General features: G+C 43.1%; 2 protein-coding genes across 14 annotated transcripts in view; one reads left to right on the plus strand and one right to left on the minus strand.

Annotated features, from left to right (window-relative positions):
- Positions 1-20,488, plus strand: part of Shld2 (shieldin complex subunit 2) — an 89,291-nt gene extending 68,803 nt beyond the window's left edge. For all 11 annotated transcript variants that reach the window (XM_074079351.1, XM_074079342.1, XM_074079346.1 and 8 more), the window contains 6 exons: positions 2,710-2,904; positions 3,049-3,183; positions 9,247-9,456; positions 14,875-15,100; positions 16,461-16,576; positions 20,146-20,488. In XM_074079351.1, coding sequence (XP_073935452.1) covers positions 2,710-2,904; positions 3,049-3,183; positions 9,247-9,456; positions 14,875-15,100; positions 16,461-16,576; positions 20,146-20,327 — 1,064 coding nt within the window. In that variant the 3' untranslated portion in view covers positions 20,328-20,488. The remainder of the gene's footprint in view (positions 1-2,709; positions 2,905-3,048; positions 3,184-9,246; positions 9,457-14,874; positions 15,101-16,460; positions 16,577-20,145) is intronic.
- A 22,076-nt stretch (positions 20,489-42,564) lies between these two features.
- Positions 42,565-51,581, minus strand: Syt15b (synaptotagmin 15B). Of its 3 annotated transcripts, XM_020161315.2 has the most exons (8): positions 51,451-51,574; positions 50,310-50,514; positions 49,712-49,851; positions 48,671-48,966; positions 47,126-47,296; positions 46,179-46,299; positions 45,168-45,347; positions 42,565-44,278 (listed from the first exon to the last, which is right to left on the minus strand). In XM_020161315.2, the coding sequence occupies exons 1-8, from the start codon at positions 51,455-51,457 to the stop codon at positions 44,136-44,138; spliced, it is 1,263 nt and encodes a 420-aa protein (XP_020016904.1). In that variant the 5' UTR covers positions 51,458-51,574; the 3' UTR covers positions 42,565-44,135. The 3 variants fall into 3 exon arrangements, with proteins under 3 accessions (XP_020016904.1, XP_073935455.1, XP_073935454.1); XM_074079354.1 differs by lacking the exon at positions 49,712-49,851 and having other exon boundaries at positions 50,310-50,509; positions 51,451-51,581; XM_074079353.1 differs by lacking the exon at positions 49,712-49,851 and having other exon boundaries at positions 51,451-51,580.
- Between the last annotated feature and the right edge of the window lie 18,590 nt (positions 51,582-70,171).

Here is a 70,171-nt window from a genome sequence, read left to right on the forward strand (position 1 = left end):
TATTGCATAGTCTCAGAGTATTTCCCCAACATAGTTTCCAGCTTCTAAGAGGAAAAATGTTAACTATGTAATGAAGAAACTTGTCACACACCAACTTAACTGAGTGATCAAGATAAACATTACCAATAAAAAGACACTTGGGAGCTGGGAGTTCCTATAATCCTAGCTACTTGGGAGGCTGAGATCGGAAGGATGCAGTTTGAGGCCAGCCTGAGCAAATAGTTTGTGAGACCTCATGTGCAAAATAACCAGAGCAAAATGGACTGGAGGTGTGGCTCAAGTGGTAGAGTGCCTGCTTTGCAATTGAAGCCTAAACCCTAGTCACACCAAAAAACAACAACAAAAAACCAAGAAAAAGACACATGAAGGCAGGTGTATGTGGAGGAGGAGCCCCATTTTAAGGAGATGGTGAAGGAAGAAATACCAAGGAACAGATGGAATGCCAGAGTGGATCAAGCCCATCACAGGCACCTGATGGAATACAGAAGTAAAACCAAGCTTGCAGAGATGTTACTGCCCATGAAATTCAAATGAGGATCTGAGAGACAACTAATAAGTAAGGTACACACACACACACACACACACACACACACACACACACACAAAATGGAGAGCCAGTTGAAAGTTGCTTAACCTGAAGTATAAAACCTGCTTTCAACTGTGTCTTAATGCACTATGCTCCTTGGTCTAGCCACCTGCCATTCTCTCCCCTTTTATGGCATTCTAATAAATCTTTGCTTTCTTTTACTCTCTTGTCTCTGGTAAAATCTTTTACCATCCTATGGCTCCCAAATCCATGACAGTGTGGTGATGCACACCTGAAATACTAACACTTGGGAGGCCAGTGCAGAGGACTGAGAGTTTGAAGTCAGCCTGGGCTACATAATGAGAACCCGTCTCGAAACAAAACCAAAAACAAACAAAACCATGGACATCACTAATTTCTTGATATCATGCATTGAGTATTGAAAAAGGAGACAGCATTTCAAAAATTGTATAACCTCATTCCAATCATAATAAAATATGATTCTCCTCATTGGAGAAACCCAAGTGGAGGGACAGCCTGTAAAACATTGATCAGTACTCTTCAGAAGTGTCAAGGTCTTGAAAGACCTTTCTGTGGATTACTAATCCCTTCTCTTTACCTGGAAATGTACCCCAATCCAAGTTGCTGCCTGAAAAACTCTTAGATATCTTCCCAAACCCATCTTATCTGTTCCCTCAGTAAAGCATTTTGTAACTTTCTTAAACAGTTCTTTTTCTGTATTCTTAGGAATTTCAGTCTCTCTCTCTCTCTTTCTCTCTCTCTCTCTCTCATCCTTCCCCCGCCCCAACCCAGGTCCTCAAACATGCTAGCAGGCACTCTACCACTGAGATCATCCCAAACCTTACCTATATCTCTTATACTGTATGTCCAGTGTTACTGTCTGTCCCCAACTCCTTCAGGGAGAGGGATTGTGACATGGTTTATCTTTGTGTCCGTAGCACATGGTGTACTGCTGGCAGATGGATGGTCCACTGAGAGTGAGTGAGTGATGATGCTTTAGTGCAGCAGACGGAGTGCATGAGGATGAGCATGTTAATGGGAGAAAGAGGATTGAAAATTAGCTTATAAACTCTGCTTTCTAAAAAATACGTATTTTTTTGTCAACATCTTATTTCAGTCATCCCTTAACCATGTATTCAAACATACCTCCCTTTCCTTTAGGGAAATTAAAATTTGGTCAGCAAAACTCATCAAGTTGTACATTCAGAATTTGTGCATTTTAGGCTAGTGGAATGGTTCAAGTGGTAGAGTGCCTACCTAGCAAGTGTGAGGCCCTGAATTCAAATCTCAGTGCTACAAAAAATTGTGCATTTTATTGTATGTAAAGTATACCTCAAGAAAAAAATGACAAAAATTTTGAGACAGAAAGAGGAAATCATTTTAATGACATTATGACTGAAGAACTATATAGCCAACCTCATGATCTAGAGAAATATTACAATGTAATATACACTTAAATGCAAATGAGATTTTTAAGGTGGGGCTACTCAGCTGGCACTCAAGAGGTAGAGCACCTACCTAGCATCCCTGAATTCAAACCCCAGTACTGCCAAAAAAAAAAACTAAAACAACAAAAAGTCTCTCTGAGTTCAGGGAAGAATCCATGGGGGGCCAGAGCGTTTGTTGTTCTGTGTGGTATGTGGTTGGGCAAGGGGAGGATGGTAGTTTTTCAGCCTCATGAAAGTGGTGACAGCAGTAAAGAGTGGGACATGTTCAGAGAGAGAGCCCCAATTAAGTGGCTGGTAGAGTATTTCAAATATGATGTGTTAAAAAGATGGCCATAGTCAATTAGTTGGGAGAGACAGGATAAAATGAGACCCCCAGAATTGGGGAACCAACTGAATTGTGTCAGGGTAGTGGAAGAATTAAAAAAATAATGGAATTTTTGGCTCATTAATAAGTAAAAGATATTAACCAAATAGAGAAGTAAGGGAACAGAGGAAAATTTTTAGAGATGGTAAACAATTCTGTTTCCATTGCTTAAAAACATTAGCCTTTATTTTTGCTTCTAAACTGACTCAAGAATAAGCTATGTGTTTTGTAGAAATGAAGTCATGTTTTACATCTAATCACACTTTTGCAACATAAAACACGGTTTTTAAGAAAATATTTTTGTCAAGAAAATATGATGTTGCCATCCTTTGTGTTTTATTCTTCCTTAGATTTCAGTATAGTTGGCAGTTTTGTACTTCAGGACCTACTGGCATATGTGTCCTCAGAACACTCCTATCTCAAAGACCTTCCTCAAAGGCCGCCTCAGAGACTGAACACGGTAAAGTTCGTAGAATTGGAGCAGCTGCAGCCTGACACGTTAGTTCATGCAGTACTGAGAGTGGTGGATGTCACTATTCTAACAGGTAAACATTTTGAGATCCTCTTTAACTTTAGATCATAAAAATTTAAGAAAAGACAGTCTTACTTATCACTGTGTGTTTATCATGAGATGCAGTGTCACCAGTGATAGGGTGATGCCAACTGGCATATTCCTTTTCCTTTTCCAGAGGCAGTATATAGTTACAGAGGACAGAAGCAAAGGAAAATTACATTGACAGTGGAACAGGTCCAGGGTCAACAAAATGTGCTTGTATTATGGGGTCCTGGAGCAGCCTGGTATCCTCACCTTCAAAGGAGAAAAGGTAAATAAACTAAAAAAGCATTTAGCTTATTTATGTTTCAGTAAATGATTAATGCTTATGAGTCTAAATGAAGAGAGTCTGAAGAGATTAGATAGTTTTTGAAATAGAAGTGATCATAATTATTCTTCTGCAGACTATTCTTGCTATAATTTTATACCTACTAAAGCATTTTAGTTATCTAAAAGTTCTCTATAATTGAGAGTGGTGAAATAAAGTCTTAAATTTATTCCCAGTTATACTGTTTTACCTTTTTAGTGAAAATCTTATCTCCTTCAAATAGTGTTTTTTAAAATTTTAATTCTGGAGAAGCTTCTTTAATTTTTTTTTCAAATGCTCTGTAAAATATACTTCTCTCTGGTTATAAGGTACACATTAAGGAGTTACATTAGCTCTTCCAAGTCACAATTACTGTTCAATAAGTTACTATGTTGCAGGTTTTTATTCCAGTCATTTATAAAACATGGACTGTTAGCTCTTCTAGGATGCACATTTTATTTTATTTTTATTTATTTATTTTTATTATTCATATGTGCATACAATGCTTGGGTCATTAGGATGCACATTTTAAAAATGTGACCCAAAGCTGGTGCAGTGGCATATATAACATGCAATCCCACCACTTGGGAGGCCGAGGTAGGAGGATTACAAGTTCAAAGCCAGCCTGTACTACATAGCAAGACCTACCTCAAAAAACTTAAAAGATAAAAGAAACTACATTTTTCTTTAAAGCATAAATCAGTAATTTATGACATATTGAATTAAATAGGACTGATGTTTCAATAAACTAGTATGTTATCGTCCTCTTGCTATTGTGAGATCCTTATCTATAACAATCAGATAGTTTAATTAGTGATTTATGATTTTACCCTGAAAAATTAATTTAGAGATTGATCAGGCATATGACGCATTAAAAAAATTCTTTTTGGGACAAGTTTCACTATGTAATCTGGACTGACTAGACTGGTCTAGACTGGCCTTGAATTCAAACTCTTGCCTCCGTGCTGGGATTACAGAGATATACCACCATGCCCAGCTTGACCTATTATTTTTTTACCTGAGGGAGTTAATGTCTCTTTCCAAACTTCTGCCTATTGAGTAATTATCTGTAGGTTAGCTCTGTCACGTTGTCTCTTAATCATTAATAGCCTGTAACCAGGGTTTGAGATAAGTCTGACTTTTAACTTTTATGTTAGGATCAAACAGCGACAGGTATTTGTTCAGTTGAGAAATTTGACAAACATGTATTGATGAATGACTGAACGATCACTCACCACCATGTCTCAGCTGGGAACACGAGTGTTGCTCATGCTGAACAAAAATGTAGGTCAGAGGTAGAGTGGCCAAGCACATTGCTCCATGGTTATGGTGAATAGTCTTTGAAGTTAATAGTTACTTGGTAATATAAATTACCAGCATCTCCAGATAATTTAACTTTATTTTGATTAATATTGAATTAAGATATAATTGTTCTTTAGGCATTTATTAATTCACCTTACATTTATTTATGCGTTTTAACATCCATTTCAATACCTTGGGACAATTCTTTTGCATAGAAAATATTGATCTTGAAGAATCACTTAAATAGATGAGTCTACTTTCAGAAATTGCTAGCATTCCATTTGTTGATTTGTATTTCTTGAGACTTTCTCTATATTAACCTCTGTCCTGGGCATTTATTTTACTTGCTATTAAGGATAACAAATTCACAATTAGGTGATATAATCAGAAATGATCACCAAACAGTCATTACTGAATGCCAGAGTTGATTGGAATTGATGAAACTTATTCAATGGAATTGATGTTTTGAGGACGAACAATAAGAAATCCCCAGTTTGCATACCTTTAAAATATGTACTGCTATGACAATGTGTCATATGCAACAAGGTTGGTCACAGTTTAGATACTAAGGAGAGTGAACTAGGGATATAAATTATACAATTTTTTTTTTTAGTAGTTCTGGGCTTCAAACTCAGGGCTTTGTGCTTGCTAGGCTGCTGTACTGCTTGAGCAGTACAACCCTAAAATTTACACTTCTTAGGACTAGTTGGGTAAGTGTAAGCTAAACTACCCAGAACTAAAATTGCAGTGCATTCCAATACAATATTCTTCTGAAATTATTTAATAGAAGTATAATACTTCAAATATATAACAAATCAAAGTACTCTCATAACATAACTAATTATGCACAAAGTAATACAAACAATCCCAACATTTATGATTATATATTATACAAAGTCATAATTATGTCTGTGTGGTTTGCAATTTATTTGCATCCTTAATTCATGATTCAAATGTAGAAGTATATCTTCTAATTATAAGCTTTTAGTGCCCAAGTTAACTATATGTATGTGTGTGTGTGTTTATAGCTTTATAGTTTCAACCACATACAACATATGGTTAAAACTATACATATGCTGGGGATTAAACCCAGAGTCTAATGCTTCTTCCACCACTGGACTATATACCCCATCCCTAGCAAAGAAAATTTGATTTCCCAGACTAAATCTGATTCATAAACCGTGGCCAGGAAGATAGGATTTTATAATACTATATGAGGGTTTGAGTTTATTTTAGGGCCAAGGAAACAGATAAGGGAGTTATTTTGGTTCAGGTGAACATATAACTGTATTCACTACCAAAAAGTATATATTCACTAACTTAGAAAGATGTATATGATGTATTACTTAGTTAACAAAGGACATTGTAACACTTTTTGTATAATAGGATCCCATTTTAATAAAGTGTATCTCTAAGTATGTATGCATGTACGTTTAAAAATCTGGAAACATGAATGCTATAATTTCAGTACTCAGGAGGCTGAGACAGGAAGATTGTGAGTTCAAGGACAGCCTGGGTTACATGGCACAGCCCTTCCTCAAAAAATTTTTTTTTAAATCTGGAAATAAGCTGGATGCTAATCCTAGCTACTTAGGAGGCCAAAATTGGGAGGATCAGTTTGAGGCTAGCCTAGGCAAAGTTAGTGAGACCCCATTTCAACCAATAGCTGGGTTCAGTGGCATGCGCCTGTCATTCCAAGCTAGTGGGAGGTTCATATCTGGAGGATCATGGTACCGGGCTTGCCCATACAAAACAGTTTCTGAGACCCCAGTCAATGGAAAAATGCAGGGCAGTGGAATGCACCTGACATCCCTGGAACAGTAAAAAGCATAAAATAACCAGAATAATCAGAGCAGAAAGGGCTGTGACTATGACTCAAGTGGTAGAGCACCTGCCCAGCAAGTGTATGGTCCTGATTTCAAACTCAAGTTCTGCCAAAACCAAAAAAAAGATCTGAAATATATATTCCAAAGTGCTAGCAGTGGTTATCTCTGTATAGTAGTATTAAGTGTGGTTTCTTATTTTTTCTTTGTGCCATTGCTTTGAATTTTATTTGAATTTGTGTATGTATCTGCATTTCCAAAATCTTTTTCAAACATGAAAAAGTAGAGAGATTAGTAAGTATATATAATGAACTTAAGTATCCATTAGCCAGCTTATTAAATCATGGCCTGTCTTATTTCACCTGTTATCACCCCTTTCTCTTAACTGTCCAAATATTTTGTAATAAATGCATTTTATTTTGTTAGAAAAATTAAACAAAATCTTTTTCCTTTTGACAAAAATAGTAATTGTCATTTGGAGCATCTAGCTAACAATTTGAGGTTAAAAAAAAAGAATTAAATTTCTATTTCATATTTTAAAGTAAATCCTAGATGCATTTGGGATTCAATTGTAAAATAAAACAAAGCAAAAACCACAAAAAAGAAAAATGGGTAGGAGAAAAAAAATATGTCAACTTATTTGGAGTCCAAGGTGGCAAATTAAAGTGTAGCAACAAAAACTACTACACATAAAAACCCACCATGTACAGAATTAAAAGATGTGACAAACCAAAATAAAACTCCATTGTTCTATAAAATAATGCAGTAAGCAAAAATCTATAATGACAAGTGGGTAAAGGATATGAGTAGGCAAGACTCTTAACAAAAGGTAACAAAACAGACAATAAATCTATAAAAAAGTTGCTAGTAATTGGAGACACACAGGTAGAATGATGATAGATTCTTTTTTTTTTCTTGAAAGAAACTGACAGATAAATGGGGGGTGGGGGGTGGGGGGTGGGGAGGCTGGTGGAGTGGCTCAGGTGATAGAGCACCTACCCAGCAAGCATGAAGCCCTGAGTTCAAACCCCAGTGCCGCCAAAAAAACAAAAAAAAGCATCCACTCATAAACTGTTGGGAAAGTAATTGGCAGATTTTTTTCTGAGATCACCTGATAATGCATATAAAAGAGTTTGGGATACTTTTGGCTCATTAATTATACCTGTAGGATTTTGTCATGGCTGCATAAAGATGTACCTAAAATGTGTTTATCATAGTATTGTTTATAATAGTAAAAATTCGTAAAGAGTGTACCAAAATAGAGAACTTATTATGATTCTAGTATGTCTGTGCAATGGCACATTATGCAATTAAACAGTATAAATTAACCCTTAACAAAATGTAAAATATGTATTTGATATATTAAGCAAAAATTGAATAAATCCAGAACAACTAGTTGTCCACTGAAATGCTAACTGTGGCCTAGGGACATGGCTCAAGTGGTAGAGCATTTGCTTTGCAAGCCAGAAGCCTTGAGTTCAGTCCCCAGTACCGAGAAAAAGAAAGTTAGCTGTGCTTATTGTAGGGTGCTGAGATTATGAAGCCTGTGTTTATTTATTTATTTAGCTTACCTGTGATTTCAAAATGCTCATTTTCTAAGACAAGGAAGGTTTTTAAAAGCAGGATGGGGTTTTAATCTTCCCCCACTTTGGTGCTGGGGTTTGAACCCCAGAGCTTTGTGTATGCAGGGCAAGCACTCTACTACTGAGCTACTATCCCAGCTCAGCTAGCTCCAAAATAGACTGGAGGAGTGGCTCAAGTGGTAGAGAGCCTGCTTTGCAAGTGTGAAGCCCTGAGTTCAAACCCCAGGCCCACCAAAACAAAGAAGAAAGCAAGACCTAACTATATAAGAAATTGAAAGGTGTGACAAACAAGTGAGCAAGGGATATGAGCAGGCAAGACCATAAGAGGTAATACTTATTTATATGTATATTAAATATGTATAATATGTATTTATAATATATATTTATATATATAATATTAAGAAATTAAGGAGGAAAATGGGTGTAGAGAAGAAATCTTTTGTTTATAACTTTAATGTTGAATTTACTGTTATATAAGATGATTATTTGGCAAAAAACGTCTGTGCTACTGTGATTTAAAAATTAGGCTTATTATTAAGAGAATTAAAAATAGTAACTACTTTTTCTAAATGGTTTTTTGTTGTTCTGGAGAAGTTAGCTAAGTAAGTGTTGAAATATGTCCATTTAAGTTAAAGAAATTAAAGAAAGTTTTGTAGATATCAAAATAAGAATTTGCTATTCTATAAAGCAGTTGGTTATGATAAATTATGACTGTTTAGGAGACCAAGAAGTCATTAGAATTTCTTTTTTTGTGTGTGTGGTACTGGGGTTTCAACTCAGGGCCTACACCTTGAGCCACTCCACCAGCCCTTTTTGGTAAAGGGTTTTTTCAAGATCGGGTCTCGTAGAACTGTTTGCCCGGGCTAGCTTCAAACCACCATCCTCCTGATTTCTGCCTCCTAAGTTGCTAGGATTATAGGTGTGAGACACTGGCGCCCAGCTTAGAAAAAATATTATTAAAATCATCTCTAGCTGCGCAGTGCCTGTAATTCCAGTACTTGGGCATTGGAGGTAGGAAGAACCAGAGTTTGAGGGCTACCTAGCAAGAACCTGCTCTGGAAAAAGAGGAGAGAGGAAGAGGAAGAGAAGGGAAAAGAAGAGAGGGGAAAGAGAAGGAAAGGAAAGCAGAGAAAAAAGAAAAGAAATATATGCATCATTCTTATCCATTTATTGTAAGATAACATTCATATTTTGTCTCTTCATACCCAAATACTTTACTGATAAACGTTGTATTTAACTGATTTGATTAGGTTAATATGTTTAATATGATTCTAGACTTTTTTCTTTTTGTTGACTTTTTGCTTTTGTTTTTGTTTAAGATTGTATTTGGGAATTTAAATATCTTTTAGTTCGGTACAATTGTGTACTAGAAAACATAGAATTGCATACAACACCATGGTCATCCTGTGAATGCCTGTTTGATGATGATATAAGGGCAGTTACATTTAAAGCAAAATTTCAAAAGAGTGCATCATCCTCCATGGTCAAGATGTCAGACTTAGCAACCCACCTAAAGGATAAGCATTCAGGTAAGATCTGTACCTACATAAAAAGTGTTTAGTTTTAATATGAGGAAAGAAGCTATCATTTGTGAGAAATGTATAATAAATATAAAATAAAATATAGGTCTTTGCAAATAGCTCAACCAGATACTGAAAACTTCTTAGCTTTCTGTCTCCAATCCTTTGAGATTAATTTGTAATTATTAGGGATTGCTTTAAGTATTTTTCAGGCATAATTACAGCAGCTCATCATTTAATAGTCCTTTTTCTTCCAAGTTAAATATGTCAATGTGGAATAAATAGGTAAATTATATGGTAGATGAATGCTTAACCTTTCAAGAAACTGCTGAACTGTTTTCTAAAGTGGTTGTACCATTTTTTTTTTCAAATTTCAGTGGGATTAGTTTTAAGTCCAGTGGTTGTATCATTTTATATTCCTACCCATAGTATATGTAAGTTCTGATTTCTACACATCCTGGTTAACATTTGGTGTGGACATTTTAAAAAAATTTAGTCACTTGTCAGCCAAATACTCTACCAAAGGTCTGCTTATTTATCTTATATTTTGTAACCTTGCTAAACTCACTAAGCTCAATAGTGAATCTTCTGTAGATTTGAATGTTCTATGTAGAGCTTGATTACTTCCTTTCAAATGTGATGCTATTTATTTATTTTTCTTCCCTTGCTGTACTTGGTAGTTCCTCCAGTGTAATATTGAAAGAAAAAAAAAGTTGTGAGAGTGGACATTTGGACATTCTTACCCTATTCATGATGGTAGGGAGAAAGCATTCATTCTTTCATTAGTAAATATGATGCTGGCTGTAGATTTTTCACTGGTTTCTTTTATCAAGTTGATGAAGTTGTCTTAGATTCATAGTTAACTGAAATTTTTAATCAGAAGCTTGTGTTAGATTTTATCAAATGCTTTTTCTACATGTATTGAGATGATCATGTAGTTTTTCTTTTTAACCCTGTAATAAAGCTATTTATATTTGTTGATTTTTTTTTTTTTGTCAATACAAAAAAAGACCTTGATTGAACTCAAGGTCTTGTTCTTGCTAGGCAACCTCTCTACCACTTGAATCATGCCCTAGTCCTTTTGTTTTTTAGCTTGTTTTTTAGTTTGTCCTGAGTTGGCCTTAGACAAAGATCCTCCTACCTCTGCCTCCTGAGTAGCTAGAACCACAGGCATACAGCAACATGCCAGGCTCTCTGATTTTTTTTTTTTTTTTTGAGACAGGGTCTTTTTTTTTTAAACCTTTTTATTAGTATATGATAGTTGTACAGTGGTTTTCATTGTAACATTTCCACATGTACATACCATGTACCCCACCATTATTCTCCCTTAACCGCATTCACTGTTCTTAAAATGACTGAAGGTTTCAGGGCTTCATACACGTATAAAAAGTATATCAGCTATATTCACCTTCCTTTACCCTCTTCATTCACCTTCCTCTTCCCACTAGTACCCTCCCCCTAATGTTACTTATTTTATTTATTTATTTTTAATGTTATTATTATTTTTTTATTTTTATTGTATTCATATGTGCATACAATGTTTGGGTCATTTCTCCTCCCTTCCCCCACCCCCTCCCTTACCCTCAATGTTACTTATTTTATATTCTTGTCCTTCATTGTTTAAGTTTATGTTCATTCTTCAGGAGGATTTTGCCTTGGTATTTTACCTGTAAATATATTGTTCTTTAATCAGTTTAACCCCCTCTATTACTCTTCCTTACCCTTTGTCCTCTACCCTGTATTGTTCAACAGGTTTCAGTGTGTTTCATTTTGCCTTGTTCCTATACAGGTGCGATGTATTTCAATTTTATTCACTCTCTTCTCCTTTCCTTCCTCCCCTAATCTCCTCAAATAGTCAGGGTCTCTGTATCCAAGGGTGGTCTGGAACTTGCTATGTAGCCCAAGCTGACCTTAAACTCCTAATCTTCCAGCCTCAATCTCCTGAATGCTGGGATACAGGTGTGTGCCAGTATGCTTGGTACATTGATTAATTTGTTTGAATGTTAGACCAACTTTGCATTCATGGGATAAACCAAACATCGTCATGATATATATTCTTTATTTCTTTCTATTGTGGTGCTGGGAATTGAACCCCAAACCTTGTGCATGCTAGGAAAGTGCTTTACCACAGAGCTACATCTTTAGCCCTTATACATCCTTTTAATATATTGTTGGGTAAAATTTGCTAATGGTTGTTAAGAATTATTTATGTCTATGTTCATGAGGGAAATTTGTAGCTTTTTGTTCTTATAATGTCTTTTTCTGGTCTGGTGATTGAAGTAATGCTTACACGATGAGTTGGGATGCAGATCCTTCTCTTCAATTTTCTGGAAGATTTTTTTTAAGAATGAGAATGGTTTCTTCCTTAAATATTTGGTAGAATTCTTCAGTGAAGCCGTCTGGGTCTGAATTTTTTTGTGTATGGTGTTGGGATTTGAACTCAGGGTCTTGAGCTTGCTAGACAGGAGCTCCACCACTTGAGCCAGGTCACAAGCCCATGAAAAAAATTTTAATTAAAATGTTTTAATAACAAATTCTATTTCTTTAATAGATAGAAGGCTATTAAGGTCATTTACTTTCTGAGTGAGAGCTGGTAGTCTATTTATGGTCTTCAAGAAATGTGTTTATTACATATAATTTGTTGGTTTAACAAGAAAAAATTATTGGCATAAAGTTATAATATTCTCTTACTATCCTTTTTGATAGTGATAGAATTTATAATGATACTGATCTTACCTGATACTACTAATTTGCATTTTCTTCTCCCTTTTTTCACTGATTTGGTAAGAGGTTTATCAGTTTTATTGATCAAACAACCACCTTTTGGTTTCACTTTTCTGTTTTTCTGTTTTGTGATTGATTTCTGTACTGGTCTGTATCATTTATTCTCCTCTGAGTATTTGGTTTTTTTCTTATTATTATTTAAGCTGGAAATTGAAGTCATTGGTATGGGACTTTTCTTTTTTTCCAGTGTAGATCTTTAATGCCACAAATTTCCCTCTAAGTGAAGCTTCTGAGATCTCTAACGTATGCATTATGAGATTTTCTACTCTAGCGTGCGTGAAAGGCACTATTCCCAGCTCTGTGACAATTCTAGGGACTAGTCCATCTTTTTGGGTGATTTTTTTCCTTGGCCTCTGGTCACATGTTCTGGTCAGCACATACTTAGCCAAATTGTCCTAGAGACCCCAGACACCAGTCATCTCGTTAGCATATGAAAGATACTGTTACCTCTTTGGAGATTCCAAGGGTTTTAGAAACTGTGCCAGAAACCAGAGACAAAAACTGAATATTTATTTATTTATTTTTATTATATCACAAGGTGGGAATATAAATTTAATCTTTTACTTCACTTTGGCCAAATGCCAGATTAAAAGCTTACTTGTGTTAATATACGTATGGCTGTTTTCCAAGATATAATTGTAAGTAAGCATTGTTACACCATAAAACTAAGCTAAGGAGATTGCAAATAGAAAATAAAAACACTTGTTAAAACCCCAGCTTTTGGGCTGAAGGAGTGGCTCAAATGGTAGAACACCTGTCTGGCAAGTGCAAGGCTATAAGTTCAAACCCCAATACTGCCAAAAACAAACAAACAAACAAAACAAAATGAAACAAAATCCCTTTTACTTGGGCACCATGGTGCACATTTGTAGTTCTAGCTACTTGAAAGGCAGGATGATTACTTGAGCCCAGGAATTTGAGGCTAGCCTGAGCAACATAGCTAGACCTCATCTCATAAAAACAAAACAAAAGCATCTTTTAGTTGAATAAAGAGATTTTATTCGCAGAAAAAAACTTCATGGACTGGGGATGTGGCTCAAGTGGTAAAGCGCCTGCCTAACAAGAGTGAGGCCCTGAGTTCAAACTCCAGTACCTCAAAAACAAACAAAACAAACAAACAAAAAGAACTTCATAAACGTAGTTCTAGATGAGGCTTTTACCAATGCTAACAGTTAATAATATTTTTTTCTTTTGGTGGTTCTGGGGTTTGAACTCAGGATCTCATGCTTGTTAGGCAGGTGCTCTACCACTTGAGCCATTCTGCCACTCCTTTTTTTGAGTTCAGTATTTTTGAGATAGGGTCTTGTAAATTATTTGCCTAAGCTGGCCTCAAACCTCAATCCTCCTGATCTCTGCCTTCTGAGTAGCTAGGATTATAGGTGTAAGCCACCTGTGCCCTGCTTATAAGCTTTTATATATATAATTTTTATACCACTTTCAAAATGGAAATTACTTGTTGTTAGAATGTAAGAGGCATAGAAGAGGCTAGAAGACAGCTCAAATGCCAGCACAGGATTTATTTGGGAAGAAACCCTGCAGAGGGGGCCCATTGCAAGAGAGCTGCAGCCCACAGCCTCTTACAGACTTGGAGTAGATATAGGGGAGTGGTCTGGAGGGAAATTTTGCTGGATAGGGAAATTTTTCCGGAGTGAAGTTAACAATTGCTAGGGGAAACTAGAGGAGATAAGTAGTAATTAGGTGGATAAGTTGGTCAGCTCTGGACTCCCTGGTGAGGTGACAGCTTGTCATTTCCTTGAGGCTAGATGTGGTCCTTCCAGTGAGTGGTGAGGTGTCTCCAGTAAGCTGCCTGCGAGGGTGAGGGTTTGATCCCTACATGGTTTCCCTTTTGTTTACCGTAACACTTGTGACTCAGAAGACTCTAGATTTATACTAAATCTTGGGTAATGTTATAGTGTCATATAAGTTCCTTAAACCAGTTTCAAGGTTATATATACTATCTGTCTCTCATCCTTAACAGTCACACAGAGCTGGTTACAAGAAGGAATGCCAACTGGGCTCTGGTGGCTCACACCTGTAATCCTTGCTACTTGGAAGGCTGAATTGGGAGGATCAAGGCTCAAGGCCAGCACAGGCAGGAACCAGATGGTCCTCTGAAACTGAGCTGAAATATCTTTCCTCCTTGACGTTGTTCATGTCAGATGTTTCATCACAATGATGAAAAAGTAACACAAGAATGAAAAAACTTCAAGGTTTAAAGAAACCTTTAATCTAAGTATGGAGAGGAGGAAGAGCAGTGCTCATTGACCTCCCTAGTATATAGAAGAGCAAAGATAAATTAGGAAAAAAAAGTAGGTCTGGCAGATAGCAGACTATCTGGGGAACCATTAGTCAGTGAGCATGCTTGAGGTTCCAGTGAGTCATATGAGAAGCCTTTTTCTTTTCCTTTTTTTTAGGTTAGAACTCAAATAAATCTTCACTCAGTTGCTGGCAGATCCTTTGTTAGAGTCCAGACTCAGTATAGAAGCCATAAGTGAGATTCTTTATGAAGGGATGAAGACCAAGAGCAAGATTTCATTGTAGACTTCACAATAAGTGACTATGAAGCAACCAGATCACTAGCCATGTCTGTAAATTAAAGTTATCATTTGGCTCCAATAATTTACAATACTTTTTGTTTTATAGGAGTGGTTCTGATTAGAGCCAAGATTTTAGAGCTGGTATTCCCTGTTGCAGCTCAGAAGATAGTTCTAAGTGCTCACAGCTCTCTGAAGAGTATCTTCTCCTGTCTTCCCAACATGATATTTACTGGCTGTGCAAAATGTGGATTGGAACTAGAAACAGATGAGAACAGGATCTACAGACAGTGCTTTAACTGTTTGCCCTTTGAGAGGAAAAAAATATACTATAGGTAAGGAAATGAAGCAAGCCAATTTGATGAAAATATTTATTAATATAGAAGTAGAGATGACTAAAAATTTACAATATCAACTCTTACTTTATAATAAGAACTAACTGGAAGCTCTGGCAAGAGAGTAAAAATTTTCCCAAGTGACAAATAGCTGTTTTTGGAAAGGGGCAGTAGTGTGTATTGAACTCCAGGCCTCATACTTGCTAGGAAAGTGCTCTACCACTTGAGCCATGTCCTAGTCCACAAATAGTTATTTATGAAAGCAAAAGTTTGCCAATCATGGTATAAGAATTTTTTACTTGGGAGATTTTTTTTTGAGACAGGGTCTTAACTGTAGCCATGGCTGACCTCTACCTTGTGACCCTCCTACCTCAGCTTCCCAAGTGCTGAGATTACTGATGGGCGCTACCACACCCTGCTATAGTCAGCATTCTATCATGGCTTACTTCAAGAAAATTTACAGACACATAGTCCATAAACCTTACTTCTGTTTACAAATATTTATGTTTGTTATAAGTAAGTGGATAGATTTTGCTATTATTTTATACATTGCTTTTGTAACAAAGAAGATTGAATTATGATGCCTGCTATATAACAGACATAATTAATTAAAGTTGACTTCTTATCAATAGTTAAAGGCATCAAAACTATGCATATGTGACTGTTTTATACAGAATCTGTTTTGAAACAGTATCTGCCCACGTAACCCAGGTAGGCGGTGAACTTACGATCCTCCTACCTCAACCTCCTGAGTGCATGTAGGTAACTTATTTTATGTCATCTCAAATGTTCCTATTCAATATAATTATTTAATGTGTACCAGCTTTTTTGGTGTTTCAATGGGGCTTGAACTCAGGGCCTCAGGCTTGCTGGGCAGTGCTCTACCACTTGAGCCACTCCACCAGCTCCTATAATTACTCATCTTAAAGCTGTGATAGAACATCAACACCATCTTTAACAAGGTTTCTACAGGATGTGTATTCAGAATATTGGTTTTTGGGACATAGGAAATACATTGCATTTTTTTGTACAGAAGTAAAGAAACCAACAGGTTAAACCCCTGGCCAGAGAGGAAGCAGTATGGTGCTTGGTCTCTAAAGAGCTTCTAGATGAGGTGTGGACTGGGACTGCAGCTGTCTAAAGGCTTGGCTACATCCGTTTCTAAAGCTACTCGTTGACATGACTGGAAAGTTGAGCTCCTCTTTGCATGGGTCTCTCATCCCAGTGCAAGCCGGCCAAAAGAGAGTACCAAGGGGAAATCCTTTTTAAGACCTACTCTCAAAAGCCACCTGGTATCACCTCTGCTATTCCTCTGTTTATGAGCCTGATTCTAAATCTGTTCTCAATTTATTTTTGGCAGGCCGGCTTTAATGACAATAGCAGATGGAAGATGTAACGCTCGCATCCATGTAGGATCAAAGTTGATGGAGAAGATTCTTCTCAACATTTCTCCAGACTGCCTCAACAGAGTGATAGGTAGTATCCTAACACACAACCAAGAGGTTGCTCTTTGTGAAACCATTCGTTCAGGAATATAGGTGGAATAGAAATTGGAATAGAAAGAACAATACGCTGTAAATTAAGTTCTTTTCTGTGAATATAGAAGCAGAAGGATAATTTACCTTGAGTGAAATATAAGCTATGTAAGGCTTGCTCTACATTCTCTTAGTATGTGACTAGAAGGAAGCACCTCATCTCTCTTTTAACCCAAATTCCCAATGGGTCAGCAAAACACTAGGGCCCTAGTTTTGTAATAGTTCAACAAATGAATGTGTAACACCATGTGTATGAAGATATTCCACTGTCAGTGGAATGAATTTTGTAAGGTCTCCAGGATCCAGGTGCCAGGGACAGCCAGTGGCTGAGAACAAAGTGAATATATCCTACCTGTCAGTTGATCAAACTCCATACCTGTCCTCATCGGGCTCAGACTAGATTAGCAGATAAGCTAATCTAGTTCTTTTGTTTGTCTTTCTCTTAATAGTGAATTATTTTCCTGCTTTTTGGGTACTTAGTAATTTTTGTTTGAATGCTGAACATTGCATACAGCACAGTACAGACTGGTAAACAGTATTTGTATCTGGAAGTGGGCATGTCTCCTCTCCTAGACTTTTTCTGGGGGTGAGGGAGGCAGGGTAGAGTCAGCCTTGTAGATGTTGAGTTGGGTTCAGGTTTTGCTATTCCTGTGGTTCCCTTCAGGTCACCACTCACCTCAGATTCCTTGAGTTTCAGGGATGGGGAGTAGATCTCTGCAAGTCTTGCTATGCTGTCAACTTTTGCCTTTCTCTCTGCACCTGGACCTCACAGTGAGCCTCTCCCCATGTTTGTTTTAAAATTGACATTTAGTGATTATACATATTATAGGGTACGATATAATATTTTGATACTTGTTACAATGTGTAACGATCAAATCAGGGCAATGAGCATTTCCATAACTTCAAACACTTACTGTTTCTTTGTATTGGGAATATTCATAATTCTCTGTTCTAACTACAGTCATGCATCAGTTGATAATAGGGCTACATTCTGAGCAGTGCATCATGTGTGAACATTATAGAGTGTACCTACAGAAACTACAGGCTATAGGTCAGTCACTCAATGTAGCCTTGGATGAAATTGGGAAACCTGGTAAACACAAGATGGATGAGGCTGCTGCAGGTGTAACATAGCACACTGTTTTACAGTATACTTTTTTATATTTAGAGGGAGTACAGTGTAAAATAAGTTAAAGTGTAGTATGATAAGTAAATCAGTAACATAGTTGTTTATCATTATTATACCCTGTAAAAAATTGTATGTACTATACTTTTATACAAGTGGCAGCACAGTGGGTTTGTTTACACTAGCATTGTCACAAACACGTGATGAATGCATTAGATAATGACATCATGGTGGCTACATTACTGAGCAGCAGGAATTTTCAGCTCATTACGGTCTTAAGGGACCACCATCAGAAGTGCAGTACCTCATTGACCTTATGTGGCCTATGACTGTCTTTTGAACCTCTCCATGTTCTTGCATGTACCCAAGTTGTTCAGGCTTCTGTTGGTTGTTATTTGGTGTATCCTTGCCTGGTGGGGGAGAGCAGGATCGACTCTCTTGTATTCTGGTCTTAGAAGACAAAGTCTTCCTGGGTGTGGCACTTCCTCTGTGGGCCTGTCCCTTCAGCCATGGCAGCCAGTCTCTGCCTTGAGTCTTTGGTGGGTCTGGTGTGGTCTTGTCCCTCCCCAGCGATAAGAGACTACTAAGGGTCTTGTCCCTCCCTCAGGGTTAGAAGGATTTTTTTTACCTTTCCTCCATCTGCTTTATGTTCTCATCTAAGGTGACAGAATTTGCTGCCTTTTCTTCAACAGTTAGGGCTTTTGTTCCTTCGCAGAGGCACAGGTATATTCTGTACTTTCCTTCCCTCCTCTTGGAAGATTTTTCTGATGCTTTGCCTGGCTCCAGGATTGTGAACATCTGGCAGAAGCAAGAAGAGCAGCTGGGAATGCCCTGCATCTGTGTGTCCTGGCTTTTAGCCAAATAACACATTGAAAGGGTGGACCTGCCTTCTTCCTAAGCCTTGCCTGCACAGGACCTGAACTCCTGCCCCGCTCTACCTCCGTGGAGGCACCTGTCCTCCCTGTGCTACTTCTTGGATGCTATCCAGACTCGCTTCTCTTATGGGTTCAAAAATGATGATTTTGTAGTTTACATTTTCCTAATAATTTTTATGGTGAGAGATGTAATCTTTTCAGCTTTTAACTTGCTAAGTTGAAGTCTGATTGTTTTTTAAATCACTTTGTTTCATATTGTGGGTATTCTTTATGTATTTTCAATCTTATTTCTTCATTTTTTACATAGTGTAAATTAGTCATTATTTCTCAGAGAAGCATCATTCTTATATCAATATACTTCTGTGCCTTGTCCATTCCTGAGACAAATCATACTTCTTTGACATTAATGAGATTGTAACCACAAATGAAAACGTCATTGTTATCAGACATTATCACCAGTGCTGATTCTTTTTAGATTATCACAGTGAAAAAACAAAAATTTTAAATTATTGTAGAGAATTCTCATACTTCCAAAAACACATGAGTGGCTCTTCCAGGATACTAGAGAAGCAGTTCAAGAAAAACTCGTGGTTTTTAATGATGGGAGGGTGCAGTATAAAGCATGGTGCTCTGCTAGTCTGGCAATGAGCATCCTGTTAAATAACTTGGTTAGATGTCTTTAAAAAATAGGCAGAAGATAGAACAAATGCAAAACAATTTTAGTATTTTTAATTATCAAGATTAGGTATTAATTAAATAACTGATGAAAGATCCTTTTCTGTTAAAAAAAAAAAGTTAGGCGGATTGGCATTGTAATCCAAAAATCTGAAATCTGAAATACCAAAATCTAAAACTTTTTGAGTGGCAATGTGACCTTCAAGTGGAAATCCCATACCTGACCTCTTGTGATGGTTGCAGTCAAATGCAGGTACATTGAACATATTGCATGAAATTTCCTTCAGGTAACATATATATAAGATGTACACGAAACATAAATGAATTTCATACCTAGACTTGGCTCTCATCTCAAGATACCTCATTATCTTGGCAATTATTCTAATCCTCCCAAAAAATCAAAAATTTAAAACACTTGTGTCCCAAGCTTTTTGACTAAAGGATATCCAATGTGTGTATGTACATTGAACTGTGATGAAACTATAGACTGGATAAATATGAGTCCATTTCTGATGTGGACGCACTCTTGTTTCAGTGCTTACCAACACTAATCTCAGTTCTTCACTATGTTCAGAAGTTGATGGTTCTGCCAGAACAGGAGCTGCTGTCAGTCTGAACCAGGTGTTGACTGGGCCTGCTTTTCCAGTTCAGTAGTAATCACATGCCATCTTTCTAGACTACCTTTAGCAACTTGAAACTAGAAAGAAAGGACAAGAAATTTAAAATGGGCGTGAGACTTGGGGAACCGAGGGAAATAGTGAAAGGCTTCAGAGTGTATTTCTGTGATGCTGGAAGCGGTATTGAGTGCTCATTGTATGCTTTGTTCCTCTTCAGTGCCTTCCTCTGAGATCACCTATGGGATGATTGCCGCAGACCTGCTCCACTCTTTGTTGGCAGTCAACATAGAACCTTGTGTGTTGAAGATTCAGAGCCTTTTTGTGCTAGATGAAAACAGCTACCCATTGGAACAGGATTTCTTCCTACTGGATTTCTATATTGACCCTTGCAAGGCATAGATCTAAGCCCTTTTCTGAGCCCAGATGAGGCAAATGGAAGCATTCCCAGAAAGAAGTACTGAAATGATTTGTCTTAAAAATAAATGAATGGCAGGACTTTGCTCTGGATTTTTAAAATAAATAAATATATTTTATTAGCACAATAGAATTGTGGTAAATATATAAATTTAAACTTTTATTTCTTTAAAGAAAATTCTGTGGAGTTTTATGTGTTACTTCTTGTTGGTCTCTTCCTTTCTTTTGGAGAAATGATCTAGCAATAAGGGCAATGTGTAACAGCTCTCTATGAGTTAGAGGGAGTCCCTTATTTATTCACTATATTCAGTCCCTTCTACTTTCAAGGCATTACATTAAGACATTCCCTCAGACATTGCTATTCTGATTCATAATATTCATTATTCATAAATGCTGCATGTTTTCTTATTTCTACCTTAATGAGTTAATAATATTAAATAATTTTCTTTTTTGGCACTACTGGAGTTAGAACTCAGGGCTTCACACTTGCTAGGCAGGTGCTCTACCACTTGAGCCAGGCCACAAGCCCTGGTTTTTTTTTTCTTTTTCTTTCTTTCTTTCTTTTTTTTTTTTTTTTTTTTTTTTTTTTTTGTGTGTGTGTGTGTGTAAGGTAATTTTGAGATAAGATTCTTGAGAATTATGTCCCCGGGCTGGCTTCAAACCATGTTCCTCCTGATCTCTGCTGAGTAGCAAGATTACAGGCATGAGTCACCAGCACCCAGCTTGAAATAATTTTCTTTATTATGGATTAGTTTGCATAGCTCTGTATGTAGACCAGCTCAAGACAAGCACTGAAAACAGAGGTGACAGGATCTTTTATCAATTTTTAAGTGGGTAGAGTTCTGCTATTGGTTCTTATATAGGATTTGAGTGCCTTACTTAGCAACATTTTGCTGGTGGAGTACCTCAAGTGGTGGGGTGCCTGTCTCGCAAGCATGAGGCCCTGAGTTCAAACACCAGTGCTACAAAAAAAAGAAAGAAAAATCTTAACAACATTTAATAATTTGTTCTCTCATTATGATTATGGAAGAAGCAGGTATGAAATGGTAATCACCAATAAGGAATTATGGGATGATACTTAACCTGTAAGTTTGGAATTTGCTAATTATTAATAGGTTAATTATATTGCCTGAGAGTAACTAAATTCATGCAGAAAGGAACAAGTTTATTTTATTGTGTGTTGTGTTTTTTAAAAATCTTTTTGCTCATTGGAATTGTTTTTCTAATTCAAGTTATAAAATTTTGGTTTCCCTGATAATGAACCTCAGGAGTTTTGTGATTCATTAAAAAATAATATGCATCCTGGGCGCCAGAGGCTCATGACTGTAGTCCTAGCTTTTTGGGAAGCTGAGATCAGGAAGATTGAGGTTTGAGACCAGCCCACGCAAATAGTTCATGAGGCCCCATTTCCAAAATAAACAGAGCAAAATGGACTAAAGTGTGACTTCAGCAGTACAGTGCCTGCTTTGGAAGTGTGAAGCCCTGAGTGCAAACCCCAGTCCCACCAAAAAAGGCATGTGCTGAACTACACAACACACACACACACACACACAAATTTTTCTATGGCAAGGGGCCTGTAACTTTTAGTAAGTCCTCAGAGTGACCTGTGACAGAATAAAGAGGAAGAACAAAGTTTTAATTGGTATGTTTCTTTATGGAAAAAATAAGGGAATTAGAGGAGGGCATGCTCAGGCTTTGTCTAGCAATTAGTAAGAGGGGATAGAGAAAGAATTGTCCCTGTTTTGTATCTAGAGAGATTGGTGTGGGGAGCAGATTATGAGAAGCCTATGAGAACTTGACATGAGCACAGCAGTGTCAAATAATTTGCAGACTGAGTTGGCATGGCCCCAGCTGCAGAAGGGGGCAAGGGCAAAATGAAGCACAGCTGCTTTTCCTAAGATGTTTAAGTTCAGAGAGTAGCAATTGCAGGTTTCTCCTGTTACAATGTCACACCCCTGCTGGAGAACTGTGGCTCCACCTCCTTGTTTGCCACTGTATATAAAAGACTCACTGAAGGAGGATGCAGTTGGTTGGCTGGTTGTGGGGTTGGCTGCTTGAGGAGGGTGGCTGTGTCTGTGAGTCTAAGGACTGAGACTTTAGGAGTTATGTTAGAGATTAGAGGAAATATGGGACAGTGCAAGTCTAAGGACTGAGACTTTAAAGAATAGAAAAGAAGAAAGGCTTTGAAGAATAGAGAAAAGTAAAATAAAAGAAGAGAAGTAAAAAAGAAGTGTGTCTCCATCCAAGCACCCAGCTCACCTGACCCCAGCTTTGTGCATGTTTGTCTTCTATCATTTGTCCTTTCCGCATCTCCAGTTGTCTCCAGTTAAATTTCTAGGACAGCACTCATGTGGATCATGAGAGGTTGGAATTCAAACAATATTTAGCTTTGCTAGATAATCCATCTGATGATTGATAGAACTCCAGCTTGGAGTTTTTGTCGTCCAACCCATGCTCTTTAGATTCTAACAACACTAGCAACAAATTTGGAGTTCTGACATAAACTCAGCCAGACAATGTGAGCACACCAAAGAAGAATTCTCCTAAGTGTGCCCTTCCCTACTTTGTCCTTAAGAGGTGGCGGAATCCCTGTTATCAGCTAAAACACGATCCCTTAGACAAGATGGCTCCTCACATCCTACTGGGAAGAAATGTTTAAACCATTTCTGGTAAGACAAAGAACACCAGTTCATACCAACATCTCTTCACAGTCTGGCACATATTTCATGGGTTACCAGAGACCCTCTCTTATTTTATGCTAGAAACTATTCCTGTTAAGAGGGCTCTAATCTCAGAAGTTATAATCCAATTCACTGGGATTGGGGTTGTCAAGCTCCTGCTATGATCTGAATGTGCTGCTCCTCTCCCCCTGATCTTTAACGTGGTAGCATTAAGAGGTGGGGCATCTGGGAAGAGAATAGGTCATTAGAGTGGAGCCTTGGTAAATGGGATTAGTGTCCTTACAAGAGAGGCCTGAGGGAGATGGTTTGCTGCTGCCTCTGACCAAGTGAGGACCCAGCAAGAAGTTGAAGCAGAGAACAAGCTCACACTGGACTCTATTGCTCTAGAACAATGAGAATAAATGTCTAATGTTTGTAAGTCTAGAAAATGGGAACTTCAAAATTAAGGTACCAACAGATTTGGGTGTCCCCCTTCTCTACTTGGTTCTCCCCATTTGTTCAACTTTTTTTTTTCTCTTCCTGTTTCCTTCCCCTTTCTTTCCCAAACTTCCCCACCTATCCAAATGGAGAAAAAACTGTAGGATTTTCCAAATGTTCTTCTTTGCAGAAAGAGATACTCTCTTTTTGTTTGTGACTACATAGGAAACTTCATGAAAGTTTCATGAAAGAACTCTGCTTGGATCTGCTTAGGTTATTTGCCCCGCTGTGTGGGTGAGTGGTGAGTGGATTGTACAGGATGAAAAGGGGAGTCCTTCCTAGATAGAAGGAGGGTTCTAGGCAAACAAGAACAGGCACACTGTAATAGAAATTAGAGCAAAACTTCATAGAGGATATGTTTAACTTCCTTCTTTAAATATGAGAAGTGTTTGCTACAAAACAGGGTTGGTGGACATAAAATATATAGTGTATTTGGAAAAATGGTGCATTTTAGGTTTAAGAAAAAAAAGTCCTCAGAATGTGTAGGAATGACACAGCAAGGACAATCTGTCTCTGAAGATCATCTAAACTCTTGGGTTTTTTTGGTGGTACTGGGGCTTGAACTCAAGGTGTCATGCTTGCTAATCAGGCACTCCATTACTTTAACTACTCTGCCAGCCCTCTTTTATTTTGGGTATTTGCAAGATAGAGTTTTGCAAACTATTTGCTTCTAGCCCAGATCCTCCTACTCTCTGCCTCCCAAGTAGCTAGGATTACAGGTGTGAGCCATTGGAGGACTTAACTCTTAAAACAATGAAGTTTTTATGGGTACACTAAATGTGGTAGGTAAAAACAAATATTCTCTTGTGCATAGTATAATTTGCATATTTTTTGAGTACTAATGGGATTTCTGAGAGCCACACCAGTTTTCCAACCGTAAAGTGCCAGAGTGCTGAGAAACCACAGATAGCATCTATCATCTTCCCAGCATTTGAGTTACTATCAATTCAGATGCTGACACATGGTTGTTATGATTTAAAATGAGTCTAAAGATATCAATGATAACTTGCCATGGCATTTTGTTTTCTAAAATTCAAATTCATGAACTTTAAATCATATCAGAAAAGGCCTTTATGGGCCAGGGCATGGTTCAAGTGGTACAGTATATGTATATGTCTAGCAAGCTAGAGGCCCTGAGTTTAAACTCAGTACCACTAGAAAAAAAAAAAGAAAGAAAAGGTCTTTCCTTGCATTTGCTATTGTGTAAAAGATTATACAGTTTTTAGCCTCTTAGGGAGGGGCACCACTGATTGCCACCCAGCCCAGCATATCTATCCTCAGGAGGGAAAGGACCAAGAGAAAGCCCTTGTCTAAAGGGATGCAGGCCTGCATGGTAGAGGAGGGACAGCACAAGGAAGGAACACACAAGAGCTGCAGTCTAACACCCAAGGACCAGAAATGGGAAGGAAGTCTCCATTATACTCACTGAACACAGATGAAGCCCACTCCTTTCCACAAGAAGAAAGAAATTTGTGCTTAAGATTTATTTTATCTTTTTTTCTCTTTCCACTTTATTGCAGTTTCAGTTTGTCCATCTATTATTCCATTTTTTTCTCTTTTTTTTCTTACTTTCTCCTCCTCCCTCTTTCCCCTACTTTCCCTATATCTTCCTTACAAATCACTCAACAAGTGGTTTATTTTACCACCTTCATACATTACTCCCATCCTTTCTTTCCCTCTGCAATCCCTGACAATATCATTCACTTCCACAATTACTAAACTACACCTCTACACACATTAGGATCTTATCCTATAGCACCCACATCTCAGACGTCTCCCTCTCTCTCCACCCCCCCTTCTTACTCATCTCCTCTTCTGCACCCATTATTTTTACTGCCTACGTTTTAATCTCCATGTAAGCAACTTTTATTTCCCCAACACCCCTCTGTTTATAGATAATGCTGCCAATGGTTTTATATATCATGTAAACAACTAATTTGGCATTGGATTTGTGATTTGTTATTGCTATTATACCCCCCAGATCAGTGAACAAAAATGATACAACAATCTAAGCATGAGGCCCAGAGTTCAAACGAGAACAAACCAAAAAACAACCTAGCTAACAACCAATCTAGCCAGAACATTTCAGGTGACTAAAATTCCCAACCAACTGATTGACAACAGATGAACAAATCTCAAAATAGAAGCATGGGAAATAGAAGAAGGCAGGGGAATATGACTCATCAAAAGGTCAAAAATCACACACAAAAAAGGATTTGGTGGACAGTGAAGGGGATGAAACCTCAGTGTCTGAGTTCAAAAGAATGATGATAAAAATGCTTAAGGAGCTTAAGCATTTAAGCTTAAACTTAAGAGGACATACAAATACAAGTCAATGCATTCTAAGAGAATATGGACAAAAAGCTTGAGAAGACACAGAAACAACTAACTGAACTCAAAGAGGATACAAACATCAGAATAAAATCAAGGAAGATGTGAAAAAAAGGTAAATAACAAAAGATAATACAAGATTTGAAAGAGGAGCTTAACAAAAATAGAGAAAGTCTCAAACAAACAAACAAAAACCCAACTGAGCAAACAAAAAGAAACACCCAACCAAACAGAAACTCTGGAAAAAAAGCTCCTTAAGTCAAATAAATAATATGGTTGAAAGCCACTCAAGCAGACTCAAACAAGTGGAAGACAGAATTTCAAGACTTGAAGACAAAATAGATATAAAGGAATAAAACAGATGAATACATAGAGAAAAGATTAAAGAATTATGAAAGAAATATGCAAGAGCTCTGAGATCCCATCAAAAGAAAAAAACCTATGAATCATAGGCATTGAAGAAGAAGAAGAGGAGCAAACCAAAGGCATAGGAAAAAAATCACATGATCATCTCAATAGATGCAGAAAATGGCTTTGACAAAATTCAACATCCCTTTGTGACAAAAGCTCTCATAAAACCAAGAATAGAAGGAATGAATCTCAACATAATAAAGGCTATATATGACAAGTCTATAGCCAACATTATTCATACTAAATGAGGAAAAACTAAAACCATTTCTTCTAAAGTCAGGAATGAGACAAGGTTGTCCACTCTTTCTACTCTTATGCAACATAGTTTTAGAATTCCTAGCCAGAGCAACAAGACAGGAAGAAGAAATAAAAGGAATTCAAATAGAAAGGAAGAACTCAAATTATTCCTATTTGCAGATAACATGATCTTAGCCTTAAAAGTCCTGAAAAACTCCACCAAAAAACTCCTAGACACCATAAATACCTTCAGCAAAGTAGCAGGATATATAATCAAAATACAAAAATCAGTAGCATTTATATACAACAACAATGAACAGATTGAGAAAAATTCAGGAAAATGTTTCCATTTACAATAGCCTCAAAAAATACCTAGGAATAATTTAACAAAGTAAGTGAAAGACCTCTATAATGAAAATTATAAACCATTGAAGAAGACACCAGAAGATGGGAAGATCTCCCATGCTCATGGTTTGGTAGAATCAACATAGCAAAAATGACTATATTAACAAAACATTTACATGATCAATGCCATCCCCTCAAAATTGCAATGACATTCATCATGGAGATTGAGAAATCAACCTTAAAGTTCATATGGAAGCATAAAAGACCACAAATAGTCAAGGCAATACTGAGCTAAAAGAGCAATGCTAGAGTATCACAATTTCTGACTTCAAACTATATTACAAAGCCACAGAAATAAAACAGCATAGTACTGGCACAAAAACAGACACAAAGACCAGTGGAACAGAATAGAAGACCTGACATACATCCACCCAGGTACACTCACCTGATTTTCTACAAAGGTGCCAAAATAATATGTTTTGGAGGAAAGACAGCCTCTTCAATAAATGTTTCTGGGAAAAATGGATGTCTGCCTGCAGAAAACTGAAACTAGATCCATGTCTTTCACCTTGTACAAGTATCAATTTAAAGTATATAAAGGACCTTAATATAAAACAGGAAACTTAAGCTAATGCAAAAAAGAGCATGGAATACTCTGGAATTTATAGGTGTAGGCAACAACTTCCTAAATAGAACTTAAATGGCTCAGCAACTAAGAGACAGGATGACAAATGGGACTAATGAAACTAAAAAGCTTTCTGCACAACAAAAAATTGAAGAGGCTGCCCACAGAATGGGAGAAAATCTTTGCCAGCTATATATCTGACAAGAAATTAATAATCATAATAAACAGGGAGCTCAAAAAACTAAACTCCCCCCAAATCAATGACCCATGAAGAAATGGGCAAATGAATTGAACAGAGCCCTTTCAAAGGAAGAAGTCCAAATGACCAAAATACACATGAAGAAATTCTCAACATGCCAGGCATAAAGGAAATACAAATCAAATCACATTGAGGAGCTGGACGCCAGTGGCTCACCCCTGTAATCCTAACTACCTAGGAAGCAGAGATCAAGAGGATTGCGGTTTGAAGCCAGGCTTGGGAAGTAGTTCTTGAGACCCTATCTTGAAAAAACCCATCACAAAACAGGGCTGGTGGAGTGGCTTGAAGTGTAGGCCTTGAGTTCAAACCCCAGTACTGCAAAACAAATAAGCAACAACAACACACACAGAAAATAAACACATTGAGATTCCACCTCACTCCTGTTAGAATACTAATCATCAACAGCACAAAAAACAACAAATGCTGGTGTGGTTGCAGGGAGAAAGGAACCCTCATACACTGTGGGGAGGAGTCTAAATTAGTACAACCACTTTGGAAAAGAGTATGGAGGCTCCTCAAAAAACTAAAACTAGAACTAAGTTAGCCAGGTTCAGAAAGACAATGCTTTCCCTCATATGTAGAAGACAGATCCAATTCAAATACAAGCATGATCAGATGCATGTTTCCAAAAGTGGGACTGTTAGAGGAGACTGGGGCAGAGGAAAAGAAGAAGAGAATGGTAGGGAGTGGATAATATTGAAATACATCACATCTGTGTATGAAGATGATGATGAAATGCACTGAAAACTGTTGAGCAATAGGGTAGGGGAAGAGTGAGGAAGAGTAGGGGAAGGGGGTTAGCCTGATTTAAGAACAATATATTTCCAGGTAAAACACCGAGGCAAAATCCCTACTGAACAACGAACAGACACCTGAACAGTGAAGGACAGGAAGGTAATCAGGCCATGTTAAGGGGAGGACACTAGTGGGTGGAGGAGGGCAAGTGAAGAAAGTAAAAAAGTCACCTTCTTTATCTTAATGTACTTTCTATACAAGAAAGAATATGAAACATTCAAATCTGTTGAAGTTACCTTAAGAAGGGGAATGGGGTAGGAAGAAGAAAAAAATTGTAGACGGTTACACAAAGTGGTGATAGGGTAACATTTTCTCTGTGACCCGAAATTTTCATTATCCCCAGAACTTCCCTAAACCCCTGTGATACAAGGCCATGAGTTAAAACTAGTCTTATTTTAAGTTCAACACAGCTGAATAGTTGACCTGGACTGTCACAGTGTTTTTGAAGAAGAAAACTGTAATTTCTCAGAACAAGTAGAGTGAAACAGAAAACCATCCTAATGTCTTTTACTTTAAATGCCAATTTTATGTAACGGTAGGTTTCCAGAAGGTGCAGCACAAGGTCACGAATCATAGAATAATTAGAATAAAGTGCTCATCTTGCCAGGCAATTTAATGCTGGTCCCATTTTAATGTCAACAGGGGGAGAATGAGATTTGCCAATTAGTTGTCATTCTGTCTTCAGAGGTATTGAACCTGGTTTTGTTATTAATTCTACCCACTTAAGGAATATATTTGCTAAGGGTGAACTTTCTGCTTCCACAATGGGATCATGATGTTTTTCAAAACCACCAGCAGCTCAACAGTTTTTGAGGAAAGATTGAGAAGCTTGTAAAAATGGACTTACCATATCATATTAGCACAAGAAGCTCAAACAGTGGGTATTCAAAGGAGAAAGATTCAACATGGAGTTCAGTTGTCTGCAAAGATGCAGGAAAGGCCTGCTCCAGTCTGAGCTGCAGGAGGGTGCCCTGTGAATGGCAGACTCCAGGAGCCCTCTAAGAATCAGGACACAGCTGCTGGCATCCTGCAAGTGGCTCTCAGGAACATGGTGGCCAAGTACCAGCTGCTGCACGAGGTTTGGTCTTCCCAGTCATGCTCGAGGAAGCAACAGTTTCAGGAAGATGGCCTCACCTTGTAACTACCACCCATCTTTTATACGTGTGTCTCATTGATGGCACACAATCCATGCTGTTGTTTCGAAAAATTTCAGAACAAAAGTAGAGAAAATAATATACGAAGACTTTCATACTTTTTACCTACATTCATCAGATGTTATCAGTCTGGCACATTTGCTTTTTCTCTTGTGATTTGTTCTCCATCATTTCCTTTAAGTGACTCATTTGAAAGTAATTTGCAGGCCTGGGCACGCAGTGCTTGCCTACCCAGCAATTGCAATGTCCTGAGTTCAAACCCTACTACCACCCAAAAAAAGGAAGGAAGGGAGGAAAGAAAAGAAAAAAAGAAATGTGCAGACATCATAACACTCCATCCTAAATATTCAGTGTGCATTTCCTAAAAATTAGGACATTCTTCTATGTGACTACAAGTCCAAAACAGCTGACTTTCAGCTGTTGTTTCCACAGTCATACTTTTATCATGTTGTACAAAAATAACCGATTCACTGCCACCTCCCTCTGTGAGCTCATTGTGGTAGGGCCTGGAGCGACTCTGACGCAGTCCTTCTGCGCACTGCAGAGCCCGACTTGCTCTAGGTCCATGCTACTAAGGAGGTATAAACCAAGGAACTGAGGAGCACTTCCTCAACGCTTTTCTTCAATCCTAACAGAATCTTTCCTGTACCACTAGAGTATAATTAAACTCTTTCATTATGTTATCTAAGAATATTTGTGAGTAGACTTAATTAAACACAAGGCTAAGATATTATAAAATAGGATATTTTCTTTAAAAAAAAAAAAAAAGCCTGTTCCTTGATTTTAGAAATTAGACAACATGGGAAAACAAGAGGGAGAAAACAAACTCTTTTACTATTCTACCAACCAGTGTTAATGCTGTCCATATTTTGGTAATCTGTTCCTGTAGCTGTTTTATGTGTGTATGGTTTTATATGTGTATCTACATCTTTATTTACTTAGTTTATAATTTTTATTATTTTTTTGTGATGGGGGCTCACTATATTGCCAGGTTGGTCTCAAACTCCCTGACTCAAGTGACCTTCCTGCCTCAGCTTCCCCAGTGCTGGGACTACAGGTGCATTCCACAATGTCTGAATTACATTTTAAAGCAAAAATAGACTAGGCAATACTTGTTTTCCCTTTCTCCATAGTAAAGATTTTAATTGAGGTGGTAATGGTGGTGTGTACTGTAGTCACAGCTACTTGGGCGACTGAGGGAGGAGGATTGTTTGAACCCAGGAGTTTGAGGCAGGCCTGTTCAACATTAGCAAGACCCTGTCTTAAAAACTAAAAAATAACATAAAAGATTAAAATTGGACTATCAATATATCCAGCTAAGAATCATATTTCATTCCTTTCACGTTGGTGGTGACCAATCAAGTGTATTCAGAAACTGTTGTGTTAGAAATGCATATTCTAATTGAAGACATGGGCACAAAGAATCGTCTCAGCAACTCGAAACTTTGCTTCTGGCCAGAAGCGTGCTAGCATGCATGTGGGCAAAACCAGCACAAAGCGGGGCTTGCAGTCCGTTCCCCCTTAAATCCCTGACACAAGTAATCTGCCTCTTCACCTGGATTGGTCCAGATCAAAAGTTCACAATCTTCTCGACTAGCTGACATTCTATACCTACTTGGGGGAGGTGTTAAGATACGGTGTAGTGGGCAATTCTTGCAGGCAGAGGGGACTCAGCAGGAATCCAGACAAAAAAGCCAGAAATACAGGCAATTAAAATGGCGACATACACTTTGATAGAAAAGACTATTTTCTCACAGTTGGCTGGGCCTTCCAGGAGATCTCTGTAGAGGGACTGACCAGGCTATGAAGAGCCCTTTTCTCCTTCACCTCACATGTCTCTCTGCCTAGATCTCAGGTGTAATGTCTGGTACTTCTCGTGAGGACAGAAGCCACATGCCAGGACAGAAGACAGAAAGAGAAGGATCTGTGTTCCTGATGCTACCAAGGAGCCACCATGATGGCCCTAACCTGTGTGTTCCAGCCTTCTTCAGTGTGAGAAAGTAAATTCTTATTTTTTTAAAGTCCTGTAAATACATTAGCAGTCAAACACTGAATTAATCCATAAAGGTTGTTTCTAGTGCTTGGTACAGTTTTATGGATAGTCTTTCCACATGTCTTTCATTCCTCTAGAAATTTATCTTAAGATAGTAGAATTTTCTACTAGGAAGATACAGATACAGAAGATCTTGGTTCAAGGCCGGTCTGGGCAAAAAAGTTAGCAAGAAACCCATCTCAGCTAACAAGCCAGGTGTGGTGGCTCACATATGTAATCCCAACTATGTAGGAGGCCAGAGGTAGAAGGATCATGGTCTGAGGCTGGCCTGAACAAAAAGTGTGAGATCTCATTTGAGAAGTTGTTAAAGCAAGGAGGGCTAGGGGCATGGCTCAAGTTGTAGAGGCCCTGAGTTCAAACTTCAGGGCCACAAAAAAAAAAAACAAAGAGTTTTGGAGTCAAGGTATTTGTGTGTATGACTCTGTACCAAGAAGAAAGTGAAAACCCAATTAACCACAGATAGGCATTGTTACTATTTTTGGTGGACATTTTTCTGGTACCTTGATGGACAAACAGGTATATGTGGGTGCATACGCACACAGTTTTGCAATAGAGCTATACTCCCAACCCCTGTATGCGAATACTCTTTAAACCTACTTCTAAATTGTCCTTCGAAGGGTTATCCTGAAGTACAGTTCTACTGGGAGTTTGCCACACTCTCTAAAGTAAATGGTAGCACTAGGAGTGGAGCTCAGTGATAGGGCACTTGTTTACAACGCAGAGGCCCTGGATTTGGTCCTTAGCACCCTGGAAGGAAGGAAGGAAGGAAGGAAGGAAGGAGGGAAGGAACAAGGAAGGGAAGAAAGGAAAGGAAGGAAGGAAGAAAGGAAGGGAAAATAAAGGAAGGAGAAAGAAAGAAAGAAGTAGAATACAAGAAAGATAGCTTCTTAGGTTTAAACAATGATGGCTCATTTCAATTTGAATTATTGCTAGAATGACTGTACATTTTTCATATTATGTATCAGTTGTTTGCTGTTTTCTTTTTCATATTTTATCCCTATTTTATTTGGGGGCCTTTTTATTCAGTTAGCATGTTTCCCTTCAGTAGTTTTGAATTTTAACAAGTGTTGCAGAACTCTCCTTCAGCTTGCTGTTGTGTTCTTATACATGGAAATTATAAATCTTCATGTGAATCAACCCATTAATCTTTTTCTAACATTTTAAAATTTCATGACATATCTAGAAAGGTCTCTCCAACTAGAAGATTATTCAAATATTCTTCCTTAAAAATTTTAAAACATGTTTTTCACATTTGCATTTAAATCTTTAATTATCTAGAATTAAGTGTATGGTATGAACTTGTTTTCCCCAAATGGTCAGCTGGATGTCCAACCACTATTTGTTGAAATTTTCTTTTCCTTCACTGACTAAGATGCCATTTTCATTGTAATACTGAATTATTATTTCTGCTGTGGTCATTTGGAGACTTTTCATTTTTCTTTTTTTGGTGGTACTAGGGTTTGAACTCAGGACTTTACATTTGCTAGGCAGGAGCTCTACCACTTGAGCCACACCTCCTTTTTTGCTTTAATTATTTTTCAGATAGAATCTTGAGTTTTGCCCAGGCTGGACTTGGACTACTATCCCCCTACCTGACGCCTCTTGTGTAGGTGGGATGACAGACAGACAGACATGTGCCACTACACCCAGCTTGCTTGTTGAGATGGGAGTCTTATACTAACTTTTTGCCCAGGCTGGCCTCAAACTGTGATCCTCTCTATCTCTCCAATCTCTGCCTCCTACGAACAGGCATGAGCAACCTCTCCAGGCCTTGAAGCATTTTTTTAAGTCACGTATTTAAACTACTTTCTTCAGAATCCTCTTTCCATCTCATAACAGCTCAAACACCTCACATACCCTCCCAGTCATTTTGCTTTACAAACAGAAATTTAGTTTAAAATTCCAGCCTCCTTCTCCTTTTCTTTACAGTAGGTCAGGCCTGTCACTCAAGGGACTTAGACTGCGACATGTTCACCTCTTCTTTCCTCCCACTCCAGGTCTTGGAGTTGGAGCACGAATTGGCACTGAGGCAACTTCTCCCCATTGCTTCCCCAGCCCTCAGATACCTCACTCTTCAAGGGAGTTGGGGCAGGGAGGAGAGAAGGAGAAAGGAAAGGGGACAAGAGGCTTTTTACAGAGAGCCTGCGCTCTCAGTTGATGGTCTCTCACGCATGTGGCCTCTTCTGTACTCAGGCACTCAACACCTCCCTTTCTGCAGTGCCCTTGGGGGCCGGTGTGTGTGTGTGGGGGGGAGGGGCTGTCTCTCACACGGAGCATGCGCAGTTCTTGTCTTGGCAGGTCACGCTTCGGCCTGGTCTCGCCCCCCTCTTGCTGTCACTACCTCTGTCCATCCTGCGGCTCTCTCTGATTTGCTTCACTCTGCTCAGATGAGCACGGGGTAGCAGGTCAGCACATTGTCTGCTTATGCAGGTATTAGACAAGCTAAGGAGTTGTGTTGGATTGCACAATGAGGAAGCGCGATTGATGTGAGTGTGATTTTTCTGTCTGAAAGAATCTTACCAAACGGTGTACTTATTACCCTAATGAGGAATTAGGGCCTGATTTGGATTTTATTTTTAATTAGCATACATATGTTAATGTATACATTTGTACGTATTAAGGGAGGTCAGTGTGATATTTCATCTGAACAATTAAATATAGTCAGTGAAATGCAGAATGCACCAATCACATCCAGCCTCTCTTTTTTACATTATAATGATGATAATGATGGGGATTTAACACAGAGCTTTCCTTGCATGGGCTGGCGAGAGGCTCAAGCGATAGAGTGGCTCAAGGCCCTGAGTTCAAACCCCAGTACCACCAAAAAAAAAAAAACCCCAAAACCCCAAAAACCCAAAAACCAAAAAACCTAACACTGGGCCTTTCATATGCTAGGCAAGTGCTCTACCATTGACCTACACCTCAACCCCTTCTTTATTATTATTTTTATCTCATCAAATTACTAAGAAATTTCCTTTGACTCTAAAAATTAAAAATTCCATATAGGCACGGGTGTGAAGCTCAGTGGTAGAGCATTTGCCTAACACAAGTGAGGCTCTGGGATTGATCCTCAGCACTGAAAAAAAAAGTTGGAAGGGAGGGGAGAGCATGGTGTCTCATCCTTGTAGTCACACCTACTTGGGAGGTAGAGATTGGGAAGATCATGGTTCAAGGCCAGCCTGGGCAAAAAGTTAGTGAGATCCCATCTTGATAAGTCTGACATTGTGGCATGTTTCTGTAATCCTAGCTATTCAGGAGGTAGAGATAGGAGGATCATTGGCCCACAACAAAAAGTGAGATCTTATCTGAAAAATAAAGCAAAAAAAAGACTTGAGGGGTATATGGCTTAAGAGCACCTGCCTAGCAAGGCCTTGAACTCAAGACCTTGAATTCAAAGCCAAGTACCACCAATTTTTTTTTTGTATATTAAAATGATCAATTCTCAAATATAGAAAAAGAAGGTATGGTTCTGAACCGAGAGACTGATACCGCATAGATACAGGTACCTGGTGGTGGTGCCAAGAGCACCAATATCCCCCTCTCTGGGCAGGTCTCTAGTACTTTGATTACTTGGTAAAAATGTTACTCAAGGAAAGTATGACACCGGTCTCAAGATGGACCAGTTAGATTCTTTTTCCTAAAATTGAAAAGAAACTAAGTGAAAATTATTTATTTATTTTAACTTTTTTTTGGTGGCAGTATGGGGTTTGAACTCCAGGCCTAACATTTGCTAATCAGATGCTCTGTTGCTCAAGCCACACTTCTTCAAGTTAAAATGTATATACAGTAAATGCATGGGACTAAAATGTACAAATTGCTGAGTTTTGACAAATTATATATGTGTGTGTGTGCGTGTGTGCAATCAATTTATATATATATATATAAATACACCAATCGAGATTTCAAGATTTGGAACATTTCTGTCACTGTAGAAATTTCTCTCATCTCTGCTTCTATTCATTGCCTACCCATGACAGTTCACTCACTGCTCTGATTTCTATCACCATAGGCTTTTTATTTCCTTGCCAGTACTGGGGTTTGAACTCACGGCCTTAGGCTTGCTAGGCAGATGCTCTACCACCCGAGCCACTCCACCAGCCTGTCTATCACCATAGATTAATTTTATGTATTATTGAATTTCATATAAATGACATCATACCATGCATATTCCTTTGTAACTGATTTTTGTGACTGTTTTTTTTTCATAACACGTTCTTGAGATTTATGTTACTTTTATGTGAATTCATACTTCCCATTTCTATTTCTGACTAATCTACCAGTATATATATATATTTTATCATATTCATTCTCCTACTGAAGATCAACTGGGTTGTTTCCAGTTATTAGCTCTTCTGAGTAAAGCTGCTAAAAATTTTTTTATGAGTTATACTAGCTTTTAATCACTGTGACAAATACCTAGGAAAGTCAATTTAGAGAAGGAAAGATTTATTTTGGCTCACAATTTCAGAGTTTACAGTCCATGGTCCTGCATTATTTATGGTCTGCAGTGAGGCTGAACATCATACTGAAAGAATGTAGTGGAACAGAGCGGTTCACCTCATGGCAGCAGGAAGCAGAGAGGAGAGAGACAGGCAGGGACCAGGGCAACATAGAGTCCCTAACGACATGCCTTCAGTGACCTATGTTCTCCAGCTAAACTCCATTCCCTACTTCCCACCACCTTCCAATAATGCTATCTATTCTGATTCCATCAAGAGATTAGTCCACTGATTAGGTTGGAGTCCTCATGGTCCAATTATCCCTCAAGGACGGGAGCCACAGCTGGGGACCAAGTTTCAACCCATGAGCCTTTGGGAGGACACTTTCTATCCAAACCATAACACAAGGGGATGAGGATGTAAATACATGGGATTGAAATTGCTGGTTATGAAATAGGTATATGTCAAACTTTATAAGAAATTGCCATACAGGGCAATTTTCTTTGTTGTCATTCTTTGTGAAGTGTTTTCTCTGGGTTTTGGTTTGTATTTCCTTGGTGACTGTTTTGAGCAACTTATTGTGTGTTATAGGATCTTAAGTGTCCCCTCAAGGCTTATGTGTTAAAGGTTTGGTCCCTAAGGTGAGGCTATGGGAGGTGGCAAAGCATTTAGGAGGTGAGGCCTAGTAGGAGATCTTGAGGCCCTTGCAAAGGACTTGGGAGCCCAGTTTCTTCCTCTTTCTTGCTTCTGTTTCCAACCATGAGGTGAGTGGTTCTTCTCTAGCACATGTTCCCACCATGAGCTGCTGGCTCATCACAGGTGTCAAGCAATGGGGCCACTCCTTCATGGACTGGAACCTCCAAAACTGTGAGCTAAAATAAACCTTTTCTCTTAGAAACTGGTTGTCTCCAGTATGGTTATAGGAATGGAAAGTGAACAGAACACACTCACTGGTCATGTTTGTCTCTTCATTTGTGGAGTGTCTACCAAGTCATCTGCACAGTTATTTATTGCATTTACTCTGAGCACATAAGTATTCCAGATAAAAGTCAGATATTTATATTATTAATGTCCTGAAGTGTCTGTCCAGCACTAGAAATGCTGGGAACTGATTTGAGGAAAAAAATATAGTTGTAACAAAAGATATTTTAAAAGTTACAATGTTACTACTTTTAATGATTAGAATATATACCCAGAAAAATAATACCAGGAAATCAGTCAAAAATATGTTAGTAATGCACTAATTACACATAGTATAAATTTCTGAAATTCTATTATATCACTACATACCAAAAATATATTGTTCTAAATATATATAAAAAAAAGAAAGCCCAAAGATAAAACCAAAAACATCAAAATCTTTATTGAGTCAAAGGAAGTTGTTTAAGTCATAGGGGAAAGGAAATGAGATGTAATTAGTAGAGTGCTATATTGGCCCTTGCTGTTGGAAAGATTTAATATGTAAACTTGATTTAATAACCAAAGTCCCTGAAGGATGGCATAGAGAAACTGATAAATTGATTTAAAAATTAGAGAGAATAAACAGGAATGTGAATACTCTAAAAACCATTGAATTGGGTGAATGGTATGATATGTGAGTTACATCTTTTTTTTTTTTTTTTTTTGTGGTACTGGGGTTTGAACCCAAGGCTTCACACTTGCTAGGCAGGTGCTCTACCACTTGAGACACTCTGCTAACCCTGTAAATTATACCTTAATAATGCTGTGAAAAAAAAGAATAAATGATTTTTTAAGTTAAAATAAATAAAAACTAAGGTAAGCAAAAGAATAAAATATTTTCGAAAAACACAGTTTTGGTATTTATAGCATACGAAATGAAAAGTCTTGTTAGGAAACAGTACATAAGTACTTCATTTTTATAAAAACATTGCTAAAAGGAAAACTTTGGACAAATTAAATTGGGCAGACCTTAATTGAGCAAAGACAGATTCACAAATTGGGTGGTCCCCAGAACCAGAGCAGATTCAGGAAGACTGCTTGCAGTGTTGTCTGAGACGTTTGTACGGGCAGAAAAAAGGAAGCAAAATGCAGCAAAGGGAAGTGAGGTGCAGAGAAATCTGTATTGGTTCCACCTGGCATTTGTCTTATCTGAACAGTGGGTGGTCACAACTGAGCAAAGCTGTGCTGCTGTGAGGGGCTAGGACTCAGCTGTGTGTCTAAGTTTATCTGCTTGGGTTGTTTTGCTCTGTGTGTGTGTGTGTGTGTGTGTGTGTGTGTGTCCCCGATGTGTGTGTGTGTGTTGCTCTGGGTGTGTGTGTGTGTGTGTGTGTGTCCGATGTGTGTGTGTGTGTTGCTCTGGGTGTGTGTGTGTGTGTGTGTGTGTCCCCGATGTGTGTGTGTGTGTTGCTCTGGGTGTGTGTGTGTGTGTGTGTGTGTCCGATGTGTGTGTGTCCGATGCCCGGCTACAATGTTTATTCTTAATCAGCTAACAATTACAGTAAAGATTTTCCTTAATGTTGAAGTGTATGCTGTCATCTACCACCCTCACTTATGTTCAGTTGATACTGTGTTGAAAGCAAGGAAGTGACTGCCACGGAAATCAGGGAGGAAGAGGCAGCGATGGAGAGAGGCCACGCTGCAAGGTTGGGTGTGATTTATGACTGGGCTGCAATGCAGGGGAGCGGCTCTCCACCGCGGGCGCGGTGCTAACGGTAGGGGGCGCTTTGGCCGCGGCGTGGGCGGGAAGCTACCTGCGGCGCGCGCGGGTCAGGTTGACCTGTCAGTCGTGTCCCTGTGTCCTCCTGATGGGGACATCATGCGCTCTAGGCTTGGTCTCCCCAGTACCCCGCCCCATGCTCACCCACGCCTGCCTGGAAGTTTGTCAATCAGCAAACTGATGTAAACCGATGATCAAAAACAAAAGGGCCAACAGAGAAGCTGTGCCTTTGCCAGATTTTACTTCTTCGTAACGGAGATTTACATGGAAGTACGGAAGGAAGTGAGAGGGCTAAGGAGGGAGAGAGGGAGGCAGAAAGGAATGTGGAGTATGCACACATAGGAGTAGGCCCCATCAAACAAGCAGGTGACCTCTGTCTTTTCTGAGCTCTCTCTGGCAGTATGTGATAATCCTAACATTTTTGATCTAGCTGTGGCCCTCAGAAAAAGCATATTCGTTCCGATCCCCATTTTCCTCTTGTCTTCACGTGGGCAGGGAACTTCCTCCTGGGGTGGGGTACAAAGCCCTGCACGGTTCCCAAGGGCTCCTTTCTTCGAGAAACAATTCTTCTTGTAAGAAAGCTTAAGTGGAAGGTGGAGAGTGATTTGGAAAAACAGTCCCCAACTAAATATCAGGAAAAAATATATAATAGGCAAATATTACAGTCCTTCATAATGGCATACTATATTCAATTAAGAAATATCTAATCATCAAATTATTTTATTCTTTTTTTCTTAATGACTATTCAACCTGCTTAGCTGGTACTGTTGCCCTGCCTCTTGATTAAATCTAGGGCAAGTCCCATGACTTTTTTTGATCACTGTTATGTAACAAAAAATTTTTCCTCCTATAACTTCTGATTCCAGAAACAGGCTCTTCAGCACTTATAATGCAATTACAAACAGGCCGTTCAGTACTTGCAACGTTCAATCTGATACAGAGGTCTAAACTTCAACCCCACCCCTCCCGGGTGCATCACCCCCACAGGCAGCGGACCTGCAGTATCATCCCCATTCCTGTATTTTGTGCTTCCTTCCCCACCGTGCTCACAGGGTAAATGATCATCTCTACAGGGTCGAGGGCAAGGTAAGGGACAGGGGGACTCTAGTGAGCAGTGTTGGCATGTGCTACAGTGCTTGAGGACTTCCAGGACCCCCTTTCACTGCAGCTGTCTTCCCTATCATCCTAGTGACCTTGGTTTGCCCCGTTGTGGGCTGGAAAACACCAGCACTCAATCCCCTTTAAAGGTTTTCACCACATTTGGAAATTGTATTTCCCAGATGCTCTTATGAACAGAATTCCAGATGGACTCTCCCAAATGTGGGATGCTCAGGTGAGACCAGAAGCAGCAGGATGATAAAAATTATTTTTTTTCCTTCCTCCCTGATAACTATGACTGCAGGATGCTCGTGACTCTCCCAGCAATGTGGGAAAAGCATTCCACAGTGAAAAGTAAGAAAAAGCACAAACTGGCAAATGGCTGCTCAAATTCTAGTCTGTCATCGTCACGGGATGCCAAAGTGGCAGCAACCCCAGGCCCAGCAGCAGCTGCACAGAGGGGGTTGGTCCCCTGTGGACCTTGTGGGCACACAAATGCAGGCTGCTGGACCTCTCGGCTCTACGGAATGTCAGAGAAGCATGAAGCTGTCCACTCTAATTCTTCACCCCTCCCTGTGCCTGTGTCCATTGCTATGTAGCTTTGCAGTTCCTCTCACAAGAAAAACATGGTTGGCTTCCCTATCTCTTGATCTTCAGCTCAGCCATGTGACTTGCTTTGGATATCAGGTGATGCAACATAGAGGGTAGAACTGGGTTGACACATTGAGGTTTGTCCTCTTATGCTTCTGTCTTCACCGTGAAAAGAGCGTCCCTGGGTAGCTGCTGCCCCAGCAGCCTAGGTCAGAATGAACAAATATGAAACAGGCTGAAGAGGTCCAGTGCAGCCAGACTCACAGCTTGAAGGTGAGCGGCCTAACCTGGATCGACGCACACCCTGCAGACCCATCAATGCAGAATACATGAATGCTCATGAGATACGCACCGAGAGGGTGGGGTTGTTTGTTAAGCACCATCCTTACCCAACTAGCTAACTGATACAAGCAACTTTGCCCCATTGTCTTCACTGGCCTTTCCAAGAACAGTGTGACTAACTTCCTGTGTAAAGTCACTGGCTTCTGAGACTTCTCTTTCTGGGAAAAGACACCTGAGAACAGAATTCTTTTTCTGCTTGAGGCAGACTGGCATTCATGCTGAGAGCAGGTGGAAAAGCCAAATAAAATACAGAAAACCTTCTTTAAGGAAAGCACAAGAGGGGAGGTGATATTCTACATACTATTTTCCCCTTCAGAAAATTTGCGTGTTTAGGTTAAGAGGCTGAGCACTCGGCAGAGGCTGAGGCTGAGGTGGCAGAGGCTGCAGCGTCTCTGGAGGTGGGGAGATGATGAGAAACTGGAGACGAGGTGGCCAAGGCAGCTGGGACTGGGTGGGCCAAGTGTCAGAGAAAGGAGACACAAAAAAGCCACTTTGACACCTTTAGGGACTTTTCCCCTGGAAACATTTGTTGAATTTTTAAGGTAAACAAAAAGCCAATGAAAGTGAGCAGTGTTGGGGAGAATCACAAGACTGAAAAGATAAAAATTGGAAGTCAGGGTCCACAGAAGGAGAGAAGGCTGGTAAACACAGCAGACTCTTGGTTGGGGTCCTTGCAGGACAACACCTGAGAAATGGTAGCAAACCAGACATAGAGATAGAGTCATACAAAACCTGCAGCTTAGACTCTCATCAGTTCAGTACCAGGCTTGATTACAGTGACCTCTGCCTGCTCCCTCTGTCTACCAGAGGATGTGGTAAGCCATTTCTGGAGGAAGATTATCTACAGATGATTTCACTGGAGCCACTATAATTTATCATAATGGTTGGCATTCAACAATAAATGATCAAGCATACCAGGAAACATGGCTAAGGCAGAAAAACACACACAATAAAATGGACCCACTAAAGATCCAGACACTGATGTCAGACACAGACATCAATAGAGATTTTCATCAGAGGACTGGAATCTCTGAGAAGGAATCAAATGGAAACTTAGAACTGGAAAATGCAATAATTTAAATTAAGAATTTAGCATATGGAATAGGTACAGTGTATGTGGGGAGGTACTTGTGGGAGGGGGAGGGTGAATGAGGAGATTAAGGTGAGGGAATATGGTTGATGGACTTCATGTACGAAATAGAATAAAAAAACCTCTTGCAATAGTTTTAAGTGAGGCAGGGAGGGGACCGAGGGGGAGAGACAGTGACAGTGCTCAATATAAGCCTATATGGAATTGTCACAATGAATGCCACTGTACAACAAATATATCCTAATAAAAAGATTAATGGGAAAAAAAAAGAGTTTAGCATATGAGTTAACCATGGTTAGACCTAGCAAAAGAAAATTCATTAAGCTGTAATACAGAATAAAAACCCAACTGGTTTTTGAGACAGGGTCTTGCTAACTTTTGCCCAGCCTGGCCTTGTAATGTAATCCTGTCTCTTATTCCTGAGTAACTGGGATTATAAGCATGTACCACTTTTCCCAGCAACACACTTTTGAATCTGTAGAATCTGTTTAGCAACAGATAAGTAAAAACCACCTAAGAATAAATCTAGTGAAAAGAGTGGAAAACACTTTACTGAAAAGTGTTCTAAGAAAGCTTTAAAAATTAAAACAATTTAAGAAACGGAGGGATATATCATATTAAAGGATCAAAAGATTTAATATTCTAAAGATGATCTCCAAATTGTTACATAGTAAATGAAACACAGCTAAATTCTAGCTTTTTTGTAGAAATTGTCTAGCTTATTCTAAAATGTTTTATGGAAATGAAGAGCTTCTTTCTGCTGGCAGTCACTTGTGGATAGGATTTGAAACAATCTAAGATGAGCTCGCACTGATCCATGGGAAGCACACACAACACATGGAGCTTTTGCCCTGACTATATCTGTAGCCCAATACAGGGTGTCCTTCCTCCCCATCAGAGCAGACAGCCTGCTCATCTCTTGCCATTTAGCTCTTTTGGAGATGAGTCAGATACACCAGTCCATGCTGTCCTGCAAACACACTTTCCAGCTTTCCAAGTGACCCTAGAAAGGCCACTGTTAATCACAAGCCTCACCTCGGGATGTGGGGGCACTTGGGCACCTAGTGTCTCAGGGCTCCAGAAACTGAAACAGCTCCACTTTGGTAGCCTGGCCTATAAGCACAGAACTCGTTATGTATGTGCTAAGAAGCTCTTAGAAACTACTGCAGGGTGGATCACATCAAAAATGTGCAAGGGAAATGAGTGAGAAAAAAGCAAATGCCAGACAGTCTGTACATGGAACAGTGCCAGGCAAAGCGAAAAGTGTGTGCATTCGACAGATCAGAAGCGAAGCTGTGGAGGCGCAAACTCTGTGTAAAGGTTGCTACCTTCTTTTGCTGAAGTTGCTTCACTGTATAAAGAGAGACACGAGTTCAGAGTCTGCTTTACTTACACAGTAATTGAGCATTGACTGCGACCCCCACAGCACAACAAAGCAGATTCACACTGCCTATGACAATAACAGTGAGAAGCACAATGGTGGCTTATTAGCTTGAATACAACTTCTAAGGAGTTGGTGACAGTGATAGTGAGTTTGACACCTACCAGGTACAACAATCATGTCAGAATCACGAGAGGTTCATGAGAAAAATCTGCAGCCCTATGGACCACACAATGGCCCCCTAGGCTCACCATTTCCTGACCAAAGTGAGAGCCCAGAAATTGAACACTATGAGTCACGATGAACACTCAAACGACTGCAGGTCACTGGAAGGCCAGGGGAATGAGGTCTGGGACTATGGGGAGGGTGGGCCATGGGCAAGACTTGACAAGATGTGGGGCAGAAAACTTGGCTTGAAAAGCAGTGCAGGTGTAGCCTCAACACACGACCAGTTTTCCAAGATGGCAGGACCCAAGGTTACCTGAACTTCCATTCAGCTTCTATAGCCATTGCTTCTGAATACCTTAGATTCCATTCCAAATCACAACCATGGTGACCAGGAGCTGGGCTCCTAGCCCAGGCAGCCCCACAGGTAAAGAGGGGTGGGGTATGTCGATAGGGCTCCTGACCACAGCTGCTGACATGGTGGGGCTTCCTTGTCCCCTCTTCTCTTCTGATTATCAGCACTCATGTCTCCATGGCCCAGGCTGGCCCCGCAGTGCACTGAGAAAGTTGCATCCAACGTCCATCACACGTGATCATGAGGCCAGTGAATTTCTGAAGCCAACTTGCCATCCAGGCACGGAGTCAGGGCTCAGCGGGGCGGCAGAGCGCATGCCAGCGCTTCACCAGCTCCTTGGGTTTGCCAAGCATCTCTTCCCAGTGCTCCAGCTCTCTACCGCGGGAGTACATGTAGGGGCCCAGCACCACGCGGCCCAGCGGGTGGCTCTCTGCAGCAGAGGGAGCAACCCATTATGTTCTTAACATGGAGGCTGCATCCTACATCCCAACACCTCCAGTGATTTGTCGCTCTAGCTCTGTGTTTCGCTCTCCTCCCTGGTGGGCAATAGCAAGGCCCTTCCACTCCAAGTGTGAGCTGTACTTAAGGGACCCTTGCTTTGTGCTGGGGCCAAAGGGTTGCTTCTTGTCCCTGGGAAACTACAGAGGAGAACCTGCCATGCAGGGATGGCTATTTTGTCCCTCACTCTCCTGCAGGGCCATGTTACACCTACTACGTGCCAAAGAGCTAACAGAGGAAAAGGGTCCGTCCAGAGAAAGGCCTCTTTCATCTGCCTCGTTCTACCTTCAGTAGAACACTCAGTCAGATCACCAACTGCCCCCCTCCAGGAGAAGGGCCCTATGTTCAGCCCATGTGACCAGCGATGGCCTGATGGCTCTGTTCCCCTGTTAGTGGAAGTGGACACTGGAGGATGGGCATTCAGGGACAGCTGGCTGGGATAACTTGTACAGGACCATAAAGCCTTGTCCTGAAGGCACAAAGAAATGCCAGGCACACAACACCCATGGCACAGGTCACTTGGCTGGTAGCAGAGGTAGCCATGTCACCTTTGGTGATTTTCCCAGGAGGGAGTAGCAGAGGACATCCTTAAGCCTCTTTCTGGGGTCACAGCTTCAAGTAGACTGAAGCTAGGCATGAACCCCAGCCCTCTTGATGACAAGCTGTGTGTCCTGGGGTAAGTATTTCAGTCTCTCTGAAAACTAGTTTCTTTAGCCAGGGAACAGTGGTTGGAAGCTTCTCCAGAGGATTTCACTCTGCCTGCACGCTCAGCGGTCCCTCCTTCGCCCATTGCCCAGTAACCCATCCCCCCTCAGCCTTACTGTCTCCTTCCACGCTCTGCAGCACCAGCAGACTGAGGCTGGCTGTGTCCAGCTCAGCAGCGTCAGCCTTGAAGCTGAAGGTCTCATTGTACACAGGATTCACAGAGCCCAGAACAGCCGAAGTCTTCTTGCATTTGACATACTTGTTGTGGTTCATCAGAGACACTTTGACAAACACACCTGAGGGACAGCACACACTACTGGTTTGGGAGAGGCAGACAGGAGCCCAGTGTCCACCCATGGGGGCTCTGGCTAGGAGGGTACGTGCCCAACCATGGTGCCAAGTCTCCATCACTCTTTCAGCTGCAGAGGCCGAGGAAGTGACAAGAAGAAATGGGTTGATTAGTGTAATGGCTTATGGCCGAGGAAACTCTTGGCTCCTTCCCTTTCCTTCCTCTTAGTCTCAGCTAGCCCTTGTTTACTGGAGCCTGGGACTACACGCCCATCCCTCCCTGCTGGGGAGGGGGTTGCCTGATGGGTTCTTAGGGTCATGGGGTCTCTTAAATACCTGTGTGTTCAGAGGGCTGAGTCTGGGTGGGGCTCAGATGGGTTTGGATCCACAGGCAGGCACCTATGTCTCTCTGGGGGCACACAAGGGGCAAACAGGATGGATAGCCAGGGTCACTGCCCTCAGCTCCAGTGTTCTGGGAGGCTGGGGGAATCAGGAGCACCATTTCTGGGCATTGGTGCCCCAGTGAGCACCTTCCCTGGAGGTGGGGAGTGTGGACCTTAACCTGCTGGGGGATAGGTGCAGGAGGAGGACAGTTCAAGAAGACAAGACACTACCTTGGGGAACTAGACAGGCAGGGATGGTCTCTGGTTGGGGTAGAGCAGGGTGAGGGGGTACGACTTCAGGTTGACCATAAAAAGTGGCTTCTCATATCAAAACTGTCCACAGAGGGAATGCGGCGTACGGGAGGTAGCGAGTGCTTGGTGATGGGGCATATGCAGGCAGATAGTGAATGGTTGGGGCTAGGGTTAGGTCCCCAGGAGGTGAGAGAGGCAACTCACTGACAACACCCCGGTGCTCCTGGAGCTGGAGGCCCTTGGCACGCAACACGACCACTGTCAGGCGGCTCAGGTAGTCATTGTAGCTGAGGCAGAACTGGAGGTCACCGAATTCTGATGGAGGCTGGGGAGACCGAGGAAAAAGTCCCCACCCTGGTCACTGTCACAGGTGCCAGAGGGGCCACAGAACCCTACAGGGCCTCCCTCTCTCCTCCCACAGGTCAGGCACAGGTGCCCGTGGCACAGCCATGTGGTTTCCTTTGAGCCTCCCATTTTATAGATGGGGAAACTGAGGAGTGGAGAATTTAAGTGTATGCAGTACAGGTTGAGCATCCCTAATCTAAAAATTCAAACTTCGAAATGATCTAGTGTCCAAAACTTTTTTGAGTGCCAAGTGGAAAATTCCATACCATGAAACTGTGTTTCATACACACATTTATTTAAGTTATGTACATGCAAATAGTCCAATATCTGAAAAACTCTAAAATCTGAAACACTTTTGGCCCTAAGCACTTTGGATAAGGGATCCCTAACCTGTAGAAATGGGCCAGAGGTAAGGATTCACAGCCAGATCTGTGGGATTCCAAAGCCTATTTTGAGGCACCTGAGTTCTTCCTAGGCAGTGGGGGAATGACAGGTAAATATTTCCCTGGGTTGGTCTTTTGGTGACATCCCCTTTCATAACTATCTGACTTGGGTGGAAATTCAAATGTGCATTTTTCAAGTTGTCCAGATTATCTGACAGCCTATGTGAAAGGACCACAGGAGGATCTTCTCTGCCCAAGAGCAGTTCCATGGCTCCTGGTCCAGGGCAGCTCAGGGCCTGGGCCTCCAAGTCACTCCTGTAGGGTGGCACATAGTGAGCTGAGGGCTGATGCTGGCCAGCAGCTGCCAGCTGCCCACAGTGGTGCTGACCCTTGGTGGCATGTGTCTGGTGACCTTCGCCTTACCTCTAGGCTCTCAGCCTCCAGGTCTCTCCAGATGATGCGGCGACAGTCTCCCTCCAGGGTCTCATTCTTCAGGGGGAACAGCACCTGGCCCAGGAGCTGGTGCTTCCTCTGCCTGTCCACATGGTACACTGAGAACCTCAGCACCCTCTGGGTGATGCTCTTGCTGGACACCTGGGAGAGGTGAGGACCAGGGCCGGGGTCAGGCATGGGGACAGGGGATAGGATAGTGTGACAGATTGGACACAGGCACTTTTGAGGAGAGGTGTCTCAACCACAGACTATACAACCGCACACCCAGGCAACTACCTTCTCTGCAGTGGGGCCCAGCATCCTGGGGAAGGGTGTGCCAGAGCCTTGTCACACAGTATCCTCTGAGGACCCTCAGTGGCCAACACCACCTGAGACCTTGTTAGAAAGGCAGGATTTTTGGACCCCACGCCAGGCCCATGAATTAGAATCTGCCCTTGAATAAGAGCTCCAAATGCCTGCACAGAAAGCATGGCAGGACATGGCCTGTCTCTGTTAACAGAGTCAGGCATGCCAGTTCTCCCCACCCTGAGACTTGGCTTGCTTGTCTGTGAAATGGCGTCATGGCTCTTCCTCTCTGGATTGTAAAACCCCAGTCACTGTGTCTGACCTACAGCAGGTGACCAATTAATACTGGTTTTCTTCTCTGGCCCCTTTTCCTTCTCAGAATACAGAGACCAAGATCAAATTTGGGCAGGATAGGGTGGGGAAGTGGTGAGTGAAAAGGAAAATAGGTCAGCAAGGCTGATCCTGATCTGATTCACCTGTGTGTTCTCTAGCTCTGTACACCCTCCCCCCTCCCCTGCAGGATGGCTGATCCAGGCCTCCCCTCTTCCCAGCTGTCAGCTTCTGAGGAAGGCATGAACCATGACTTTGGCTTCAGCAATCACATACCTTCTGGAAGCCAACTGACCTCTCCTTACCTCTCAAGCCAGCTTGCTGGAAAGCTCTTGAGAGAATATTTGTCCAAGGCCTCTTGTCAGGAGTTGAGTGCCAGCTTTCCTAAGGCCTCTGGTCACCTGCTAAGGCTCCCAGGCCACTTTGATCCAGGTGCTCTGACCTCTAGACCTGAGCCAGCCAGCCCAAGGTGAAGCAAAGTCACCATACCTGTCCCAGCCTGGCCCTCAGGTCCTGACTGGCCTCTGACAGCCCAAGACATTCCTGTCCTCACTCCAAGAGCCTGGGGGTGTTTCTAAGCAGAAGATCCCACCTTCCTTGGATAACCTTGTCAGAGCCCCTTACTGCCCAGGATTTGGGCTGCTCCTTATGAACCCCTGGGACATACAATAGGTGCTCCAAAATGTGTTTTTTTCTTTTTCTCCTCTAAGCACCCAGGACAAGAGGCACCCAGCCTCCAAATCTTTCCTGTGGCTTTTCTATCAGGGGCTGGCTTCTGTAGACCCAGCAGTCTGTCCAGACTCTTGGGGAAATGCAGAGCACTGGAGAGCAGACTATCCTGTGCACTGCTCCTTCCCTGAGGCTGTGGGCACTTGCCCTTGCCTGCTGCAGAGGCTGCACCTGGAAGATGAAGTGCTCATCAAACTGTGGGTTGGAGGTTTTGCGCTTGGTCTTGGACTGGAGGAAGCGCCGCTCATCAGGCAGCAGATGGAGCTTCACCAGGGGGCTGCAAGTCTCTGAGGGGACTTGAAGTTGCCGTGCCTTGATTAGGCTCACTAGTAGCCGCTCGGCCTCCTGCTGGTATTCCACCGAGAACCACAGCCGGCCCAGGCAGCCATCAGGGAAGTCAGTCTCACTTTTGTCCTCTGGGAACTTGTACAGCTCTGGATTGATGGTCCCCACCACACAGGCATCTCCTACAACAGAGAGGTGGGGAGGTCTGGTCAGTCAGAGAAAGACAAGGATATCATGAACAATGGCAAACTTTCAGCCCAGCCTCACCCTAGCCCTTCTCCTCCTGTCGGAGCCTCAACTATTCTTATCACCTCCATCCTACTCTCTTCTCCAGACTAAGCCCCTGTCCTCCCTCAGGCACAGTGTCTCTCTCCAGTGAGCCTTCTCAGCATGTAAGCAGTGCACAGCCAGTCTGCGACCTTTAGTAGAATCCAGATCGTTCATTCAACACCTGCCCCTCGCCCCACTCTGACCGACCCCCATCCCTGAAGGTCACAGCCTGCTTTCTAGCACACGGTGCTCAGCACCTAGAGATGGTGCTGTTTTTCCCTTGCTTTTCAAATTAGAAGGGCCAAGCTGATTACTGGCTGGTTCCTGGGAAAGTCTTTGAGTCTTCAGAGCAAAGAGGCACCCGGAAGGCTGTGGAAACCTCATACCCTTCTGCTTTTGGTCAGGCAACCGGTCATCTCAGAGCAGGACCCAGCCACACCTCTCCAACCTGGGCATGCCTGGGCTCCAATTCCAGATCAGTCACTACTGCCTCTGTGACTTGGGGCAAGGAACTGCTAACCTTCCTGAGCTTCAGTGGATGAGTATTGTGGTAAACTCCAAAACTCATGATGTCATAGCTCACAGGCATAGAGGGGTGTGGGTGAGAGCAGAGGATGCACTTGGCCTGAGCAGACCCTGAGCCCTGGCAGCACTCACCAAAGTTGCTGGAGGTGTGGGGCAGGAGCTCTGGGGTTGAGCAGGGGTCCTGTAGGGCCTGAAACCAATCTCTTCTTTGCAGGGGCACCCAGTCTTGGCCTTGGAGAGAAGGGGGCACCACAAACGGCACACCCAGTGGCCTGTCCCAAGGTAGGAAACAGCACATAGGTCAATGGTTTGGCCTTAGAGTGCTCAGCCAAGAGGGGTTGAGTACCAGGGGCTGGAGGGAGAAAAGCCACCAGGAGCCAGGCAGAGGCAAGAACACCACCCCCACACACAGTTATAGCCAGGACTATGTGGTCCTATCCCCCCACAGCGCTGGAATCAGGGATAAAGAACACTGTCCGGGTTCGAATTCTTGTTCTCCTCTTGCTAGTTATGCTATCTGAACTTGTTACTTATGTCCTCTGAGCCGCAGTTTACAGAGCTGGAAACTGGGGTTCACAATGCCTGCTGCCAACTTGTGGTGAGGTTTCTTAGCATAGCTCCCAGCATGCTGATGGCTAGAACTTTGTTTCCCACTCCACCCCAAGAGTAGGTCCACACGGAGGGCCCTAGAGAAAGACCTGGAGTTCCCAGTTCCCACATCTTGCCTTACCTGCTTTGCTGGGTTTTGGCATGCAGCTGGCAGAGCCTGTCCTCTTGACTGCTGGAGGCAGTGGTGGTGGCCGTGGCTGGTGTTTCTGGCAGCTCCTCATAGGTGAAGGTGGCACAAAGCCTCCTCCACAGACAGCAGCTCACCCCAATCAGCAGCACCAGCAGCAGCCCTCCAATAATGCCTCCAATCACCAGGACAAACTGCTCTGAGAACAGAGAACACCAAGTCAACCTGCCTGGGGAAAGTCATTCCCCTTATTCCTGGAGAGCAGGCAGGCAAGATTGGAGAAGCAGTTCCACTGCCTGGGTCACATCCTAGGAGTGACACAAGAGCAGGCTTCTTGTTGGCTGACTCTATGGGGGTGTCAGTGGAAAAGGCATTTCCCCTGGAGCCCTCCTGGTTTCCCTTGGAAGTAGCTGGCCCTAGTCGTGGGATCGTGGTTAAAAGAAACCATTTCTTTCTGCTTCTGAGTAGAAAACAAACTCTCCTTCCCAGTGCCTCCATCTCTGCTGGACTCCTGTTGAGGTTTGAGAGTGAGTTTGGGTGTGGACCACGCACTTAGGGATGCCCTGGGAATAACTCATGGCCCAGGTGTGCACCTAGAGCTCCACCTTTGGGGTCCTGGAACCTGCTGTGGGATGCCACTGGCACTTGGGGTCTATTATCTTCTCTGACACCAGCTCCCTCAAGTGGAGCCCATACTTAGGTCAAACAGTGGGAGACAGTGGAGTGAGGTGTGGATTTGGGGGGCGGGGCTGGTGTGAGAAACTGAGACGGATGGCCCCTTGCTGCAGCACCTGACTCACGCATTGTCAGGGACCTGGGAAACCTTGACTGGGGCCCTCTGAGGGCATTCAGACTCGCTGATCACTGGGGCTGGACCGAGGAGACTCCAGGGCACCTAGGGCTTGGGGCTTCTGGCCAGGGTGGGATGGTAAGAAAGCGGAACTCTTACACCTAACCCTCAACTGTCTGTGAAGCGCGGGCCTCACCCTCCATCCCTGTACCTCTCCAGGAGCAAAATCGAGCTGGGGTGGGCAGGGCAGGGGCAGCGCCCAGCCGGACCGGCAAATGCCGCAACCGGTCCCGAGCGTGGCCTCTGGGCGCGCTGGGGCCCGGGTGGGGAGGCGAGGGCACTTACCCGCCATGGGGCTGCTCTGGCCGGTCCTCGGGGCGCGGTCGCACGGATCGCCTTTGGGCCGGCTCTTAAATCGCAGCAGGACGCCAGGCTGTCGGTCCTCGTCGCCTCTCTGCTGCCTTGTGGCGGCGCGGTCCGCTGCAGTGCCCGGCGGGGGCAGGGACTCAGCGCCCCGACGCCACAGCTCCGCCCTGGCCCTGGCTAAGGCCCAGGAGAGGCGCGGAGCTGCTCGTGCGCTCCCGGAAATCGCCGGGCTCCGGCCCTGGCAGGTCCCTGATTTGGGGATCAGAGGCTCCCAAGGCCTCCTGCGACTACTGGTCGGGAGGAGTATAAAGATAACCTCCATCACCGAGGGCAGAGCTAAAACCTTCTCCCCCAGCCTCGTATAGACGCTACGCACCTGGCCTCTTACACCTGGTGGCCTTGGCACGTGCTGTGTCCGCGGCCAGAAATGCGCCACCACCCTTCCCAGATTCTTGGAGGACTGCGTCTCTTCTAGGCTCAGCTCGGACCCTAGCTGAGGGAGCCTTCCCGGATCTAGGGCGGGTCTACGTACCTGTCCCAGGCCCTAGGGCTACCTGCCTGACCATCCCCGCGGCGCTGCGCGCTCAAGTTGACCTCTGTCTTTGTGGATACAACCAGGAGCTGAGAGTGCGATCCTGCAGCCCGACCTCCTGGTTCCAACTCCAGCTCGCCACTCTCCAGCTGTAAGATTTGGGACAATTTAGCTTAGTACCCTGCTCCCACTCTCCTGGATTGGTTTAAGAATAGCACCTTTTGAGGCCTGATGCCCGTAAAGGAACTCTCACAACTGTGACTGGTCCAATAGTGACTTACAATGGGCTTCTTAAAACGGTGCGTGGCGAATGCCAGCCGCTAACACGGAGATTGATAGAGGCAGTGGTGCTTGGGTCCTCTCTGCACCCACAGTCCCCCATTATTTTGGTGGTTACTATTGACAGAGGCTCCTGTAAGGGCGCTGCGGATCCTCCGGATCCTCCGTTGGCTCCTACCTGTGAGCAGGTGAGGATGCCAGATGCCCAGACCTGCTGGGCAACTCCCCTCTCCGGCCCTACCCCCGACTCGGGAGGATCTGGAGGGGAGCGTTTGAGACTTGGAGGTGTTCAGTAGTGACCAAAGAAATGGGGCGTGGGGGAGGGGAGGGCCTTCTATCTTGTTTTTCAGTCTTGAAGGTAATGACTATAGACAGAGCCTTGGCGGCTTTTCACAGACCCCTTGCTTATGGAAGGCTCGGGTAGGGTAGGCAGGATGGGGGGTCGGCTTGGCGGTCAGTGTATGTGAGGCTGTGCCCTGCTAGACCTTTGGAGGTGGGATGAGGATGAACTGGGGTGTCTGGGTGGGATGGTGGTGAGAAAGTGGAATCCCTACATCTCCTTATTCCCAATTGTCCTGGAGCAGTGACCACACTGTACACCCCTCCACCCTACTAGGAGCCAGGTCAAGGCTGGGCAGTTTCCTACCAGCCTCTCTTCCAGCCAACGTGCCCTGGCAACCCAGTCAGATTGGCTGGAGTGTCAGGAGAATTGAGAATTGGGAGCCTGGCTTCTGCTTCCACAGGTGACCATGGGGCAGCTATTGGGACATGCATTCTGGGTCCCCCCAAACCTTCCATCTTTCCCCTTAGGTATGAGTTAGGTACTTGTATCTGTTAATTTCCTGTTGCTTTGGTGACAAATCACCATGGATTTAACAGTTTAAAACACGAATTTATTATCTTAACAATTCTGAAGATTGGAAAAGCCAAAACAGGTCTGCAGGGCTGCCTTCTTTCTGGAGGCTCCAGGGGAGAATCTGTTTCCTTGCCTGAGAGAGGCCCCTTTTCTTCTTCTCCTTCTCCTTCTCCTCCTCCTCCTCCTCCTTCCTTCTTTCTTTTCTTCTTTCTTCTTTTTTTTTTTTCAGTACTAGAGTTTGAACTCAGGGCCTATACCTTGAGCCACTCCACCAGGCCTTTTTTTGTGATGGGTATTTTTGAGATAGGGTCTCACTATCTAGTTGCCTGGGCTGGTTTCAAACTGTTAAACTTCTGATCTCTGCCTCCCTGAGTAGCTAGGATTACAGGTGTGAGCCACTGGTACCCGGCCCTTCCTTCCTGTTTAAAGTCAACAGTATAGTGTTTCCTAATCCCTCCAACTCTGGGTCATTTTTACATCAACTCTTTCAGTGTCCCTATCTGACCCTCAAGATTACATGAGAACCACCAGATAATCCCAGATAAGTTCCCTGTAGCAGCAACATTAACTTAGTCACATCTGGAATGTCTCTTTTGCCATGAAGGTAATCTACTCATAGGTTCTGGGATGTGGACACCTTGAGGTCATTATTGAGCTGACCACAGTGTCCATGCAGTGCCCTGGGGGGTGGCTGACAGCCCTCCTCCCACTGCTTGCAGCTCTCAGTGTGTCCTAGGGCTGGGCTCAGGCAGTAAGGCCCAGCTAGCCCCTTCATGGTAACTCTTCAGTATCCTTGATCCCTCTCCTCAGCCGTGCTGCACCTGGGCCTGACTGCCCCTAATGGGGCACCCATACTTGCTGCCTCATGCTGGACCTGTTCTGGTGGGATAGTGGGTAGTTTTTGAAAAGGGAAGGCCTTGTGACTAGTGAGGAAGTGCCAGGCTGGAAGCTGCCATCTTGCCTCCACACCCCCGTACCAATGCTGTGTGTTCCCAAGGCACCCATCTCCCTCCCTGGCCTCCTTCTCTGGCCACCAGCATCTAAGCAGTCACCAACCCCTTCCAGCTGTTCCTCCTCTGTTCATCTCTATCACCACCAAAACCCCTATTTAGGCCTCTACTGTCCCTCACCTGCAGCACTGCCTGGGCTTCCTCTGGGCTCCATCGATGGGAATCTGTATCCCTCTCCACTTATGTCTTCCAGGCTCCCTCCCTCGCACTGTGTGCTCAGTGCCCAGACTGGTGCAGCTACTCTTGAAGCTCTGACTATGCATCGATTCCCCCTCACCATGCCTGAAATATTGGGTGCTCCTCCCACCCTGCTTCACCATGCACATCCTTCAGGATGAGCCTCCAGCACTTCTTCCTCCATGAAGCCCTTCATCACCTGCTCCTTGTCCTCACTGTTCCTGCAGCTACCACTCTCTCTAGCAGCCTAGCACCTTCATGTGGGCAAGGATCATGTCTCATTGAGCTTGGCACCTTGAGTGTCCACCTGCTGCGCCAAGGTTGTGCTGAATGTGGTGTGTGCCAGCACTGTCCATGTATCATGTATATTTGGGACTCACACTCCCAGGATCCATAGGAGATCGTCATCCTTGTTCTGGATACCAGCTGCTAGGCTGGCACTCGGGCTGCTAGCTCTGTCTGCAAGCACCTTCCATATTCGGCCAGCCCATTTCGTTTTGAGCCTCCCTCCATTGGAAGGAACTCACTTTTCTTTGGCTTCTGATGTTCTGAGCATTGTGGTGCAGGCTGGATGTACACCATCCCATTGAACCTCATGTCAGCCTGGCAGGGTGGGGACCGTGCCCTCAGATAAGGATATCAAAGAGCATTCAGGGCCTGCCTAGCGGTGGTGCTAGACCCAACACCTGGCCTCCCGATTCCTTCCTCCCCACCAACCATCTAAAGGGCCCACGCACGACCCAGGAGACCATTTGCCATTGAGATGCCCAAGAACCAGGCCAAGAGCCACAGGCACTGTGGTCAGTTTCCCATAGGTGCTCTGAGACCGAGCTAGCCGGGAGCCAACTTCACATAATGAGAGCACCACCCAGGGCTGGCTGCAGGCCTGGCCCTACTTCCTGTTTTCTGATCTCGCTTCTTGCTGGGACTCTGGAGCTGGGAAACCTGGAAACAGCTACAGACATGGTTTCTCTGTTCTGTGGCCGACAGGAAGTCCTATCTCCACTGGCAGGAGTATTTGCAAAGGGTATTGCAGGAGGTCCAATAGTTTAAAGGCCTGCAGGTGATTAATGACTCAGTGCGGTGCGTGATTCATGAGAAAGGCCACTTTTAATCAACCTTAAGAATCAGCCCCCATCTAAGGAAGTGCCATCTCTCATCATTTAGCAACAGAGAGGCCAGAGCAGGATAAAAGCCACACTGAGCGATGTGTGTGAGATGACATTTCTCACATTTATGTAAATTAAATCCTAGTCACCCCAGGTCCCTCTTTACAAGAGTGGGGAAGGGCTCCCTCCACAATAATTCTATCTTTTCTCTTGTTCTGCTAGTGAGGTCTTAGACTCAATTTCCTACAATCCTACTACAGTTTGGATCTTTAATGTCACCCCAAGGCTCATGTGTTGGGACTAGGCTTGGTCTCTAGTTTGTGAGACTATTGGGAGATAGTGGGTATTTTAGGAGGTAGGGCCTAGAGGAAGGAGGTTAGGTCATTGGAGGTGTAGCTATGAAGGGGATTTTGGGACCCCAACCCTTTTCTATTTCTTTGCTCTATCATGCACTTCCTGCTGTGATGTTTTGGGCCTTATCACAGGTTCAAAAGCAATGGAGGCAACTGACCATGACCTGAGACCTCTGAAACCATGAGCCAAAATAAACCTTTCTTCCTTATAAGTTGTTTATCTCAGGCATTTTGTCACAGCAATGGGAAGCTGACTAACATAGCCTCTTCTTTTGAGGAAATTGAAGGGAGTATCTCTTCATGGGATCTGAAGCCTTCTTTGTTGTCCAGTCCACCATGCTGGCTTCAAATGTGTCTCATCCTATGGACCACTGCCCAGATAGATCCCAAGACTCACTACTGGGCTCACTCCTGACTCCTGTGAGTGTGTTCCATTGGCTCTTCTTCCCCTCCTCAACTGGCAGCCTTTTCCTTCTACTGGCACCAGCACTCTTTCTTTTCTTTTGAGGGGACTACTCCCCACTGCCATTGTCCCTGTAAAGTTGACCACTTCCTTTTCCCTGCATCATCTTCTCATCCCAGTTCTGGAGATTTGCATATGACCCATGCCTGGCCACTCTCCATAGATCTCTGATGGGATAATCAGCATCAACCCTAGATATTTTGTGAGATCTACTGAGGAAGAGATACAAGAGCTCCATAAATTACCTTTTGTATTTTCTTTAGCTAGAACAAGGTGATTTCTGCCTCTTGCAACATAAAAGTCTTATATATAATAGTCACCCCCTTCCTAATTCATAGTTTCACTTTCTCTGGTTTCAGTTACCAAAGGTTAACTGCATTCTGAAAATATTAAGTAGAAAATTCCAGAAATCAACAATTCATAAATTTTCAGTTATGACATTTGGAATAGTGTGATGAAATCTCATGTCATTACATTCATTTCTATCTGGGATATGAGTTATCCCTTTGTCCACCACATCCATACTATATATGCTGCCCTCCAGTTAGTTACAGTAGCCTTCTTGGTTATCCGGTCAACTGTTGCTGTATTGAAATGTTTGGGTTCTAGTAACCCTTACGTAATAGCCTAATACTACGTCACGATAGTACACAGTACTATCATTAACCTCATTTCATCTCATCATATAGCATTGCATTGTCTCATATTATCACAAAAGGAAAGGTGAGTACAGCACAGTAAGATATTTAGAGAGGGAGAGAGAGAATGTGGGCATAACTTTTAGTACAGTACTTTAAAAAATTGTTCTAGTATGTTATTATTGCTGTCGTTAATCTCTTACTGTGCTTAATTTATAAATTGAAGTGTAGTATACATAGGAAAAAGCATTGCACATGGAAGGTTTCATACTATCTATAATTTCAGGTATCCACTAGGGGTCTTGGAATGTATCTTCGTGGAGAAGGGGGGACTGCTGTAGTGGTTAGCAGAGGCAGAGGTGAAGTGGGGGGCTTGAGTTGAGGCAGCAAGCTTTATGAGGTTCTTATCCTCTTTCACTCAGGTGGAAAGTGACAGCGGTTGAGGGAAGGGACTGCCTGGGGCCACTTAGGAAGGGACTGAGCTGTGTTTGGTCTCAGCTGTTCCTGCTCCAGTCTCTTGATCACCAAGGCTGCTCTTCAGCACAGAGCAGAAATCAGGAACTGAGATAAGGCTAATCCTTACTGAATCATCTCTTCTGGTCACACAGCTGTCCCAAGGTTTGTTGACTCCTTGGGGGTGGGATCTTATTAACCAGTGCCATTGGTGGCCAACAAGAGCTAATTTACTATTCAGCCTTCCCTACTCAGCCCCCCTCAGCTACTCTGTTGCTAGCAGCAGACCCAGATTTTTGTAGGAACAGCAATGTGCCCAGCCCCCAGTAATGGGTCTGTGAGATCTGAATCTATGTGGCACTCCCTCCCATGTCCTTTGCAAGACTCTGACCTGTCCAGCTTCTTTTGCAGCTAGGGAGGCCTTGAGATAGTGTTTTGGCCAAAAGGGGGCTGCTGGGAAAGATTTTGTGTTTTTGACATATCAAGATAAGTTGACATTTTGCCTGAAACATTAAGACATTAGTTATCAAACTTCCAAGAATGGCTGCAGACTGAGATGCAGACTTTCAAAGATGGCTGAGAACAAGGGACAACTGGCCGAGTTAAGACAGAAAAGGCTGAGAGAATGGAGGAGGGAGAGGATTTGTCAGATTCCTTTGGTGAGGGTTGGAGTTGTGATGTGGGCCCCCACCATGGGACAGGTAAAGCAGCTGCACCCTCTCTTCTAGCCCAAAGAACATTGAATTCAACTGGACTGCTCTGCAAACTTGCTTTCTGTCCCCTGGAGTTTGGGAGGCAGATGGCCTGGCAGCTGTTGCACACAGGCAATTACGGCTTCTGACTTGGGGTGGTAGAGAGAGCAAGAAGGAAAATGCAAGCGGCTGCTGGATGGAGAAGTAACTGCACTCTCTCTAATGATAAGTCAGAGGTTTGTGGATCTTGGGGACCAAGTGTGTCATTTGGGGTGGGAGTGTGGCCCTGAGTGTGAGGGAAACTTGCCATTGGTCTTTGTCTGGGGGATTCTTCAGGACATGGAATGGTGCATATTTTCCATGATCAGATTTGTGCCACATGAATGAAAGAGCCAACTCGGTCCAATCCCAAAAGACAGTATTAATCCATCCATGAGGGTGGAGCCCCCATGACCTAATTACCAGTAGGCCCCACCTCTTAAAGGTTTTACCACCTCAGCACAGACATACTGGGGATTAAGCTTCCAGAACATGAACATTTGGGGGACAAATCACACCCAAACAATAGTAGTGATCTTCTCAGATCCTGAGCAAAAGGCCTGTTCAGAAGGCTCATGGGACTACAACAGGAGGAAGTAGGAGGTGAACTTTCTAGGGCTGAGGAGGGAACACATGGCTTCTGATTCATTTGATTGGATCAAGGAGATGCTAAGCCCTGGAGTTGGGGTAGGGAGTGGAAGGGTCTTTAAGAAACCTATCAAAGAGACCATGAGAGCGTTAAACCTCTTCCAGACACAGAGAGCATAAAGCCATCATACAGACCATCAAGAGAGAACTGTCCACCTCCTTTCTCCTCCTCTGCCTGTTCTCTGGCTTCAGGAGTCTGCTGTATTCAAAGTGAGGGAGAAGGGAAGGTGCTAACCACAGCACAAGTTCAGAGCCCAGGGCCTATCTATGGTCAGCCCTAGCTATGGGAAATGAGAAGACTTCATTCAATCTCAAGTTTGCAGATTTGATTGCATCCCAGGCTGGGTTTTCTGATGACTGTATCGAGATTGTGAAGAAATAGACAGAAGGGAAGTGGCAAGCTTACAAGGAAGATCATTCTGTGGTTACCTTCTGTGGCAGATTACCTGATTGGTCCTAATTCTTCTCTTTCTAGCACTGGTATTATGTTTCTACTTTCTTACATTATGGTAGGAAATGTGCTTCCTTGCTATGGGATATCGAGATTGGCCATGTGACTTGCTTGGGCCAATGGAATGCTAACAGAAATGATAGCGCAGAGGCTAGACATGTGCTGTGCTTGGTCTTGCTCTCTTGTGTTTCAGCCATTGTAGTAAGAAAAACATAACTTTGGGAGTACTGGTTTCAAGCTAATGGGAGATTTATGGAGCAGATTCAAATCCAACCAGGAGCCTGTAACAATTAGTCCAGCCTATTCTAGTTGAATTCAGTCAATTAAGAAGGAAGAGACAAACCTATGGATGAAGGCCATAGGCTTCATCCTATGGCTAGTTACTGAATGAGATTCTGTAACTAGCAAAAGCTGAGTGAATCACCCTCCCTCTTTCTGATTTCTGTGATATGATTGGAGCAGTGGACTGAGCAGGGCCCAGGATGAATGGTCTTGCCTCTTCCCCTTACTGGCTGGCTTTGGTCCTCTGTGGACCAGCCTTCATGGTTGTGGGATTGACAGGGCTGAGATCTGAGTAGTAGTAGTAGCTTTAGGGCAGAGAGAGAAGGTTTGGAGAAGACATCTGGGGTCATTGCCCCATTAGTGTCCTTGGTTCTTCTGTTACAGCAGCACCTCCTATGTGTTCTGGGAAAGCCCTCTCTTCCTCTTGCTGTGGTTGACTCCGCCCTCTGCTTCCAGCTGGCTTCCATCCTTCCATAGCTTCCTCTGGCAGCAGTTATTGGTTTAGAGAGACATAGGCATGGAGACCAATGCACTGCAACTCTGGGACAGAGACGTGCTCTTCCCGAGGGACTTGAATCTAAGGCAGGAGCCTTGAATGATGAGAAGAAACCTGAGGACAGGGCCTTCTTAGAGCTGGTGGTACCTAGAGTGTGAGAGGGGGACAGGCACTAGATCTAGTGACAGTTGGATCAGATCACACCTGAGGCCAGGGTGCCACTTGACTTTTCACTTAGGTGACCCAACAGATTCCTTTTTTGTGCTTAAAGCCAGTTTGAGCAGATAGCTGCTATGTGCAATCAGAAACTCCACCCATTGTAATTTCTTAGTGGCTCAAACTTGTAACTCAGTGTTCTGTTTTTCTTTTATTCTTTTTGTTTGACAGTACTGGGGTTTTAACTCAGGGCCTTCCAGCTGCTAGTAGATGCTCTTCTTAAGCCATACTGCTAGCCCTTTTTGCTTTGGCTATTTTGAAAAATAAGATGTCGTGTTTATGTCCTGGCCACCTGGCACATATTTATGCTTCCTGCATAGCTGGGATGATAGGAGAACACCACCATGCCCAGCTTTTATTGGTTGAGATGGAGGTCTCTCAAATGTTTTGCCTGGGTTGGTCTTGAACTGAAATCCTCCCGATCTGGATCATGGCTGGGATTATAGCCATGAGCCACCTTGCCTGCCCAACATCAGTGTTTCTTTATGTAGCTTTTTTTTTTCTTCTGTACATATAGTTCTTTTGGATTGCATGTGCATGTATGTATGTATGTTTACCTTTGGATATTGTAGAAACAAAGAATTTATGTGTAATGCTACTGAACACCTGACAAAATACTGCCCTTTAAATAATCTACACCAAGCTGGGTATGGTGATGGCCCTCGCCTGTAAACCCAGAGATCAGAAAGTGGAGATAGGAGAATTGAGATCTGAGGTCAGTCCTAGGCAAAAAATGTGTCACCCTATCTGAAAAATAAACTAAAAGCAGAAAGGGCTGGGGGCATGACTTGCCTCTCAAGCATGAGGTCCTGAGTTCAATAATGTGTGTTGTAGAATTGGGGTTAATATGGTGTTACTTAAGGAGTCTGTAATTGGATGGCTTTAGATTTGATTTGGAAGCTCAAGATTTCATCCAAGACCCAAGCTCTTTTCATCTGTCCTGCCACCTCAGCATGTGCCGCCTTAAACTTGCAAGAGGCTACCATAGCACTCGGTGTAGTGTCCTCATGAAAAGAAGCAAGGGAACATGAGTATGTCTTTCCTCATTGACCCTTTGTCTTTCATGAGAAGGTCACCAGCACTTGACCCTCATACCTCCCTGCTCAAGGGTCAGACCCACCCACAGCTATGCCAGTTTTAAGGAAGACCAAGAAAGTGAGTGTCTGTCCTTTTTAGTTTTATAGTAGGAGCTGGACAAGGTGACAAGGACCTCAAGAATTGGCTGCCTGGGCCACAATATTTTTGTTCTTATATTAATAGAATAAAATGAGGAAACTAAGTCTTAAAAAGTTAGGTAACTTGCCTGAGGATACACAACTAGCAATTGTCTAATCCCAGTGTTGAGTGATACAAAATTCTTGCTCTTGCACCATGAATCATCTTTATGTTAAAGACTGATCATTGAGAAACTTCAAACACAGAGAAGGTAATGACCAAGACATTCCTTAAACACACTGGGTGACACTCTTAACATCTGACTATCAGTTGATCAAAGTGATAGGGGTATAGCAGCCCAAGGTTGGCTGTACAGACACTCAAGCGTTTCATCAAGAGCCCTCCTTCTTCACTTTCCAGAGTGAGGGCTTATGACTTCATGTTCAGAGTACGGCCTCTGCATTTTAAGACATCACATCTAGCATGCCTGGGTGCCCCTGCTTGGCGAACAAGGTCACATGTCACTAACCCTAGTTCCAAAGAAGTGTGGAAAGATAAATACATTTAGCTGGACATATTATCATCCTACCATTAGGAAGGAGGGAGGAGAGAGACCTATTTAGTAGAGGTTTTCCTTATGTACACTGTATTAGTATATTTGGTTTTTGTCTTTTCAAGTAATTGGTAAAAAGCCCCTTTTGGGGTTAGGCATGGGCATGTGATTTATTTGAGTCCACGGAATGGAGCAGAAGTAATGTGTATCACTTTCTACTGGAAACTTTTAGGGCTGGTGCATATTTCCCCATGTTATTTTTCAACAATGTGGTGATTTCAAAAGCGGGTGTCAAGAAGACTGTACAGGAACAGAGCCTTCTTGTCAGCTTATCATGGGCATAAGAGTGAGAAACAGATTTTCTCTAGGTAATCTACTGATATTTTTTCCAGTATTTGCTACTTCAGCATAACCTTGCCTATTCTGGTACAGGTAGACAATTAGCAGTGTCTGCATACAGCCCTCAGGCAAAGTATGATCTGATGGACCAGCAAAGAGCCAAGACCTAGGACCAAATAGGCTTGAGCAATAACTGGTTCCCCCAGAGCAAGGACTGTGTTGCTAGTCCCCAACACAAGACCTGGAAGTCCACAGCTCCCAAGACTTTCCTATCTGGTGCATGGATGCCATGTGTGAGCCTGGCGACCTGGGTACTAGCTAGCTCTTCAGCAGTGTTTTTATTATTTTTTTGACTGTACTAGGGTTTGAACTTAGGGCCTCACACTTGCTAGGCAGATTCTCTACTACTTGAGCCACTCTGCCAGACCTTTTTTGTGTTGGGTATTTTTGAGATAAGGTCTCATGAACTATTTGCCAGGACTAGCTTCGAACCATGATTCTCCTGATTTTTGCCTCCTGAGTAGTTGGATCACAGGCAGGAACCATGGACACTGGGCTACTTCCCTCTTATGGTGACAGAAACTTGGTTTTCTCTTCCATCAGATGTACTCTGCATTCCCCATGTCTAGGAGAAGTGCAGACACTGTCAATCTGAAACTTGAATGGAACAATCCAGATAAGATGGAGACTGACTGGGATTTATGCACCCTACTGGGTTTACTCTGAAGACCTCACTCATCAGGTCCTACTGCCCAGGCCCACAGATCCTAACTTATTACAGTTCTTTCTGGGCTTGCTAAAAGGGCTACATTTCCCTCAGAGGTTATGGACATGGACCTGGACTAAGCAATTGACTGAGAACCTAAGTCCAATATCATCTTCTGTTGCACTGGGTATGTGTAGGGTTTAATTGCTTTATCTTGATCAGGAATATTTAACAGCTTCCAGGTACAGTGATTCATGCCTGTAATCCCAGCATTTAGGAGATGGAGGCATGGGGATTGTGAGTTTGAGATCAGCCTGGGTTACAAAGAAAGACTGTGTCTCAACAAACACACAAAAACAACAATAAAAAAAGAGTTTTTGACAGTTCTGCCAAAAGGCCTGTGAAGGTTAGGAAGCCAATGGTGCAGACAGCAGAGTGTGTTTGTTTTAACCTGTCCAGCATCCATTCTTGCTTCTTCTGGTGACATAACCCATGTGTGTTCCTCTATTCTCAGGCCATGCCGTTGGGGAGTCTCACTTCTCCCTAACTCCAAAGCCAGGCTTGATCCCTACCTGCCTGTTCAGAGTATTACACTTTTTAGGCCTCAGTGATTGGTTTAGCGCTGGGCAGTGGCCCACCTCAGTTTACTGACTTTGACTTAAAACTTGTGGGCAACTGTTGGGAGCAATGATAACAGTCACTTAAACTCTAAATTCCTTAAACTTTTTTCCATGGACTTACAGCTGTGAAGTCATAATCCAGGAGTCACTATGTTGGGACAGTCTGGCTAAAAGAGATAAAGTGGTGGCAGGTTACAAGGACATTATTTAAGCCTGTGACTCTAGCTACATTTGGCTGTGCTGGACTCTTGACTCACAAGAGTCAAAGAAGGGTCCTGGTGTGAAGCCAGTTTGAGTAGGATTTTTGCCTCTTGAAGTCTTGAGGACTGGCTGATAGAGTAACTCTGTATAAACTAGGTCAGTAGCTGTGCCTGTCACACCTACAGCGCTTGCAGAGGGGACTGCCAGTAGGTGGCCATATTTTACACCCAGCGACTTGGGCAACAGAGGGCAACTGACCCAGGGGCTGACTCCATTGAGTGGTTAGTACTTGTGTGTTTTCCTCTAGCATTAAAGATGACCCTAGGCCATAATATTCCTCTTCTTTTGAGTTGGGAATTGAGAAACAGGAAGCAGTGAGACAACTAGCTGTGAGGGAAGAGCGAAGGGTGGATGAAGAGATGCTACTAGCAGTAGCTGTGCTGGTGGCCTTTCAAAATTTTAAAGCAATACAAATTCTGTGTCAGTAGAGGGTGCTAGCTGGTCAAAAGAGCTGCAGTAGGGAGCCAGATCAGAGAGCTTCTGGAAGGAAGCCATGGGGCTGTGGATATTTCTTGAGCTGTCTTGCTCACTCCAGAGGACATCCAGTTTTGCCTCAAGTTCACATGCATCCCTAGAAAAAACTCATTTTTCCTCCAAACATCTTCGCTGACTTACCTTTCAAGACTAAACTCCAGCATCCCCCATCAAGGATGCCTCTACCATCCTCCCAGGTCACGGAGGCTACTTTTGGTAGAAAGGGACAGAAATCTCACCCAAAGTAGTTTAAACAAAAAGGAAATGGACTTTATTGTTTTCTTTAATTGAGATATCAGGGGATGAGATGGACCTTACTGTTCCCCGGAGTTAAGGTTTTAGGACCTCACTCCTCTCACTTTGTCAACCTCTGGCTGGCTCCTCTACTGGGCTTCATGTAAGATGCTGGCAGCAGTGTCAGTGCCCACATCTCTTTGGAGAAAAGGGCAAGTTTCTTTCTCAGGTCCCCCAGAGAATTTCTTTATTTCATATCATTGGTTCTAAGTGGGACACCTGCTTATCCTGAACAATCTCTGTGGCCGGGGTAAAGTGATACAGCGACTGGCTTAGGACTAGTCACACCCCTGTCTTCTGAGACTCACCCAAAGCACATGGGTGGAGAAGAGAGGGTGAGTAATCTGTAGAATATAGGTTGAACTGCTGGAAGAAAGACTTCAAATAAGGTTGGCTTAAGCAAGATAGAATTTTCTTTTTCTTTCACATGCCTGCAGGTAAGCAGCCTAGGAGCCCAGGTTTTTTCCTGTTTTGTTGCTTCCCTATGCCGAGGTATGGCTTATCTGTGTGGTGTAAGATGTTTTCCCAACATCTCCACTGCTCAACTGGTGGAAACAGAAAAGGGAAAAGAGGAGGACTCACCTCTTTTGGTTAAAGGCCTAGGCTCTCCCTATCCAGTCTTGCTGGTCAGTGACGTGGTCACATTTTAGAAGATGTGTGAAAATATATCCATATCTCCGTATGGATGTATCTCCATATCCCTGGGGTGGAGGGGGATAACCATCTCCTTTAAACATAGAAGAAGATAAAGGTAATTTTGGGGCAATCTCAAGCCATATCTTTTCTTGGGCCAGCCATGTATCTATGTGTCCTGTCCTTCTGGTGCATGGAATGTCCTCTCTCTGGAGAGACAACCCCAAGGTTCTATCCAGAGCTTGCCTTCAAGCCTAGAAGCTGGAAAGTGACAGCCTGCACCACAGGTCTGCATGCATTTTTTTCATGGTACAGGGCCCTCCAATGTGTACACAAGCTATTGGCCTCATCCCACCCAGTATACAACTGTTAGTAAGAATAGAATAACCTCCCTGGGAACCCCATCTGGAAAGAAAAGTGAAAGCTGTTAGGCTCTGATGGGCAGAAATTAGGGGTTCCCAGGGAATGGATCAAATTCCTTGGGTGACAGTCCCTCTCTCCAGGACTTTTCCCTAGAGAGTAGTTTTGTTTGTATCTGTGGTCCTCTCTTTGTCCCCTCTTCTGTGGCCACATCTGAGGTGTGTACAGGAGGGTGTACCTTCTTAGCACTGCCCAGTTTTGCAGCCCACTTCCTGCTGGCACAGGTTTGGTGGATAGGGGAAAGTTGTTTTATGGAATCAGAAATATTGGCTCATATTGACCAAGCTCATGATGTCTTTGGTAACATTTGTCCCCCAAATTCTCAGTTGGTTTTCTCCCTATTTGCTTCCAGTTATGCTCATGAGCAAGTAGCAATCTTTAAGCATAAAACTGTGCCTTTGATTGATCAGCCTGTACTATGCATTCTCCTCCCTCTCAAATTGAGATCTACGTAAATATTCACCTTGGTTTGGAAGGAACATCCTTAATTTGGTCTTTGCCACTGAGCCACTGTCATGATCAGGCTGAGGATCCTTAATCAAAGATGCTTGGGTTCACAGTCTTGTCTCCTGCTAATACAATTCCTCCAGAAACTTCTGTATTTGCCTCAGTTTGCAGTATAGAAAACATAGCTTTTTCAACCCTACAAAATTTTTCAACTTAGATTGCAGCCAATTCTCCCAGGAGGGTTGTTTTCCCTTCTGACTGTGGCAGCTGCCTACTGGCAAGCTCTATACACCTTCTTTTGGCCCATTTCAGGACTTTGTGGTGGACAGCAGGAAGTATGAGAAACCTCAACATTTTGAAGTTTCCAGCCATTTCCCTTAGAGAGAAAGCTGACTTTCCAAGGAACTGGCTTATTGCCTACAGTAGCATGGCACAAAAGGCCGCTAGCTCTCAGCCTGCCATATGCATGAGTTTTGGCTGTGTTTTTAGTTTTGTTACTGTTGGCAGTTTTATATCTCCTATAGATATAAAATTCTGTATTAATTAGCATGTAGGATTGCCTTTGGTTGGACAGTCGCTATGCCTAATAGTGGTTTAAATAGGGTAGAGGTTAATTTCTCATTCATATAAACCTGACCACAAGTGATCCAGGGTTGCTAGGCTACCACACTGTGTTGGATCAGGCTCCTTCTAGCTTATGCTCTGACATCTCTAGTGTCTTGCCCTCATCTGAGTGGCACAAATTGGCTTCACATACTGACTTCATTGCAATCAGGGGAGACAGTGTCTTTGTCAGGTAAAAAGGCACTGTCTTTTCACTCATGGAAATTATGGATAGAGGCGTCTCCTGCACTCTAAGGATATTTTAGACAGAAAAACAGATACTGTCTGATTGAAAGCTCAGTGGTCATCCTTAGTAGTCAAACTGAGTTTTGGGTCAGATTAGCATCATTTTCCCTTAGTCTGGCGACATCATCTTGACCCTCCTTTGGGGAACAGTGTTTCCCAGTTTCTGTGACCCTGGTGAGACTGTGTTTAGTTGGTTTTGTTTGATCACTGTGCAGTGTCCCCACCCTCCCATGAAGAGCCGATGACACAGGTTGGCCAATTGAAGAGCTCTCTCTATCTGGCCCAGGACTGTCAAACAAGGTCAATAAGATTTAAAAGATTGTAGATTTTTTTTTTTAAGATTCCCAAGAGGTGGGGATGTGAATTAGGACTGCCAGCAACCTTCCTTTCTGTAAGGAAAGAGACTGTACTCTTTTGGTATCACCCCCATCATTTCTTCTTGTCCTCTTGGTGAAGTAAAGAAGTCATCTGCCCCTCCTCTTATTAACTCGGTCCTTTGGGGATCTCATGCTAGCAGCAATTCCATCCCTGTATTTCCATCCCCTCTCTCTACAGGTCTGTATCTCTAGCTGTGTTGATTCTTCACAATGCACAGTGGCTATCAGTTTATTTTTGTCCACCTAGCCTTCATTCTTCCCTCTGGGGAAAACATCCTATTGTGTGTGGTCTTGGTGGGGCAGTGGGCATCTGACAGAGGATCAGAATCCTTCCTTCTGAGGGAGTAGTGGGGTAAGACTGTGGAGTAGTTCCTGCTGTTGGGGTCTGTGGTCACATGGCTCCTGCCTTATAGAACCAAGCTGGCTCTCCAGCCTCAGCTTCCATCCGGAGCTCTATGATGTCTTCCAACACACCCCCTTTTTGCTTAATTTAACAAAAGTTGGTTTCAGTTATTTGAAAGCAAGGTAATAGGCAGCATGTTAAAAAGCAAAGGGACAACTACAAAACCAATTAAAAGCAGTAATTACCTCTCCTGACCCCAAATCCCTTCCCAGTGACCTTTCTTTCTTCTCCCCTACATGGCCATGCTTGAGCTGTTTGGGCACACTGTCTCTGAGCCATCTCTTCACCCATGCCAAGGGCTTCCACTCTGGCACCTCAGTGAAGCGCGTACTGTTAAGTCACCAGGGTCAGCACAATATCTCCATCCTCCTCTGTCCTTTCTATCAGTTCTTGTTGCCTGGTTTCTTACACTTGGGCCCTAAGCCCTCCTCATCTGCTCCTGGCCACCTCTGTGCCCATGTTGTCCAGGTCTCCTGGGAAATTTTGGTCCTGTACCTCCTTCTCTACCTGGTGTCTCCAGCATCCCAGTGTGCTCCTCGGGGCACACCCATGCTTCTCCTCTTCTGTCAGGGTCAGTCTCAGCAAACAGCCCATGTGGTGCTCAAGCCAGAAGCAATCTACAATTGCCACTTTCTCCCTACCTTCCCCCACCCTCTTTCCATCCTATCTTGCACTTCCAGAACATGACACAGGAGGGGCTTGGGAAATATTTGATCAACTGACTGATAGCAGTGAGGAAACTCCACAGAACACTTTCACAACCACACCTTCCCCACAGCCCTGTGAGGTGGGTAGGTGTAATTACTGCCACTCTGCAGATAAAGAAACCGATGCCCAGAGAGACAGATGATTTTGCCTGGGTGTGGGATCACAAGGGCAGTGAAGATGTAGGGGAGCTGAATTGGAATTCACATTTGTGTCTCTATCACAGATGTTCCCTGGAGAGCTTCCTTGCCAAACCACAAATGAAAGAAGGGGGCCAGAGGGCCAAGGTGATGCTCAGAGACCCTGGTGGCACAGATCAGCCAGATTGTCTGTGGGCATCCAGTATGGCGGACATCTGTGGACACCCAACTCCAAGCAGGCTCTCTTGAAACACACACCGTGAGGTTCTTGGAGGGCTCTGAGGAAGCCTCTGGAGCTGGGAGCCCCAGGTATGAGGGCCTGAGTGTGGCAACTCTCAGTGTAGCCACACATACCTAATCACTTCTTGGGGCTCAGGTGAATTTTTAAAAAAGGAAATACAAGTAGGTTTCCTGAAGTATGAAAAGAGTGGCCCTAATTTCCTGGGCAGGGGCAGAAGTGGTTGGTAGCCATAGGAAGCAAATCTCATAGGCCCCTTTGGGGAGGATCCTTCCAGCCAGGTTGTGTGAGGTAGGGAGGCAACGGTTTGGGGCCTCTACTTAGAAATCCCTGTTGGCCAGGATACTTAGCCCTCCCAGGCGAGCGTCTTTCAGAATCTGAGAGAGTGTACTGAACCCCACTGCAAATGGGTGACTAGGGTAGCCTGGGTCTCTCTGAGCAGACTGAGGTCCCTTCACAAACTGGTGGAAGAGCAGAGATGGTCTGTACTCCTGGTCACTGCATGGAGTGCAGACATGGGTCCTCAGGTGTGATGTCAACAAAGGAGGGGCAAAATTGGGACCCTATTCTCTGGCTTCTATTGTCACACGGCCCTGTTGGGTGGCAGGAACTCCTTGAGGGTGGAAGGGTCTCTGGGCAATCCTAGGTGGGGTGGCTGCCTATCTTGTGTGCTGGGGGATGCTGAAGGAAGATCATGGGGCTCCCAGATCCCTAGTGGGACCAGGTGATCCCAGGGTTTGAAGAGCTTTTTTTGGAGAGGGACAAGGATGGAAAGAGGAAGGGTATTTGGGGGGCTACAAGGAGTTGTGAGTAAAGATTGCTGGCTTGGGTAGGGTCTGCTCACCTCTAATGGTTATTGTGACTGCCAGCTGTTGGAATTCCTGCAGTGGGCTGGGAGATTGAAGGCACCAAGTTGGGTTGGGTTGGGTTGGGCTGGGTAGGGATAAGGACATGGAAGGTGGAAAGGGATGATAGAATGTTAAGAACACTGACACAACCTTGGGGAAGGAGTCTGTGAAGTTGGGGTCTTGGGAGCTGCATGGGTGCTCTAGGGACCAGGCTGGAAGCACGGAGCTTAAAGGACTGGGGTCAAGTTTGTTGTCAGGCTTGGGACCTGTGAGGGTAGAGGTAAGAGGATGGGACTACAGAATTCAGGACTTTGACAACCCTCAACCCGCGTAGCCGCAGGGCTGGGAGGACTGGAGCTAGTGCTGACTAGACCTGGTATTCCAGGGAGCAGGTCTTAGAGGAAGGGGTCTTGAGAGTGGGGTCTGAGGCTAGAGAATTGTGAGAGGCTGGCCAGGACGATGAAGGACATGGGGCGGGGCCGTGAGAAGGAGGAGGGTCTTGCAGCCCTAGGTGCTGGCAGTAGTAAAAGGAGGGAACAGGAGT

The sequence above is a fragment of the Castor canadensis genome, chromosome 7 (assembly GCF_047511655.1).
Source record: "Castor canadensis chromosome 7, mCasCan1.hap1v2, whole genome shotgun sequence".
NCBI lineage: Eukaryota > Metazoa > Chordata > Mammalia > Rodentia > Castoridae > Castor > Castor canadensis.

Coding starts and splice junctions, on each gene's coding strand:
- Syt15b (XM_020161315.2), bottom strand. Junction 48,967..49,711: donor CCACACCTCCAGCAACTTTG/GTGAGTGCTGCC, acceptor TCTCTGTTGTAG/GAGATGCCTGTGTGGTGGGG. Junction 44,279..45,167: donor GCAGAGCGTGGAAGGAGACA/GTAAGGCTGAGG, acceptor CCTCTGCTGCAG/AGAGCCACCCGCTGGGCCGC.